Below are 71,579 nucleotides of genomic sequence, written 5' to 3' on the forward strand. Positions count from 1 at the left end.
GTCAACACAACCAACTTTTTTTGATAAATTTGTTATTGCATGATGCCCTTTACAAACATAAAGAACTACTTTTATAATTAGTCTCCAAATAACACAATTGAGTGATAAAAATTTCAAATTGATTTTTTATTACTTGTCACCGTAGAAGAACTATTATTTATATGTCACGTAAAAGTTTTTTTTAAAGACAACTTCAATCAATGAAACTAGAAAATGATCCTTTTTTACACGAGCTCTATCGCATGATCGAACTGCAATTAAATACCATAGATAGTCACAGCACTGATCGGCAACTTCCACATGCACTCAGCATGGATCGTGTGCAGGTCTTTCTTTGTGAGTTGCTGGGTGCATCCCTTATCTCCATATCCGTGAATACACAGGAAGAGCCATACCGTGGTCTTCTGGTGTCCTTGGCGGAGTCTCAGTTTTGCGCTCTTTTGGTGTTTACTTTGACTTTTTGTTTCAGTTCGACCTTCAAACAATAATTTGTGTACACGGAAATGGCACACCTACTCCCTACTAAATTCACTTTTGACTGTCGTTTATTGCATGTAAATTCCAAATCTTTTAATATATATTTATGAAATAGTTGACCCTAGGTGCTTGAAGGCGACGGTGGGAGCATCAATTCAGAAGACTGTATATTAGGGTGCCAATAGCATGTATGGGAAACACATTCAATACACTCACACTTGCTCACAAAATCGTAGGATTTACTATTCCCTTCTCTCATTTCCAACTCTCACAACTAAAAACATATACGTCGACAAAGCTTTCGCTCAGTTGACAATATAAAGCACGCCACCACTCCACCAGTCTCGCATCCATCAATCTTTATTTTTCTCTCGGTTTCTCCCTCTCGTTTCCCATAAGATTTCAAACCGTCAGCCACACACTCTTACTCACGGGACAGCTCGCTTAGGTAAATATGTTCAACTGCAACCCACACCGTCGCACACCTATCGCTCTGTCGTTTTATCGCTCAGTTTCTCCCTCTCGTTTCCAAAGCTTCGAAATTACGCTTTACAAAGCACACACATTACAACGGGACAACGTCTTGAAGTTCTATTCTGGTGGCATCTTCGTACTTTATGCTCGAATCGTGTCGTTTACAAATAATAGAGATGACTATTTTCTTTTTTTTGCCAGCCATATTAAATGAAAATATATTTTTGTATGCTCAATTTATATATTTTTTCTATGCAGGTCTTATCTACTACACAGGTGACCATCGAATTTAATAACAAGACACACCTCAACAGCATTAGTATCTCGTAAAAAAGCCTCTTTGCAAAATTTTAGCTCAATCTGACACAATTAAGAGGACACATCATCATCAAAATAACATTATTTTTCAGGGCACACACGCATTATGTTGTTACTTTCAATGTTATTGTTCACTGGTAAAGATACAGAATTGATTATTAACAAGTATAAATTTAAGACAAGCCAATAAAAGAGATTTTTGTATGATGCGTAAATATTTGTTTATATTATGATTCACTGGTAAAGGTACAGAATTAACAAGTGCAAACTTAATACAAAAATAATAAAAGGAATTTTCTAATTGAATTATTTTTCCATTATTCGTCCTAATAAGAACGGTTTGCTTATAACTACATATTTTGGACCCTGTTAATGTATTTGCCTCCTACCCTGCCAAGTTTCTCTGCATTTGTTTGGTTTGATGCAGCAATTACATTCCTTGGGTTGTCTATTAGGTTTCAATGTCATTAGTTCATCTCTAATTGTTTAAAATTAAACAGAATCCACAGCTTTCAAAAATATCACTGAAAACGTTTCATGTTTCAACGATAGCCAAGAGGAACCGGTGGAAATGATACATTTTCAAATTGGATTTAAATGTACAATTATAATATTTTTTTTCGATTTAATTAGTTTGTCTGATTTGGTATTATGCATGTTACGTGTTTGAAAAGGTTTCTTCGTAATGTTTTATCTAAAAAATCTTAAATAAATGGTGTCTACGATATGTCTTAAAAATTGATATCAACTTATTTTGGACATTCCTCGATTTTCTTTCTTGACAGCTATTTGTTTATCGAGTTAGAATAATCAAAAAGTGAAAAATTTCGTAACGGTAGGTCGCCTGCTCTTTTTGGTCAAATTATTTAAAAACGTTCAAACCAATGGATGTCGAAAATCAATCGATTGAGGAACATTTCATTGAAGACCAAATATGACCAAAGAGGAGACTTCTGAAATCCATGTTGAAGAACATTTGTAGTTCGAATTTGTCGAATTCGACGAACTATATGTTGACAAATCTAAGACACATATCATAGATAAATATTGATAATAAGAGTGTGCTTGCTGAATTCCTAGAATCGCCTGAAACACTCACACGAACAGGAACATCACGATTCAAGCGACGTAGTCCTGCTGTTTTAACATTGCGCCGAACAGTTGAATACCACAAGGCGAAAACTGAAGAAAAAAGGAAAGTAAAGGAAGAGAAACAAGGAAAAACTGAGCTTAGAAGGAATAACAAGAAAACACCTCGTAAACAAAAGAATTAAAAAATAATATTTAGTACAAGAAAATTCCTGACGAACTTTGAACCTTGATTTATCATCCACTTGAGGATGTTTCTCCATAATACTGCTACAGATGAATTGTTACACGAAATATATTATTATTAACTCTATTGCATAACATCTAATACTGTTATGTTAAGTCTGCAGTAATTGTACCGAAAGTTTTTCTATTTCTCAAAATGATAGAACTAAAAAAACATTTCATGCAGTCAGCCTTCCATATAAAGATTAATGTACCATTTTTGATTGGCAGTCACTGATTTGCTTATGTTCTTCTTTTATGCATTAAATATACTGCAAAGAGAACGAGTCAGTAGGTCAGTTTAGTAGAAAAAACTTCACTGTTTCCAAAATATATTCAGTCACATTCAGTGTGTCCAAAATATGCTTGGAACACTGTCCAAATTAGTGTGGAAGGGTCCGAAATGTGAAAAATTCATTCTGTGAAGAAATGTCATTTTCGAGTTTATGTCAATGTATAAAACTCGTGCATGTATTGCATTAAAAACATAGGCAAGCAAACATTTTTTGACGTTCACGCACTGAAAAAAATCCAAACGTTAATTCTATTTGCCTCAAACCGCTTAAAATTCATATGAAGAAGAAATGCTATTGTTATCACGCGCACACATACCTTCTATGTGTCAACTGTATTAACTATGTATGCACACACATAAGTTATGTGTGCATATTGTTATAGAATGGGGTTTTATGTTCCTAATAGTTATGAAATGTGAATGTAAGATTAATATTTCTTGTAAATACACACATTAGGTTTATGTGCCAGCAAATAGTGTCTATATGCCTCCGTTAATTGCAAAAATCTATGTGTAAAATCAATAGGCATAACGTTTACTTTTTTTTGAGTGCGTAATTTCACTACCTCTAGGGGTCCAAAATTGGTTGGTTACCCTAGGGCTTAAACGTGAATGGCATGAACGAAATCGATTAGTGGTGAGTATAAAAGCCGTCGCTGTCCACCGGTGAATGTTTTCTCATTCTGACAAAAAACAAAATCGCCAGTTTAATTCTGGTATGGTTGTTCGCTACTTCAGATGTTGAAGGCATAGTCAGAATTATGTTGACGGTGATTGGTTAATTTTTTTTTTCTCTTGCTATCATTTTGGAGATTGTGTGAAATATGTAATAATATGACGTATTGTGTCATACCAATGTAGTATATACCTCACCTAATTATAAATTACAAAAACGCCGCCATAATGATTGAAACAAACAGAAAAAGAAACTTACTGCAGTGATATTACAAGCACCTTTGCTCAGCGTGAGTAATGAAATTTTTCCGTGTAAGCTTATGAATTCACCACTCAGCGAACCGATGATTTTATAAACTCTTCGCTATTTGACAGCTGTTTCTCCGTTCTCGCTTGTCACAAAAGAAAGCAAAATATTGTATAACCGGAATGTAGAAAATGCATGATCGCTACTCAAAAACAATGACCAATTTATTTTAAATTATTGGGAAAGAACCGTTATTTGAGAATGTTACGACGTTCCTCCGTTCAAGGTAGTTTAAAATACATCTAAACCAGATGAATCGTGAAACTAATGCTTTTATCCTATGCAGCGCTTTCGACTTTAATTCGAAGATTTTCCAACATTTCACTGCGAGAGTACCCGAAAGCATGCTCTTCTATAGCATTGAAAACAACTTCAAGACTGCCAGTGGATCCAGTGTGTAGCAGTACAACGCCGCATAAACTAGTGTTTTTACCTCGTGAGATTTATCTGGACGTTGGACAGTCCCCAGTTGTGAATCCATTGCTTCCACTAAAGGAAATCATTGATGTACCACGAATCAAATGGATAATCGAAAATCCCAACATGTCTCGCATTGTCGAGATAGGCGATAGTGCTAAAGTTAATTCCAATATGGAGTTACCGACCAACAACAACCCTGTTGGCAACAACGGAATCCAAGCTGCAAGGTTAATCGTCATTCGTCGTCGAAAAATGCGAAAGCACAAGCTGAGAAAACTACGCAAGAAGATGAAATTCGAATGGGCAAAGGTAATGAATTTCGGATTTGTCTCCGTGAAAATTGGGCTGTGCGTATTTATAAATGGGAACTATTATCCGTTTTAGGTTCGTCAACGACGAGAATTGCGCAAGGAAAAAGCTTTCCAGGCTGGACTAATCGGTCAAATCAAAGAAGCGGAGAAATTCTCCGCCGAGGCCTATGTTGCCAGTAAGCTGCGGCAAGCAACAGAGACGCCAATTCCCCGCTTCTGGAAGGGCAAGCGGTTGCCCCAGTTCATAATTAAGCAAAAAATGGGGATTGAGTAAATTTGTAAATAAATAGACCTGGTTGGTAGCGTAATGTGAAATAAATATTTGTTCGAAAATTGCAATAATTAGTAGATTACTGCAATTACTCGAATATATTTGTCCCATGAACTATATGAATCAGTATATAAGTATTTTTTGTCCCATGAATTACAGAATGAATATAAATCCCTGCATACATGCGACACTTATGCGTATAACGGCAGTCTAGTAATTAACCGATGGTCGTCAAGACAAGGAATGCTTGTTTAATACACATAGTGTGTTTGTGGGTATGTTACGTCGATTTATTTTGCTTCACTGAAATCAGCTGATGAATAATATCTAGCCAAAAAGTAGCATTTTCCTCGCTCGTTATCATTTATTGAAATACCATCCATCATTGCGAGTACTGTAATCAAGAGCGCATCAACGGTGCAGAACGTAGATGAACACAATACTTAAATGAGGTGCTACAAATAGATACTGACGATCGGAGTTTAAAACTGTATGTATTTCAATTTTGCGATTTCGCGTTTTAGTCTCCAACGATGAGCGGTAACGGTAGTAAACTGAAATTCATTGTTCTGGGTGCCGGAATAAACGGCTTGTCGTGTGCTTTTCGGATTTCGACGCACTATCCAGATTCGGATATAGAGATAATTAGTGAGCAGTTTAGTCCATTCACAACAAGCGATGTAGCTGCCGGACTTTGGGAACCTTATCTTCTCGGCGAAACTCCGAGGCATCTAGTTAGGTGAGTGCGGTGAAAATTTGCACTACGCGAATTGTGTGTAGGTCATGTATCGCATCAAGAAAAATGTGTTATAGGAAGTGGTCTAACGAAACGTACAAATACTTCCATGAAATGTGGAAAACTGGACACGCGGCTGAAGCGGGCATTAGTCTGGTACCATATCTTGGTCTGGTTTCCAATGGGGATGATTTGGAGGATTCTTTCTGGAAGGACTATGTGTTCGGCTTTCGTGTGCTGACTCAACCAGAATTGCGGCGATTGGGAACTGAGAACGATGTAGAATATACGTAAATATGAATAAAGAAGTGAAAAAAGAGAAGAAATATGTATTATCTCTGTTTGAAATTTTTCCACAGCTCAGGCACACAATTTGTTACGTTTACATGCGAACCAACCAAGCTGCTACAGTTCTACACCAACGCGTTGCGGTCACGTGGGGCAGTGTTTCGTCAGAAAAAGGTAGACTGTTTCCAAGCACTAGACGAGAAATTGGACCGGCTTATCGTAATCAACTGTCTGGGTTTGGCGTCTGGGAAAATCATTTCTGACGAAATGCTCAAACCGTGTCGCGGTCAGGTCAGACGTGTGCATGCGCCATGGGTGTTTCATGTGTTTACGTCCAATGCTGGCTATGTGATCCCAAACACCAGTAGTGTAACGCTTGGTGGAACAAAGCAGGAAGATGACTGCGATCTGACCATTAGAGCCGAGGATTCCTCGAAGATTACGAAGGGGTGTTATGGGTTGATTCGAATACTGGAGCGAGCACCGGTTATCGCCGATATGGTTGGATTACGGCCGACGCGTAACTCCGTGAGGTTAGAAGTTGAATTTTTGCAAACAGGTAAGTGGGGAATGTTTTCCTACTTAGCAATGATCTATATAGGAACATAATAGTATAAACACAAATAATAATCTTCATGATAATTGTTTTGGAGTTATACTTGCGCCAGAAAAAAGTAGGACGTGAAAGGGCCAACATCTGTATACTGCCCATAATCGCAAGTCAGTCCCATGTTCTATGGGATTCCCTATCCGCATGGGACTGACGCGATTATAGATTTGTATTGAATCTAGTATATACATACTAGAATCAATACAAATACTGGTGCTAGGAAATAATGTTAACCTTGAAAACTTTTCTGGCTACTAGTAACCCAAGAAATTATTGATATTAATTTAAAAAGGTTCTAGAACTACTGATTTTGACTCATTTTAGTATCTCGCCACATACATTGTTTTTATCAATGTTCGGGTTCATAGTGGTAATAAGATCGTAGCACTAAATCAAATTAAAAGCCGATATGTCGCGCATTAATCGGAAATTTCTGTTTTAATCCAACTAGTGGTGCAATTGTGCCTTTGTCATTTATCCAAGCTAGCTATTTCATGACTGGTTTGTATACCAATTTTACACCAATTCTTTGTACAACTTAAGTTTGAAGTCGCTCTATATTTCGGTAAACGATTAAATGCGGCTGATCAACAGGGATAATTCAAGTTACAGTTATCATTTGAATATAGTTAGACCGACCGCCCGGAATGCCATGCAATATAAACTCATACAGGGTCCAGCACTCGAAGTGTAACCAATTGTATAGGCCTTAAATTCGCTTTGGAAAACTATTTTTATTTACTTTAAAGGAATGTGTTAAAATGAGCATGAGCATGATGACCGTACAATTCGGAGTTGCTACTCCGTGATTGACCAGAACAAGCGAAATTGCACAGAGAATCAACGAATGGGGCCTGGGAGTAGCTATCCATTCTCAATGTGCACGTTTCCAGAGTTCTATACTTTGAAATGCCAATAACGGCACCGGCCACGTCCATACAGTCATCGGGGAAGGAAAGGAATGTTAGTGTAACAAAAGTTGTTATGGAGACCGTGTATACCTCTGCATCTCCACGTTTGCCGCGGGAGGGAGTTTTTGTTAGTAGGATGAGATAAAGAATTACACAAATCTGGATTTACCCTGTGCATGTACTATTTCAAAGCATATGAAAGTACTCAATAAAATGGGAACAATTAATTCAATTGATTTAATGGACAAAAAGTAAGCCAATGAATATGACAATAAAACATGTTCTACGTTTTGATATGACTGCCAAAAATTGGTAACTGGCTTTCGATTCATCTCGCGAACTGTCAATTCTCAATCCTCATACATGAATCAACAGTCATCATTTCACTCAGACAAGACCATGCGAATTCCCCACACATACTAAATGCCCAGTGGATTGGTTTCCTAGTTGGTCAAATAAACACTAAACAAACAATGAAATTAGTTTGCTCAGTCCAAAGAAATGTCAGCTCGATTATCATCAACCGGCGGATACGTGTTCTCTTATCAAATCCAATAAATAACACTTAAATTACATACGACAAAATATGTGCAATCCTGAATATAATAAAACGAAGACTACTTAATTATTTGCAATAAAATAAGATCGAATAAATTAATTGTATAACCAAGGTAGTTTATTTTCAAAGATAGCGTTGTTGATGAATCACTTTATAAAATAGGTGATAAGGGACGCGGACAAAAATAATGGACCACCGTGAAGAGTGTGTAAAAATAATCAAAAATTCAGAAATAATTCACTTTTGCTCAGGATCAGGGATCAGTAGCGACTGGCTTAAATGGGACGTTCCCCATGTCGGAGATTTGTGCCTTGTCGTGATTTGTCTTCATCATTTCCCTGATGGGAAAGATAGAGGAAGCGTAAGGTTAGGGAAAATAACGATACAGAGAACATAGACAATACGGAAGTATTTTGCACTCCCAAAGGAATAAAGACACTTCTTGATGAGTAGATATATGAACCCCCCGACGGGATATTGAAATAACAGAACATTTTCACTGTAAGCCACTTGGTTATCAGAACTTCCTAGCACTGCGCACAAACCAGGATTATGGAAATCTAACCGCATTAAACAGTAGTACAATTCAAATATTCCTTGGGATTCCACGAAATATAAAGGACTACCTTATTCAGGTAAAGGCTATGAGTCGAAGCATTGTTGAAGAGAGTACCTTTGCGATTGTGCTTCTTTGCTTTGATTTCGATCGCTTCTCGCAACTACCTGTATTCACACCTGATGTTGTGGAAAGTGAGTCGATTTTAGATTCCCCGAAAAGGATCTACACACATCAACGGCTTAATCAAACAGAGTGGGAATTTAGAATCAAGCAAAGCCCACACAATTAAATCCAATTTTTTCTACCACTTCGAGCTCGTTGGGTACAAGCCAGTTTGCCAACTCATGCGAATACCGCCAGAACAGAGAGTTACAACTTGTTACGTTTAAAGTGGGTAAAGGGTAATCATAAGTGCAATAATGAGGTGTTAGACGAGAAAGAAGGGCGTGAATGCACCCCACTCGCGATGGATTGTCAGTCGCGAGATGGCAGCACTGGAGCTGTCAAACAAAAAACCGCATGGGTTGTGTGAGACGGTGACGTACTCATCGTTCGAGATGCTTTCCTAATCCAGTGAAAGTCAAACGCCAATCGTTTAGGATGTGGCAAATGATTACATGATCTGGCCAGGGTTGCCACTATTTTTCAAAGAATATCTGGCAGATGAATTAAAAATGTCTGGCAAAATCTGCACTTAACAGCGACCTCAAAGCCATCGAAATTTTTCAATAGATTTTGATAAATTTGGGAAAATATCCCCCAAATTTCCAAAATGTGTGTGCAAAAACTTCTATAATTTAAAAATCTGGCAGAATGGGAGGTTTTTCTTTTTGTCTGGAAGCTGCAAAAAACTCTGGCTGTACCAGATAAATCTGGCATAATGGCATCCCTGGATCTGGCCGAACACTGGAGCCCCTGTGCTCAGGAAAGGAACGCGAGGAAGTCATTATGTATTCTATATACGCCAGACTGGGAAAGGAATAACCCAGCACGATATGTTATCGTGCGTCTAATCTGTAGGCTTGTCGAGAGATCAAAGAGGCAAGGTCAAGGCCTGCAATGATGAACTCCACATGTAGGCACTCACGTTGCGCGTGATACCGTAGATGTTCACAATACGGTACCACACAGACTCATTCGTAACCCACACAGTCACGACGGTTGAGCGGTAAGTCTGCACAAATATCTCACTTTCCTCATGCATTTTGCTTCACTTTTCGTGTTTGAGTCAGCTAGCCTTTCTTTCAAGATTACAAATGCCATTTTGTTGTAAGCTACTGGCATATTTTAATTATGTCAGCAATTCAGTCCTCGGCTTGGAGGAACATTTCATCTCGAGGACTCCGACGTTGCAAAACTGAGACATCTTTGGTTGGCTGCGAAGAGAACAGTTCCTTCGGGCTCTTCTAGTCACGAAAATAATCCCTTCAGCCAAACGGTTTCCTGGCAAGCTAACGATGAAACATGCTACTCGGTCTCAAAGGAAGAAAGAGCCACAGAACTTTCACTATTGCTCACTCAGCTAATTGGGTCGCTTCCATAGAAAAAGATGAACCCTGTTATCGACCTTCTTGTCCGGCAATGCCCAGCTCAGTCAGAATCGGAGAAGCCTCGAATACACTACCCTTCACCTGGTCCGAATTTCAGTTGCGAATCATTGGTCGCGTTCAAGTTTAAATACGAGAATGAAAAAAAAGTTAGAACTAAACACTTTTTTAAGGAACATCGTAGTTAAATAATTAAAATAATTGTAAAATAATATCCTTTAATAATACCGTCTACATCCAAATATTAGTTGATAATAATCATATGTCCCGAAAGCAACATAGTTTAAAATTATTAAGTTTAGCCACAAATATTTTAAATAAAATAAATTATGAATCTGAACCACTGTGCAATGGAGTATTGTATAGTTCATTTGAATTCCACTTTTTAAAAATCAGTTACAAATTATCATCGTATGAAATCCACTTTGTAAAAATCGGCAATCCCTAATAAACATCTTATCATTCAAGAGCCTAATGACCTGTTCAGGGTAGCATCCAAACAATATGTGGAATCGTTGGGCTATATGAGTTAATGTTCGTGTATAATATTTTTTTATTAGGGATGTGGTCAAAGCAAAGCGATTTTGATTGGACATTAGTAATCTAGACCAAGTAAAGTAACGCCAATTCTAATAAGTTTTTTGCATCATTTTGACTTCATACTACCATGATGTCAAAATGCGTTGCGTTGCGTTGCGTTGTGACGATGATTTTGGCGGATTGCACACTGACTTCATCATGTTTGACTGCTGATTATCTAATAAGAGTTGCTTAGGAAGTGGTAAGTAGGAATTCATACCAATCCGACCCATATTAAAACCTCAACAGCATGATAGCCATCATTGCCGGCCGCCCCCATCTCCATCGTTCACGGGGAAGGATAAAGGATAAGGTAGACAGGAAGTGTTGATGCTCCACCTACTTAACGGAAGGACGACGATTCATCAGACTCTTCCATAGGTGTCGCGGAGTTGGTGGTTTGGAAGGGTATCAGGTCTAGGATTCGCTCCAAGCAAACGATGCGACCTGTAAAGCATATTTTATTAGGTAGTTGTTTAGTTAGTCTTCGAGTGCACGATCACTCGAAAAAGAGATGATCTTGTTTAGTTTTTGGTTATTTTTAAACTCTGGGCAGCCGGCTACCGAGAGTATACTATGTTCCCTAAACAAAAACAATTTGAACTCCACACAGCCGATCGTGGGAGTATTGCCTGGAAAAGCTAATCTTATCTGCGTAATGGGCCGGATCACTATTTATTGCAACAGTATTTGGACAGAACTCGCTACTTCTTCTCTACGATATATTTATTGGCTTGAAAACTACCAAGTGACAGCATATTATACTGGCAAAAATAGCGCGAGATGTTATAAATCAAGGAAAGTATTTCTTATTTTCCATATCGGATTGTTTGTGGAATACAAGTATACGAGCGATAATACCGAACACTGAAGGGAAATATAAAGGATTGTTAATCTGATGCACGGGCTTGTTAGCAATAACGGAGCTTTAAATTAGGTTCATAAAAACAGACGCGGCGAATTTTCAATACGTATTGAGCCGTGTTCATAGATACTAGTCAGATTAGTCGTATTGGGGCTAATTTCCGATCAACTATTCATTTTTACGGCAATGTTTTCTCGACTAGATCTGTTCGCACCCTCTCATTCTGTTCGCACCCTCTCATTCTGCGGTCTAAGGACCAAATGTCATCAATAGACTTAGAATCGCGTGGAGGCATGAGATAGGAAACTTGTAAGAATTTTGCTATCCCACCGTTTGACTACCAGAATGGATGGGAGAACAGTAATACTAGCAAATACCGACTACCATAAGAGCGGTGCAAATTTGAGCGAGTGACGTAGAGTACTGCACTGAAAAAAGGACCAGGAGTGCGATTTTACGAAGTTTTAGCTTCCGATGGCCCTACATTTTCTGACAAAGTGAAGTTCTTGAATGTTGAGATTTTTATTACTGTTTAGAAAAGCAAAAGTATCATAAAGCTAGTGTCAGGCCTTCATGAGACCTCAAGAAGTCACTTTTGGAGGTATTCGTAAATGTAGATTTGTCGGTAGACGGTTCCAAATATAATAGAAAAATACCTAATTTAACACAACTACAGATCACTTGCAACATAAAAAGCTTTTTGTGAAATTCGACAGCTCCATCTTAGGCCAATTCAATAAATTTCCTGCATGAAAGTTTCCATTTTTTAAAAACGGTTTTTAAGCCAAAGCTTTGGAAGTTAAACCTTGGCGTGGAAGTGCCGGTATATTAATATATTCTGTTACTTAGTGTAGAATTAGATTTCGTCATTTACGGCTAATATACAACCGCCAGAAGAAACTTAAAACGTTGGTACACAATCAAGAAAGGCGAATCAGAAAAGGTATATGTCAGTGATTCACTAAATACAGACTGGAAAGAGGGTAATATGGAAAACCTTAAGGTCCGCCCAGATTAAGTCTTCGGTACGGAACAAAACCTCGGCCTAGGAACTCCTAGCATGTTGTTAGTCGCCTCTTACGACATGGGAGCAGTTCCCAGAGGTTCTATTCTTGGTTGAAATAGTGCAAAAAGATTTCAGCCCGCCGGACACCACACGGCTTCATACTACCATGATGTCAAAATGATGCAAAAACTCATTAAAGTTTATATAGGAATTTAGTGCATGAATCTTCAACTCGTATGTCCGGAACCAGTACTTCGACTAGTAAAAATAAATAAAATCAACTGCAGTTTATGGGAGCATTATATCGCTCGTTTGAATTTAAGTTTGTGCACATCGGTTCAGGCATCTTGCAAAATTGAGTGACATTTTGTACACACACTCGGCAGTCCGGGGCTCTGTTGCAAAGTCGATTTTTGGAGTAATTGCATAGCCTTTCTTTATACGAAAAGACAAGAAGCTATTGATAAATATTGGACCCTCGACTACTAGCGAATCTCAAAATAGATTACCAGCCTTATACATAATGCATTACGACGAATAGATTTTTTGGATAAATGTGGTTCAATCGAATTCGACTCATGTTTGATTAGGCTGTCGCTCTTGAGAATGCACCTAACATTCGTTGAAAAAATCGATCCGTGGTAAAGCAGAATAAGGCTTCATAAGTATTCATCGTATATATTTGAACTGAATGATAACGGTTTCCACATTTGCAGAGCACAACGAGCAGTTTCCAATAATTCACAATTATGGACATGGCGGTAGCGGTATTACACTGGCCTGGGGTTGCGCTGGAGAAGTTCTAAATTTGGTTCACCATGTTCTGAACAGTACAAATTACGGTAGCAAGGAGTTGTTTAGCAGTAAATCAAAATTATGATATCTCTCACTACTATATCTGGAAAAAGAAGCTTTTTCTAAGGAGTTCAAAAAAATAAATAAAATAGATTGCATAAAATCGAACAATATGTAACATAGTCATAGGAAAATATATTCGATCCATTTGCTATGTTTTGCAAACAAAAATACTATCTACATAAAAGAAAAACATTCTCTGTGCACAAACAACCAATTCACTTCCTCGTAGGTTACACAGACAGCTCGATTGGTCCGGCTCGAGGCGTCAGCACCTGATATTGGCGCGGTAAGAAAAACTTTGATAAGGCAGTTGATTTAAATTTGCATTTCGAACCGAGCTACAGTATCAGTTTGCGTTCGGCTATCGAATGAGTCAGTAATATGAGATAGACTTGGAAGCGTAAGTACCGGTCTGTACGTTCTTCGTAGTGCTGAATACATTTTCCAAGTGATCTAATCATGCATCAAATCGTCGTACTTGGTGCGGGTGTGAATGGACTGTGCGCCGCCGTGCAGCTTGCTGAGCATTATTACGGCGCGGCCAGTGTGACGCTGATCTCAGAGGATGTTACGCCGGCCACAACCGGTGACGGATCGGCTGGGCTGTGGGGACCATACTACTGTGGGAACACGCCGGATCATAAAATTGTGTAAGTTGATAAGACTCTGGTAGAACCTATCGATATTTGACATTTTTCTGTGCCGTTATATGATGCAAAATGTGTCAAGGTGCCCTGGTCGAAAAAATAATGAAAAGTCATTTCGAAATGAATTTCGGTAGAAAGTAAACCAAACACTGAAATGATAATAGAGAGTTCAGGCCTTTAATAATACAGTGAAGTGATGCGATTGGCTTGCCAGTTAGGAGCGCCATTTGGAGGGCTCTGTTTGGGAAACGCAACATACAAAAGTATATTTTATCCCAACACTGTAAAATTTCGCAATCGTGTACTGTTGCTAACTGTGTTAATGTTATTAGTTTTTGAATCGATTAGTGGTTAAATCATGAATTTCAATCAATAAACCCATAATCGTTGAGTTGCGCAAAAATTTCATGAGGCTGAATGACCTCCCTATTTTAGAATTAAAACCAGCCGCGAAAAGGAAAGACTGAATGGAAATGCTTGAAGTTTTTTTTTTAAATTTAATATCGCGAGTCTTGAAGCTACTGTATGTTAACAGAAAAAAACAACAAAACAGTCCCTAAAATCCGGCAACTACAAGAAAGGCGGAGCCTACTTAAGCCATCTTTTCGTGTTCTTGATCACCCTGACCCAAACGAAATTTATCTTAATTCTATAGAACAAATCCTAATTCAACTTTAACCAATTTCAGCAAATGGTCAACCGCCACACACGTATTTTTCCACCAACTGTGGCAGAACGGCCTTGCGTCACGAGTCGGAGTCAGTCTGCAGCCATGCGTACGACTTACGACAAACCCGCAAGGCTACCCGGAACCCTCCTGGAAGGACATTGTATTCGGATGCCAGAAACTTTCCCAAGCCGAACTGAATCGATTGAGTTACGAGCACGGTCGTAACTACACCGGAGGATATCACTTTGCAACGTTCACATGCGAGCCGTCCGGACTGCTACCGTATCTGTTCAATCGGTTCGTTAATGTCGGTGGCAAGTTTGTCCAAGCAAAGGTGCAGAGTATTGATAGTGTGCTGAGCAATCGAAAGGTAGATTTGATCGTAAACTGTACAGGACTGGGATCACTGGAAATGCTGGGCGATAAGGATGTCCTACCCATTCGGGGTCAAGTAGCGAGAGTGTGCGCCCCCTGGATGTTCGAAATCATTCTGGACGATAGCGATGATGGGAACTATGTGATTCCAAAGTAGGTTAGGAATACAATCGCGAATCGATTCGATTATATAGTGTGCTATTTTTCAGTTCAGAAACAGTTATCCTCGGAGGAACACACCAGATGAATGACTTCAACCGAAACATCAGTGAAGAAGATAGTAAATTTATTTTCGACGGATGTGAACGCATGCTCCCGAGTCTTAAGAAAGCCACCAGAGTTAAGGAGTGGGTTGGATTACGTCCAGGACGAAGCACGGTACGACTAGAACTGGAACAGTACAAAACAGGTAAGCCGATCACCATTTTCAGCAATTTGGGTTTATCATTCTGTTGCAATAATAGTTTAAATTGCATGGACATAGCAGCCTAACTACACGGAATTGACAGATAATGTGAAAACAAAATCAGCTGTTACAAAACCAAAATAATTGTACGATCAGATTAGAATTGATAGGACTTGTTGTTCGGTGCTTGCCTCTAAGTTTTTATAGAAGCGTTGGTACGATTCAATCTCTCGTTATCAGTTTCACAACCTCTTGATTACTGTAGGATGTTTTTTAAACATGCGCGGGGTACGGGATAATACGAAAGTATTATGAAGCATTTCAACGCTTTCAAGCGGTAGCAAATTCCTTTTTCTTCGCGGGGTTTCTACGGAAATGATAGTAGTATAGTATAGTGTACAAGTCTATAATCAAGCCGTTTTTAAACTTTACGGAAATAGTCGTTCTTGTTTGCTACAGAAATGCTATTTGAGAGTTTTCTGTTTCGAATAGAGTTATGCACATATTCATTATTTTCGAATTTTGGCCCACTAATCTCGGATCTATTAAACATCAATTTAGGATATTCCTTCGTCAATCTGAGCAGCTCTACGATTTTCAAATCACATTTTTGTCAATGTTTGGGGAGCGATTTATAGGATTGCGTCCATCGTTATTAAAGGTTGAGAAATGTATTTTGGAAAACCATTTCATAAAGCATGTTTCAGTTCGTTCGACACAAATACTACATTACAAGCTGGTGGAAAATAAACAAAGACGGCAAAAGTAAATGGGATTGTTTTCAACCAGGAAACATCATTAGTGTTCGTGAAACCGGTCGCAAAGAACTCAATTAGGCAATCCATTAGACGTTTGTTTGACAATTCAGCGGTGGGTTCTGTCAACAAATCTACTCCTGCGAACAGAAAAACTCGTCCGACAAGCATCTTTCGTTAGTCCGATTCGTTTGATGTTGGACCGAATCAACGATATTGTCGGACGTCGCACCCCTCGGAGTAACGTCAGAAGAGGTAAACAAGAAATAATCAGCTGATCAGAAACGTCTCATGGATTGCCTAATTGAAGCAGCAAAACTGTCAAATTCTTGTGCCAACCGAGCCAACCAATTTTATTTTGGGGGTACTGCTAAAGGGTGCCACGATCAAAAATTTATCAAACAAGACTACTGTGTGCAAATCGGTCAACTTTTTTATTAAAAAATTAAATCATGTTTCGTTTGCAAGTTCAATTCATACATAAGAAAAAAAATTCACTCAAGCTTCCTTTTCAGCGAGTGCAAATTATCGGATCTTTCGTTTGATTCATTCCATCAAGTTGCACAGCCTCCTTGGCCAAATTCCTTGCCGCAGAACGCCAGTTTGCCTTGAACTTCATCTTGCTGACAATTGACTTATTTGAAGTCTAGGACACCAACACAGTTATAATGTGTATAGACAACATTCATATAACACGATGTTTACAGTTCGCCATCTGATTTAACCTGATTTGGCAAAAATTCCCCCCGATTCAACCTCAATCTCGCACCAACACAACTGCACATGGATTAGTCAATTGTCTTTCGCGTCTTCTTGAGGTTCCGTTTGACGATTGCCCAATATTTTTCTATAGGTCGCCGCTCTGGCTTGTTGGGAAGGTTGATGTCCTTGGACACTACTTATAAGTTGTTCTCGGCATACTACTCCATGGCCTTTTTTCGGTACTAGCAAGAAACAGAACGGAACAATTGTGTTGCTTGAGGAAAGGTAACATGCGTTTTCCAGGCACTTCTGCACATATATATCCTAGTTGTTTGTTCATGATTGCGATGTAAATGTTACTCTTCAAGCCACAGGAACAGATGGCATGCCACACGAAATATTTCTTTGCGAACTTCTACAGCTCAATGTGTTTGAAAATCTGTCATCTCTCCTCTTCTAGTCGACGCTAAATATCCGTGTTCATGGAGCTGTTTAAAGTGCTTTACGTAGATTTTGTTATCCTGTACCACGCAATAAAACTTTGTTAGCATTTTCTTGTAATGCTTCCGCGATCGGTCTCTGGCCGACTTGTTTCAATAACTGAGAACAGACATACAAGTAAAGTTTTAATCTTGTGCAAGAAATAAAACTGTCGCTTTGAAATGACAAATTGCCACTGGCCGGCTCTTCGATCGGCCAGCAATCTCTATACGGGACTTGTGTGCAAACTTGGATACAAGGGTGACCCACGCATGCGATGGTGATTTTCAACGTATTTTCATTTAAATGTTTACACAGGTTTTCCGGGAATGTTTGTTCTAGCTTATATGTCTTTTCTCTGTGTCACAATTTTAAGTCACCACCTTCTTGTCAGTTGTTCGGACGGCAGGCGAAAACAAGATTTTTGAAAATCCGCCTTTTTTACTGTGCAGATCAAACTAAATAACTTTATTTTAATTTTCCGTAAATAATCGATTATTTGTCTTACTCACAATTGTTTGTTCTCCTTACTTTACAGCTTCCTCTTTTCCTTCCTCTATCGCTGTCTATCGCAATTTATTTCGTTTTATCTCGGAATTGATAATCTCAACTGTACCGTTCGTATTTGTCCAGTGTTTGCCTCCGCGTATGTATTCTGGATCTTAGTTTCTTAAGTACAGCTTAATCTGCAATCTATCCGCTATCCGAATAATTTCCTTGCTCACAACTTCTAATTTCTTACTCCAACGTATTTTACTATTCTACTACTATCACTTTCAAAATGGTCTTTTTCTATCCTGCTTTCCTTCTTATGTTGTTTGTTTACTTATGTTGTCTCTGACATTTCCCTCGCTCTACATTCGTGATGCATTTCGTCGTCTGTCAGCATGACAACAAATTTGTTGCATCTGTCAATTCGATACGCATTGGTGCGACTGCCAGTGATGCCAGAACATCAGTCGATAGTCCGGTTCGGGCTTTTAACTCGTTGCACGATTGTAACCGACACTCCCAGCTTGGACGGAGAAGTTGGGAAATAGCTGGCCACATTGTTCGTCGTTTTTTTGGTCACTGGCTTTCGATTTCCCCCCGAACCAGTCCTTCTGGCTGTCGACAAATGTTTTCCATACATATTTCTTACGTTGGCGACAGTAGATTTTGCCACATTCAATAATTGCACTAGCTTGGCGTGCGAGTAGTTCAGATTTTCGCGATGTGCGAGTAAAATTTTACACGGTTGTTCCTCTTGCTTCGACGCCATTTTTACAATTGAAGAGCAAATACATCTTAAATGAAGGGTGTGCAGCTTTTTTAAAGCACACTCCCAAGAACGCGAAGCATAACAAGACACAACACTTATTGACCTTACTAACTGTAAAAGGATTAAAAATTTACCATTTTGTCGACCGGTTTCGGGCTCGATGTTGCTTATGTAGAGGACTCACTGAGCTAGCACACCGAGCTTGCTCGTGTCAGCTTACCGAGCTAGCTCATGGTGCTAACTCGTTGTGCTCGAGCACGAAGGTTACCTAGCACGAGCGGTGTCACTGCTTATTGCTTTTGGTTCGTTCAAAGTGGCTACTCAGCTCGTGTTAAGCGGCCCTTACACGTTCAATATTTTTGTCAATACCAGTATTGACGATATTGTTACAATATTTCAGTCCCGTTTGAAATCCACATCGTCAATAAAAAATTTTCCATTACACGTACAATACTTTTGTCAATACTCTCTAGTATTGACAAAAATATTGAACGTGTAATGGCCGCTTTAGGCTCTCGTACTGTGCTTCAAGCATCCCTGCTCGAGATCATGACATATGGCTGACTTCAACGTGATACTGTTGTACTGTATGGCGCTTTCAACATTATTCACTGTTTCAGCAGGTGGGCTATACGAAAGAAATGTAAAATTTAATCCCTTGTTCAGATCCAGCTCTGCTTGTGATGGTAGAGGGGACGAGAAATGTATCACAAACTTGTCAATGATCTGCGGGGAGCACTTTGCTTTCTTTGGGGATTGTGCATGGGCGAGCGATAACAATTTTTTTCCGTGCCTTTCCTTCGTCTTTCTAATGCGCTGCCCCAGATTATAATTTATTTCATTCAACGCTGTTTGCCAACACTCTGTTCTACCAGGTACCGGTGAACAATACATTCTGTTGCGGTATGGTAGGCAACTGGCTTTAATAGCTGCAAGTATAGGGAGTACAACGTCAATGACCAATTTTTGATCGCAGCACCCTTTCTTATTACTCCACAATACTTTACTTCCGTTGCTAATTCACTAGTGGTTTCGTTCAGATAAGGCGGTTTCAGGTTACTTAAAGCTTACCAAGCCGTGATGCCCTTTGCTGTATCCAGTCGGCTCCAGTTTACTCGGTCAATCCATCACTCCTACTTGTACCCGTCGGATACGTTTCGAGAAACAATTTTTACCGGCTTGTAGTTCACCATTCTGACAACATACCCAGCCAACCGTAGCCATCCAATTTTCGCTTTGCAAACGATGGATGGTTGTCCAAGAAACGCCGTCTCCAGATTCTGTCTTTCATCTGCACCCGACCGTAAATCGTTCACAACACCTTACGTTTGATAACAATAGGATCGCGTTGGTCCTCCGCCTACATACACCAGGTTTCGTGGCCGTATAGAGGACAACCGGTCTAGTGAGCGAAGTCCTACTTGATTGTTCGTTACGTGGTATCTTGTTGGAGATCCCCACATCACGGACACCTCCGAGTGTTTAGTTCTGACTACGATTGGGTTAAAGCGCTCACTTGCGCCTACTCATTTCGTTAGTACTGCAGAAGGCATATACATAAACGTATATGATACTATCAGTGGTGCAACTTATTAACCATTACCTTTCATTCCTTTTTGAACAGTCCAACAACTTCCCTCAAATCATCTACGGCTTCGGCAGAACTTTTGCGGTTTAAGTTTATGTGGTACCTTGCAACAGTATCTACAACTAACCTCCTTCCAGCATCCGATAAAGAATGCGTTTCAGTGGTCTGCAATAACTTTATCGTATATAGTTTACCGATTTTTCCTTGAAAATCTGGTTTGTTGATGTTAGCTATTACGGAAGAAAGTTTTTTTAGAAATTATTTCACTTTTCTCTCATTGTTTGTAAATACCCCACACTGATTTGTTGCGTCTTCATACAGAGAAGATGAAAATTCGTCATCTATATCAATCTCGTTCACAACTGCTGTTTGACTGCAATTAAGTAGATTATTGCTGATTGCATAGTTTAGTTCATATTCCAATGGCGTACTCTACAATAATAAAGAAGTAAAAATAATAATCATTTAAGTTATTTTGATTAACCGCATATTACGCATCAGCTTCGAATCTAAAGGTTCCTCGAAATTTGTGTTAAAAACTTTTGTTACACTGGTATGGATCACCGCTATATCTAAACATTCTTCCGTGGTAGTATCCCATAGAAAAAATAAATCGAAACCAAATGTATATTCATATAACTATAAAATATAGTTGGAGTATCAAACCTGCTCGAAATCCGTTTGCTCAGCTTGCTGTAAATCCTTTCAGGATGAGAAACATTTACGGATTCAGCTTCTTTCGAGCCAAACCCTGTTAAGAACGCCAATATAAAATTTTCTCCTGTCAAGCTTTTTCAATTCTACTTACGTTCTTCTGCGCAGATCCAGGACCACAACTGGTTAGTGTCAACCTTCGCGTGAACGGTTCCGATTGCACTGGAAAATTCGATCTTGCTGAAAGTGGTTGTGATTTTTGCGCCTGAAAAGAAGATGCATTATTATTTTTATAAATCAATTCAGAAAAATTACTTTGACTTACGTCGAAATATCTCCAACGTCGGGTGCGCCGTTCAGAAAATCTGCGATTAGCTTCAGTTCGTCAACAATAATTATTATAGGCGCCACTTTTGTGTTTGCTTAACTTTTTTTCGCACAAGTGACAACATTGAATTTCATAAGGCGCGGTAATGAAAATAAGAATTTCGCTAGTCTAGTTGCCTGAGTGTACACAGTCGACACCGGCTTACAGATTACGTGGCATCAATAGACGCACGTGAGGCATGAGATAGGAGCTTTTGGACGCTGGGAAGTATTCACCATTTCAAGATAGGTTGACTTTCCTTTTTCTTGCAAATGGCTTCTGATGCTTTTTGGGGCATTTATCCTTGTCCCTAGCAATGATAACAACGTTGTCAGCGTAGCTCGTTCCTTACAATTCCAGACCAGGGTTTTGAGGAAGCTGTCCACAACCAAGAACCGCGGAAGAGATGATAGTATTCCTTCTTGAAGTAAGCCTCTAGTGGTACTCATGGTCTGTATCGCCGACGCTGTCACAGTCCAGCAGCATTTCTGCGATTCACTCGACAGTAGACATTCAGCCGAACGACGAAGCGATTCGAAGGCACTATTGTTGAAGTTTCCCTCAATGTCATTTAAGAGCAACACTGCATATTCATTATTTTGCGAAGCATTTTCTTGGGTATAAACACCACCCTGACTTGCCTCCAGCATAGTGGCACATACCCTATGCCTATGGTGTAGCTGCTCTGCTTAAAGATCCGTACCAGATGTGGTAATAGAATATTCGGCAGCGATCGTAGCGCATGTGTTTGAGACGATTTTCCGACTCAGATCCATTGATCCGTTGACATATGGATGTGAGTACTCATAAGCAACTCAAGCGTTCCCTTTTGATCATCGTTATGTGAGTCAATGTACCAATCTCATTAGAGTTATATTTACTGAGAATCAGCCGGATACGATTCGCATAGGTAAATTATCCGCCTCCTCGCAAACAACTCTCCCGGATTTTCTCTTAGATGTCCTACTGATTTTGTTATATTTGGTGAAAGCCATGATGGGTTCTTAATTGATCTTTAGTCACTGGGGGGACTTCTCTTTTCATAGCACGTTTGGTTGGTTGACAACTCGTTTCGTACGCAGTAATTGTGATAATTTCGTCTAGTTCTTTGAAGTCTTTGACATTGACCTAGAAACACCCCAGATAGATACGTTCTTCGGGACTGTCCTCTTCGTGGTCCGATAAGAGCGGCTCTACAAACACGTGCCATTTACTGACCTTAGAACTGACAAAGACAGCAAATGGTTAAATCCAGAACCTCATTCTTGTCCAAACCATCATTGCTATACGTATGGGTGTTGCCATGGTTCAGAATTTGCAAGTCATATGAATTAAAACATTCAAAGAGGTGCTCACCACATTCTCTCGTGTCGCTGATACCCCATATCACAAGATGAGTATTTGCATCGCAGTCGATAATTTGGTAAATATTCCGCTAATTGCAATAGTTAACCAAACTTTTCAGTTAGGCTGAGGCAACGACAACCGTTTGATGTCTTTTCTCTGCTGGAATTTATACAATTGCAGACACTAGGTCCCTGGAAATATTTTTGGTTAATGAAATGAATCTAATGAGGTTCTCAAAGAGCAGGGCGACCTTTGTCTTTACAGTAAAGCAACTTACATCTTTGTGTTGGAAGTCCGAGAAGACGATCTTCTGCTGTCCATAGTTCTTGGATAAATCGAATTCCTATCGATACCTTTACAAACATTCCATTCTGCTTAGGCCATCAGAAGCTTCTTTTGCACGCTGAAGGTTACTTCATATGCATTTGATTATGCACGTCTTTTTCGAGGTGATGAGTGTCTGATTTGGTGTTCCTGGCTGTTGATTTTTCTTCCCTTATCCCATTTTTTTCTTGCATTTTATCCCAGCTTAAGGAGTACAGGTACTTGAGATTCCTTACGTTTACATTTTCTGGGTCCACGTTTCGAAGCATTTATGGTCGGAGATGTTCTCGCGTCTTTATGCTGGACCTTGATAGAGGCTCGTTGACATGGTGAGGGATCCGATTCTTCTGTAACCATGGAGTCTCTTGCGATAAGTTTGTTGTTCAGTATGGCGTTCTCCTCTTTTTGGTGAAAGCCTTCAGATTAACCTTCTGACCGTATCCAAATTCAATCTCAAAATTCCGTCGCTCAAATCTCTCCCAGGAGATGACATCCACTTCGAAGGTGAAGGTGGCTAGATTTTCAGTGTCCTTTCGATACAGGTGCTTCCATCCAGCGGTCGATACGCTGTTCTGGGCTTCGATTATTTAATTGGCTTCATTCCAATCGTGTCTTCGGCACTATAACATTCCACAACCGTAAGCCTCTTGTCAAGAGTCTTTCAGTAGTCTTGCTCTTTAATTAAGAATTTGGCAGTTTCTTCATCTAAACAGTGATCCAGCACAACCTGAGAGTTGCATTCTGTGTGAATAGCGGCTTAACATTGTTTCTGGCGTTTCGCTCCACAAACCGTCCCAATACTCATTTCTAATCTGGCTGACCTCCTCCGTATTCAGATATGTATTGGGAAGTGCTTGTGGATAACCCCAATTCCAATAGTTTTAGCGATCGAACGGTAGCTAAGGCTGGAGTTATGATCAACGCATTTCACACAACCCACATTTTGTTTCTACTGCGCCATGAGTGATTCCTTCGTTTCTCCCCTGGTCCCTGGTTAAGGTTTAAGTTTCCTTGAGTCCCCTCTTCTTTGTTTGGCGTTGTCCATCTGAGACTTCTGGTTCCCTGCGTGGCTGGCGCTAGGAAATAAATAATAATTACATGCAATGCAAAAATGACCCTACAATATGAGTTTCCCACATTTTAAAGTCTTATGCAATTACGCGTAAAGCAAAAACAAAATGCTATAATCCGATCAATATAAAAGGAGATAATGAATTGTAAGCAGCAGATTTGACAAAATGCTGCGAATCAGGATCTTCGATATTCTTGAAAAGTTCTTTCAGTGACAGCCGAAAACACATCTAGATTAAATTCTCATTCACCACACGTGTTACCATCAAAGACCCAGGGGCAACTAAACCTTATATTATCTACCTTACTTTCAGGGGAGCGAACTGTACCGATCATTCACAACTACGGCCACGGTGGTTGCGGCGTGACACTTTGCTGGGGCTGCGGAACAGAAGTTCTTCAACTTAGTCAAGACTTGGGTTTCGATAGTACTACGAGGTCTAAGCTTTAAGCCGTCGGACACATTCGGATTAATCAGGTTACATTAACTCCCTTAACATAATAGGTACGTCAAATGCATATATTATCCACACTTTTTACATTGTGGACCATAATGTTTAAATATAGACAATAAAATGTATATACGTTCCTTACCGTACGGTTATACTATTATCCTTCCGGGAAAGAAAGATTGTCCTACTGCTTTTTAGCTCTATGTATCTTACGAAATGAGATTTAAAATCGATCAAACTGAACGACGTCTTTCATCAGGAAGCTACGCAGCTGCCAGAGAGCATCGACCACCGCTTCCGGTTTGTCGCGGCCCTTCTTGCCGAGCCAGTGCGTCGGTAGGCGACTTACGTCCTGATTCGGGATGTTTTCGCGGGTTGCCGTCAGCGTCTTCTGCCAGGGCGTTATATACTGCGAACCACTCTGCAATCCCTCGATATAGCGTATGTAAGCCTCCGAGTGAAGAACGCGTTGCGGTCGAGGCGGTACGGTGACAAACAGCGGCTCGGCTGGTGGCGCTGGAACGACTGTATAATGAGAAGAATTTTGATAAGACGGTTGAAAGGAAATGGAGTTGGGTGAAAAAGCATGCTTTCTAGTTTACTGTTTGATGGGAAAACACTCTATCCACTTTAAGATGCCTTGAGAAAGGACAAAAAAAATAAATAAAAAATGTTTATAAAATCAGAAAAAAATACTCTTTTATCGCAATTCGACGCGGATTCGTATATGAGAAATGTATAGTAATTAGCTACATCGTCACGAGCGATTGGCAGAATGCCCAACTTCGGACTAATTATCGATTTAAGATAGTATACGTTCCTAAAGCATTTTCTATCCAGTAGATGAACTCTAGATGCCTTATCTGCAACGTACGAAGTATGTGGTTTGAACGTTTGTGCCTACAGAGAGAATTTGAACCTAAATCCACTACTTTATCATCTGTGTGATCTCCGCTACCGTGTACTGTTGAATGACATCTATACTGCCTATAATCGCAAATCATATGTTTCTGCTGGCTGATAGGACTGCAGCTTATAACTTAAGTGATCTCGGTCCGTCCCGCGAGACAAAATTTTCAAAATCGAACGAACTGACAACTGTCTGCCAAGTAAATACCGGTTTTCGGGAGGAAGCCTAAATTTTGCGCCTTTTGTCTCAAAGTGTGCAACGTCAAGTCCTCAATTTTGTCCAGTTCAAGGTATCCTGCTCCTAATAACGTGTGCTAAGTCGTGAGTGATGCAATTAAAACTTCACATTCATTATGCTTCTGTCTTCTTCACGGTCTCATCTTGGGCCCCCTAGGTCTAAAGCGGATCAATCGACTATTAAGTAAATCAGAGAGCGCTGTCAACCGTAATGTCCACGAATACTAAATTCCCTTCAGCTATTCTACCAGTTATTATTTCTGTTCTAGTGTGTATTAATGATTGTTTAAATAGTTGTTGCAACAGATTGAATTAGCATGTTGTAATATCACTCTGCTTGTTTAATATAGTGAAAGAACAACTGTGCTGTTTCATCCCTATCTTATAACAGAATTCGATTATCCCTGTTCTCGTCGATATACGAATTCATTATGTTATGGACCAGGCAAATCCTCGGTTTTATATTATCATTGTGTTGAGTAGCTAGACGAGTGGAGGTATTTTAGGGTTTCACAAAGAGAATCACTGCCCATTAAGGACATAAGAAATATTTATCCACTATTCCCCATAAAGTTTGCTCGAACCGAATGTCCGCCTGGTTCGACTCGAACAGATCACACCAATCCGAAAGGGATGCTTATCATTTCTGAGAGCCGGTGTGCTTGGTTCAGTTAAATAACCATCAAGTCCTGAATAATTAACTATCTCTTAAGTGCCAGTTGTGCACTCCTTTCCTGAACTAGTCTCATACCTAAGGTCAAAAAAGTCGACAACTAGCAGGTCCCCCACCCAAGCGAATTGATCAACTTGCAAGTAGGAGCACATATCTAGCAACCAGCCAAGAAAACTTTCAAACCAATGAGAATGGACAATGCCAGACGAAGGCCACAAGCCGAGCGCCATCCCGTATAAATCCTGAAATTACACGTTTGTTAGTGCTACTTAGATTTGATTTCAATGGTAGTAAGTGTCTCATTCCCTCTTGTAAAACTCGCTTACCGCTGCTCATCTGGGATCTACAAGCTCGAATATAAACTATCTGAAGTGAAAAAGACGCTAAATATAATTTTATAAAGATTCCCTAATCCTACAATGAACTAAGGCCGTCTGTCGATTCTAATGCAGAAACGGTAATGATGTGACCATCAAGAATACGTCAGACAACCTTAATTGGCTCCCTTCGATGCCAGTTTGGCCCTACCAAGCCATAACGCGGGTGGCGGCGTGAAAACTGCCGAATAGAGTTTGAGGACAGCTTGAAGCAACATCTGATGTAACTCCAGCTGTATGTGATAGACTCACAGTTCTCCATTCACCCACCCTATAGTCGCAAGTTACAATTGAACATAAGACCACTGCTTTAGTGACAAAGCCCCAACCCAAATTTTCGTTTTGAATCTCCAGAAAAATAAATCAAATGCTGAGATAGATAGTTTAGTAGCATTTCAACAGGCATGCATTTGAAATTTTACGCTATATCAATCATTTTACAAAAAAAAAATATTAAAATTCGCCGGTGGCATTTTAGAACATTGACTCCGCGGCAGAATTACTAATAACGTAAACTTTCATTTGTGATGTAAGAGCGGAACTTTCTTGACATGATGCCATTCTGGGCACAGGGTAGAAGATTAGATCGTTGAAGTTATGCTTTGCATTTAATTCATGATTCTGCAATTACTGGGTTTTTATTCCGGAGGGACACACGATGTTTTGAAGGCCGCATATTGTCCGTCCGGGATAGCGTACCTTCGAATGCAACTGTACTCTGATTAAGGTACAACACGTCCTTTCCCCTCGCAGAATCAAATCGCAAGAATTATAAAACATCCTCATGCATTACATACTAAAAAGCCCTACCATTCGCAAAATAAAAAATAAACACAACAAACCAAAACTCACAATTATAGTACGACGCAGGAATGTAATTACTTGACTGATTGTTCGCACCCGCACCGGCAGCCCCGTTTGGTTGTGTCTGGCTAGCGGGAGCCGCCGGACCCCCAGCGTCACTCGAGGCAGTGCTGCTGGATGTGGTTCCTGATGCTGCTGGTGGTAATCCTGGACTTCCGGTGCCGACTGGAACCGGTTGTTGTTTCACGGTCGATGGGTGAGGTTGTGAAATAGATTGCCGTTTAGCGGCAACAAAGTTCTTGCTGCGATCCTGCGGCAGTACAAGTTTACCGACTGTCTTGGTCAAGTGCACTTCACGGACATGCTTCACCAGACGTTGCATGTGAGGGAACGCTGGCATATTTCGCCGCAAACGGACACAGTTTCGCCAAATGCAGAAAAACTCCGGCTCGCTGGCTTTCATGAATGTCTTATAGACGCACCCGGTTACGTCAGTGATGCAGTGTTCCACACAATCGAACGGATCCTCAAATTGATAGTCGCACTTTTCCCAGCTGCATTCGTAAACCTGCAGGAAAAAAGTGGTTTTTACGTCAGAGGAGGAACAGTAATTATTGTGAGCGAAAAAAGTTGAACTAAAAGCAGACACTCAAAACGGAAACATCAGGGCCGAATTTAACCGATTCACACATACAACTTTAAATAGAGAATCAAACATCTTTACATGATTTGTGACAATCTCCTGAACGATTGGTCCTTCCGATTTGGTCGGTGCCGGGCTGGGACAATGTCCTTCTCCTGTTTCCGCCGCGAATTTGGCGGCACTTTCTTCGTTCATTTTCAAAGCCCTCTGCTCCCATGTTGTCTTCACCTGGTCCGGCAGTGTACGCCATTCATTACCGACAATGCGTGACACTTCACCGAAGGTGGCTTCCGGATTGCTGGCGACGATCGTTTTTCGATGTTCGCTAGAGTACAAAATGTACCCGGTAACCAACTTTCGTCCACCTTGTTTGCCCTTCTTGCCGGAAGCTTGCGGGGTGCTCGTCGTAGTTGGTGGTACCGGGGATGCCGTGGCCACCACATCCGAACCGATCGATGGCGGGCCATCGATCGAGTCATCAATAATTCCGAATTCTTCTTTGCATTCCTGGAACGATGGTGAAAGAACGGATAACGAAACGTGTGCGTGTTTATTCTACAACTGAGTGAGAGCTTAGTGGAGTTGGTGATGGTAGTTGGATAATGGAATGGTTATAGTTATAGTGATTATAAAAATATTAAGTTGTGGCGTTTTCATATTTAGCTAGGTGAACTTTTCCATCGAGGAGAAATGCTAACAAACCGAGAATCAATGTTAGCAGGTTGACTACTACATCAACAAGTATCACTAAGAACGAAAACGCCATGAGATTAGTTTATTAAAATATGAACCTAAAATGTGTTTAAGACTCAACTATATTATTAAACATAAACCAAAACATATTACCATTACAGCCCTGATTTGCGACATATCCGAAATACAAACACAAAGTAATTCTAAAAAACGGTATCTACTGTTATTAATACTTTTCTAAATTAAAATAAAGTACCAAATTTGCTAACTAAACCGTTTTGACCCATTATTGAGATGTGTCCAACATATAGCATGTTTTCATCTCTACTTATCTTGATATTAATTTGAACTAGGGTATAGTATGGCTCCTGTTAAGCATTGCGACATCGTCTACATTCACTCTTCCGAAGTGACAATTCAAATACTCATTGATTGTATATAAGTTTTATGACAGCTTTATCGTGTAGTTTTATATAATTGACGCGTTTTAAGAGAGCTTAAAGAAAACTTCATGAGCGTAATTAATCTTATGAGCAGTTTTATAAGACTATTGAGCCCCTTCTTAAGACATTGTTTTCTAACCTCCATAAAACCAAAAGATAGTTTATTGGCATTCTAGTTGATGCTAAATATATCTTGGGAATGCTGCATTAAACCCTCTTCAAATTTAATACCTTTAGCACTCTTGTATTAGAGCATCCTTTAATAAACAAGCTGTTATTTTCTATCTTCCACCATCTACCACCTTCTATCTTCTAGCTTCTATCTGTTATCTTCTATCTCTTCAATCTGCTATCTTCTATCTGTTATCTTCTATCTTTTTTTACCTCTTCAATCTGCTATCTGTTATCTTCTATCTTAGATCTTCTATCATATATCTTCTATCTTCTAGCTTCTATCTGTTATCTTCTATCTTTTACCTCTTCAATATTCAATCTGCTATCTGTTATCTTCTATCTTAGATCTTCTATCTTCTATCATATATCTTCTATCTTCTAGCTGCAATCTTCTATCTGGTATCTTTTATCTTATATCTCCTCTATCTTCATTTTTGTTTTCTTTCTTCTATCTTCTAACTACTGCCGCAGTGTGGATAACTTTAATACTGTTGTATAAGAGCATTCTATAATAAACAAACTGTTATCTTCTATCTTCCACCATCTACCTGCTATCTTGTATCTTCTAGAAAAGTATTTAACCTCGAACCATCCCGACGGTTGATGAGTCCTAATCATGTTGTTTGTTTATTTGGGTTTTAACCAGATTGGTCCTTTTTTTGTTGGAGACGGACCACTGCGACCAATATTTAGATCTATCGTGGTATGCCCCTTCCTTAATCTAAGTCTACTATCAACTATGACATATCACTATTGATGAATGATTGTCTTTATTGAAATACACACTCTTCCCAACTAGGCACTACACTTCGGATGAAGTTTATTACCTGTTTGGGATTTGCAGTCCAAATATCAAAAGGCTCCAGTATTCCTTTACCGAGGACTATAAGTCTGCGTTGCATCAGTGCACTGCATTCGCAGAGCAAATGCTGTGATGTTTCACTTTCTGATCCGCAGATGCGGCATATATCTTTTGTAAGTTTACCAATCTTCATAAGATGATATTTACTCGGACACTGTCCTGTAAGTAGTCCTGTGATGATGCATAGTTCTCTTTTATTTAATCTAAGCAACTCCAGGCTTTTTTTATCGTTAGATGAAATAGATTTCTTTGATTGTCGCAGTCCAGTTATGGTACTCCAATTATTGTTTATAGCTGTGATCTCCCACTTTTTCAGCTCCATTTTGAGGGCACACGATGAGATCGGTCCTTCATCCATTAATTAAAAGTGAGTACACTCAGGTTTTTTGCGCGGTATTTTTTACGTGGATTTTTGAATTCACGCGGTTTTTATTAACGCAGATTTTTGAATTTACGCAGTTTTCATTTACGCGGTTTTTAAATTTACGCGGTTTTCATTTACGCTAATTTTGAAATTTACGCGGCCTGTATTCCCCACGTAAAAAAACTGAGTCTATAAGTTACATTTCATTTTCAAATTAGTACGATAGGTTCTGGTTTTGTTGTCGTTGGAATATTATACTGCTGTCTTGGTTTGGGCCGCGCGAAGCCTATCCGCCACTTTTTGAAGGGTGACATATAGCCAACTATTGGGTGAGTTAGCTATGAAATTCGGTCGTTATTGTAATAACCCAGACTTAAGACGTCAGATACGACCAAGAGTGACTGACTGAATGATTTATTAGCAATCCATTTCTTAGCCTACTTGACCATATCTGTAGACACTACATCTCTTCTTCGTTTTATTAGTAATTTAATCTTTTATCATTCAATTCATATACTGAATAATCGTTCAATTAAATACTCTTCTTAGTTTGGCTTTTGGTTTCACGAAGCCTGCTCCAGTTCTGTCTTCATCTTGTTCTCTTGCTTCTCAAACGGATTTGGAGGAAAAGGTGTTTTTTTTATTTACATGCCTGCCCTGCTCAACTCCTGCTGCCAATAACTACATGATCGCCCATCCTATTTGAATATTTTGCCTTTCCTTTGGATATTCCAACGCTTTTCTTTTCCTTTGTTCGTCAGGTATTCGGATCAAAGATAACTTTTGAAGATAATCAAATTTTTTGAGTATATCATATTCTAAGTATGTGCGAAGAAGAAGGTCATCCCATATCTTTAAACTCGAACGATATTTTAACTATAAAATTCGATCAATTTGTTGTTCAATTGTATTGATGAACTTTATCTTGATTCCACCTACGTCAATCACAAATGATTGTTTTCCTTCTAGGTGGAACAAATAATGGATTTCGATCTTCTCTGAAATATCATGAACTTTCCGAATATTTTCCTGTTTCCTAGTTGCACGTCGGTTTTGATTAAGACAAATGTATCGCTCAACTCCAAGTATGTCTTTTTCCGAGTTGTTTTGAGGATCTTTTCCGATTAGTCTTCCAACATGTTACGAAGTATCCGAGTTTCCACATAACCGGCACGACTCAGAACGTGAGTAATTCCCCAAATGGTTTCCCGAACAGCTGTTACACTTAACCTTCTTTCACAAATATCTTTCGAGTCAGATGTAGGCTTGTTTCGTAGTTCTTAAACCCGAGCTTTAACGAACTGAAGTGTGCGACCAATTTTCATCATCTCATCCATATGTCTATCGCACTAGAGATATTTGGTACGTGAACCCAGTTAATCTCCAAATCTATAATAAACAACTTATGATCGTAGACGTTCAACAAAATAGTCCAATTTGTTATAAGGTTTGAATTTAATTTGATGAAATTCAACCTCTCATAAGAGGCATGTGGTGTGAGGAATAATCATTCAACACTTCTATTGTTCTTCGAAAAAGATTAGTCTTTTCACGATTTTCTGTGAAAACTTGTTTTCCTTGCGCTATTTTCCACAAAGTGCATTGAAATCTATTTGCATTATGATATAAACTTAATTAGTTTTCTTCATTAGGTTTTTTTTTCTTCTAAGTTTTAGTCAGAGGTGGACTGTGGTTGTCAAACGACTTATATATTTAGTGCGTACCTAACATCTCGCCTTGGTCCAGCACCTTGCATCCCGTTTTTTAAGTTTTGTTTAGTGCGGTTCTATAGCGATAATTGGGTTCGATCCAGGTGATGTTGGTTACGAATCATTTGCTGAACAGCGTCCTTCTGCTTCTACCCAGAATACATATCATAGTAACCATCGCATAATTATTATGTTTTATGTTTCTTAGCAAAGGTTGTCAAGGGTGTGTTTTATTAAAACTTCTTTTCATTGACGTGAAGAAAATCTAATTAAAAAAAACAGATCGTTCCGATTACGGATCGACCTGGGACCCATATGGTAGGATCAATCAAACGAACGGATCGTTCTGATTACGGGGACGTGCGTCCCATCTTAAACACACCAATCAAACGAGCGGATCGTTCTGATTCTAGATGGACCTGAGTCCCATCATAAACAAGCCAATCAAACGAACGGATCGTTCTGATTACGGTTTACACTAAAATTTCAAAAATTTTAAATACTTACTAGGGACATTCTGTCAAAGTATTTTTCTTCCCAATTAGTAATGGAAAAACTGGACCGCGAGGAAATTCTTGAGTACTCAGCACATTCTTCAAGCTCCCGCTCGTCGCCAATGTAATAACCCAGACTTAAGACGTCAGGTACGACCAAGAGTGACTCACTGAATGATGATTTATTAGCAATCCATTTCTTAGCCTACTTGACCATATCTGTAGACACTACAGTTATTGGTGGAGGATGCTCTGGGGTGGTGGAGGAGGGACGTTGCGGGAGCTTTCCGGTTCTTATATATATGAGGCATTCCCCATGATGTCGGGTATTGACTGTTCTTTCCAGTGCCACCGCCGGATAGCAATGGTGATTTCGAGCAGTGTAGATGCTTCGGAATAGGGCCATGGGCGACTACTCCAACGCCGGGGTGGTGTGGCATAGGTCCATTGGTGGTGATTGATGATAGTCGTTGGAGTGTTGTTCTGGGAGGTTAGATGGTAATTGGGTGCTCCAGGTCGCGTAGTGCCGCGGGAAGCATCCCCACAGCTCCCGGGAGTGTGGCGGAAGGCTCGCGTTCATTTATTGGTGTTGGTTTATATACTGTCGGGTAGGCCGGCGTCTTTCAGAAATAGGACATCCTTCCTTCCGGCCAGTGTCGTTGGCTAGTATGTCCCATATAGATCCCGTCAAAGGTTTTCGAGCTCCTGAAAGGTGCCGAGGAGGTGCTCGACGGAGAGGCGGGTGTTGCAGGATTCGCATTCTGGTGTTGAGCGCTCGAGATGCAGTGTGCGTGGGTCACTCTGGTGTGCCACACCCGAAGTCGTGAGAGTATCTTTTGCTCCTTCCGGTTGTCCCGGTCTGTTCAACTGTCGGTCGATCCATTAATTTTGGGTGTGTGGCCTTGGGACCTCCTCCAGTGGTAGGTGAATCCGTGGTGCAGATTGGTGTTTAAGCTCCTGTAGATATCGGTGGTTGGGGCCTGTGAGTCGTGTGGCTGATAAATGACTGGGTAACGCGTAATATAGACCCGGTGGTTCGCCACAGTGGTCCTTAGCCTCTTGTTCACTAACTCCTATCTCTACCTCCCCGCGGTGCCAGCTGGGGTACGAGTAACCATAGGAAAGATAGGGTAACCAAACCCGGTGGGACCATGGTCGTATGCTGACAGTAAGGGGATTCCTTTTTTCAGAGGGTGAGTCCATCCGAGCGTCTGTTTCCCATGTTAGCGGCGGTTGACGTATCGCCTCGTGTCAGCGTAGGACTCTAAACAGAGCTGACACGATGGTCCTCCCGCGAGACGGGGGGTTGGGGAAGGCCCAACAAGCCGCCCTGGAAAACTAACCGTTACGAACAATGCAGAAGAAAATACGAATCGGAACAATCGGCAAAGATCTACGCGACGAAATAAGGACTACGATTGGAAACTCGGAGCATGGAACTGCAGGTCACTCTGCTTTCCAGCTTTCGACAGGATAATCTACGACGAACTCCAACCACGCAACTTTGAAGTCGTAGCACTGCTGGAACCTTGTTTGACAGGACAAAAGGTATGGAAAAGCGGGCATCGGGCGGCTAGTTTCTAACGAGCTGGGAACCGGCTTTGTAGTGCTGGGTAGGAAGCGTCAACGCGTGATTGGATGGACTCCGATCAAGTTGCATCAGCTGCTGGAAGAACCAACCATCGCGCATACCGCAAAAATAGGACGTTTGCGGTGGGTTGGACACGTCGTAAGAATGTCGGACGACGACCCGGTGAAGATGGTTCTTGAGGGCGACCCTACAGGAACAAGAAGACGGGGCGCACAGCGAGCACGGTGGATCAACCGGATAGAGGACGACAAGGCTCTAGCCTGAACGGTAAGGTAAATGGGAATCGGGTGCCGGCTCGTTTGTCATGTAGGGCTAGACGGTCGGCATCTGTGTTTCCTTTGATTACGTTGTACCAAGGAACCTAGCATAGTGTGACTGGTGGGTCTTCGATAGCCTGGACGAAGGGGTGTGTAGATATTTCGGAAGCGATGGCTACCAAAACTGATAAGGAGTCAGTGAAGATGACTATTGGTGAGTCGGTGTTTTCATTTTCCAATGCCACTACAATGGCAACAACTTCCACCGTGAAGATTGAACAGGAGGGTGTTTTGCGGAAGGGGAGTCAACTCCCCAGTCTGCTGATTCCCGCTCCAACGCCATCGTCTGCCTTGGAGCCATCGGTGTAGACTTTGGCGCGTCGTAGGTATCTACGGTTACGAAGTTCTCTGTATTTTGCCACTATGCTGCTGTTCGGGGAAGAGGGGTCACTGACCTTTATTGTGCGGGAGAAACTATCGTCAATATTCGGTCCGGGGTCGTGCCAGACCCGTGATCTCACACGGTGCAGCCAGGCGATGGTTAGGATGGGCTTGCTGGTGAATTTCTTATGGCACTCATCTCCCGAAGTCTTCTTGAAGAGATTCAGTGCTTCCCAGTGGCAGGGTAATATTCCGGCCTCGACGCATGCTGCTTCGACAGGGGTGCTTGTTTGTAGCCCGGAGGCTATCCGCTCCGTGGTTTAATGATTTCGTAGAATTCACTATACATTATGGATCGTCCGGCATTCAGTGCTATTCTGAGGTTGTTTTTGGGATGGCGAACCAGCCGCTTTCTTCTTTCACAGTCCTTTTTAAGGCGTTGGAAGTGGGGCGTCATCGCTACTTTTTTTGTTAGGAGAAACTTTGCCACTGCGACCACTATTCAGGTTATCTTCTGTAGCTGCCCCTGTTTGCTCTATATATTACAAATAACCCGAATTCAATGTAGTTGGAAGCGAGTTGTTTGTTTGTCCACATGTGTCGTCCCAACCGGGTAGTACATTACTAATGTAGCTTAGGATCCGTTGTGGACACGTATTACATAGCTCGTGAGGCGTCATAAGATGCCTTCCGAAGTATCTCTTCCTTCGAAGAAATAGTACTGCACAATGTCAGAGAATATGTTCGAAGCTCTCGGGTTCGTACTTACAGAATAGACAAATGTCATTTTGATTTTTGCTAATATTTTTAGATGATACTTAGCAGGACAATGTCCCGTAAATAAACCTGCGATTATTCGTAAATCTTTTCGTTTCAGATCCATTAGTTTTTTGGCTCTCATTGTATCTGGATGTATGAATTTCTTGGTTTATCGAGCGCCTACTACGTTACGCCACTTGTTTAGTAGTTTGTCTCTTGCTTAAGCCGAAAGTTCTGGTTTGATGGCACAGATAGATATGCCTAGAAATGGTTCTGGTCCAACAAATATGTTTGATGAACAACGCCTAACTAATTCGTCGGCCGCTTCGTTGCCATCGATTCTTTGGTGTCCTGGTACCTAGAATATCATTACTTTATTCCGAGTTGCCAGTTGTTGTAAAGATGTGATGCACTCCCAAACCAGCTTGGACTCACATTTCGACGACCTTAATGTAAACAGTGCTGCTCGGCTGTCCGAAAAGATTGCTATTTTTGCTTGTTTGTTATTTCGTTTTCCTACAGACCTCCGAGCAGGTGTACATCGCATATGCCTCTGCCTGGAAAATTGTAGGATACTTTCCCATTGATATCGCTTCTTCAATTCTTGATCCGTAAACTCCCGAGCCTCACCCATTTTAGAACCATCCGTATAGAATGACGAGATAGCTGACGATCCACCATGTCGACCTCATATGAGATATCGAAGTTCGGTTTAGCCACCATTTTATCTTGAACTGTAGTCAATACTGTAGAGTTAGGAAGAATAATAAAACAGCCAATATTGTGATTCCCAAATATAAAATAATTCGTATTAACTTAGCAAGCTGAATTCCATGTTGTATCGATTCGTTAGTAATAACAAAAAAAGGGTGGAGTCTTCCGATACACGATCGTATCTATAAAAGCACATGTGTTTCGATTGGAAACGCATTCTAAACTCTGGCGTCGAGACGAGCAGTCTACCAGCAGAGCAGCAGTCCACCAGCAGAACAAAAGTCCACCCGCAGAGCAGAGCAGCGTTCTACCAGCAGAGCAGCAATCCACTAGCAGAGCAGTAGCCTACCAACAGAGTAGCGGTCTATCAGCAAAGCAGAAATAACAACCGTTGCCTAACAGCAGCAACGGGAGGTTCTAACGCGCTTATAAAACCAAGGGTCCTTTTGGTTTTGGACTCATTCGATACTCGGACGTCAAGGAAAGCAGTCCACTAGCAGAACAGCAGTCCACTAGTAGAGCAGCAGTCCACCAGTAGAGAATGAGTCCACCAGTAGATCAGCAGTCCACTAGCAGAGCAGCTGTCCACCATTAGAGCAGCAGTCCACCAGTAGAGCAGCAGTCCACTAGCAGAGCAGCAGTCCACCAGTAGAGCAGCAGTCCACTAGTAGAGCAGCAGTCCACCAGTAGAGCAGCAGTCCACTAGTAGAGCAGCAGTCCACCAGTAGAGCAGCAGTCCACTAGCAGAGCACCAGTCCACCAGTAGAGCAGCAGTCCACCAGTAGAGAATGAGTCCACCAGTAGATCAGCAGTCCACTAGCAGAGCAGCTGTCCACCATTAGAGCAGCAGTCCATAGAGCAGCAGTCCACTAGCAGAGCAGCAGTCCACCAGTAGAGCAGCAGTCCACTAGCAGAGCAGCAGTTCACCAGTAGAGCAGTAGTCCACTAGCACAGCAGCAGTCCACCGGCAGAGCAGGAGCTTACCAGCAGAGCAACGGTGCAGCGGTCTACCAGCTATAACAACCGTTGCCTAGCAGCAACGCGCTAACAAAAGCAGGTGGCTTTTTCGGACATCATAACGAGCAGCCAACCATGGAGCCCAACAATTATGTTCAAGCACCAAGCGAAAATCACGACAAATACAGGGTTTAGTTTGAGTTCCGTCATTATACTCAGGTGACCATTCTTTAGTTTTCTGTCGAGAGTGATTCCGAGGACGACTGATTTATTTTGAAAAGGACGGCGATGTTATTGAGACGGACTGATGGGGAGTTAGCTGGATAGTGGGTACCGCAGTAGTGGATGATAGCGCAGTTGTTGGCCGCGATGTTGAAGCCGGTGGCGGGCGCCCATCGGCCGACAGCGTTGATGGCCTCCTAGAGAGATATGCGGGTGTGTGGGATCGTTTTCCCCACCTCCTAATCCTGTTGTTAGACAACTTCGTTAAGTTGCTCAGACTTTCTGTTCGAGCGACGTATTCTGCACCCTTGGTTGCAGCTATGAATTCCGAGGCTCAAACGGGAATTATAGAAGTGATTTGGTAGTTTGCTCCTTTGGGTCAACTTGCATGGACCGCGTAACCTACATAATTATCGTTTGTGGATCCATCTGTTGTAAATAAATCTCTTCTATTAATTCAGACTGCGTTACAGCCCAACCAGTGGTCGCTCTGTACTGGAGTATGTTACGACGCACCCCAATCGTTTAATAGCCTCCAAAGTAGCGCTGACAAACTTGTCTCATGTTGACAGACAACTTTTGTTATTGCCATTTCTCTTCGATGCTCCAACCGCATCAAACCACTCATAATTTCTAAGGAACCTGTGTGTGTAGTTTTCGTTGATCCCAGGGCAATCCCATGCAACTCCAATGTATGCGATCAAGAATGATTGAGTCGATTTCAGGTGTTCTGTCGAAGAAAATTGAAGCGACTTTCAAAATCGGTCCCTCACATGATTTGTAAATCATCAAAATAGCAGAAGGATCGCCATTTCTGACCAGCCGTTGACCGCATAAAATTGATGTAAGGAGCTGATCGATGCTTTGAGTACAGAAAATGTCGTCAGGATAGTGCTGGTATCAATACAAGTTTCAGAAGTCTCATGCAATATTGGAATGGCACAACTAATCCATTCATGGTTATTTCCGGAATAATCCCAACATCTACGAAACGTTTGGAAATTATTGCGTTACATTTAGTAAAAGCTTGAAGAGTAAAACTGCTGATTCCTTTCATGCAGGATGGATATTCCTAAATTTAGTTCTTAGTTAGTTTAGTTCTGTCATTAAGTTAGTGCCGAATTCTTATGAGACGAAGTCGAAGCGCAAGTTTATAAGTAATTTATAATATATACGACTTTTGTTTTGTGTTAGTATGTGAAACATAGTTAGCTCTAAATAAAAATACTATTAAAAGAAAATAAACACTAGCTTATAAAAAACAACACAAAACTAGGTAACATAAAAAAGAAACAGCAAATGCTGGTATTTACCAGATCGCCCGATGGAATCGGCCTGTTTTCCTGCATGGCTGCGATTTCACCACAGGTGACCTACAATAACACACAACGGAGGAGAATAATATGATTCACACGAAAACAAAAACACACGTGCACGCGCACGCCAATCTGCCGACTGGGAGGACGCCTACCTTTGGGGGATTGATCGGCCTTCGGAAGTGATAAATTTCATCTATCGTTACCATCTGCGAATGACTGAACTTCTTCAATCCACCCGCACCCAACTTTCGTATCTGCTTCTTCATCTCGTCGTACATTGATTCGCAGAGAAACACATCCGCCTCTGGGATCTCGGTTGGTCGTCCTTGAAAAGTGAAAATTGTTTGATTTCGGTTTCTAACGTTTAGCGAAAAGTCCCTTACTTGTAATGTATTCATGCTGTTCTTGGACGGCACAGCGCCCAACGATCGCCACTGTAGGGGTGCTTTCCTGAACCGACGAGAGCAGAACTTCCTGACGATAAAACAAACGGCTAATGGTGCCGGGAACCTCCGGGGGTGTTAGCAACCACGGACCACGGAAGAATGATTTTCCACTGAAATAGACGTTTCAATTATCATACTTAACACATATCTGTTAAAAAAAACTTACTCTTTCGTCTCCCACAGCGATTGAATCTGTGCCACCGATTGTTTCCCAGCTTCGGTGGCAACGTAAACAAAGTCGCCAGTCTTCACGACCCCACCGCAGACAGTATTATACTGTTCGTAAAACACGCTACCCTCGTCGCCACCGTTCACGTACACAACCACATTCGGTTTTTCCTTCTCCACAAGCGCTTCCTGCATTTGTAGCTCGGAGAGCTCTTCCTTATGCTTTTCAACGCGCTCCTTGAACACGGACTGTACTCGTTTCACGTCCAGCGGTGTCTCGCGTGGAATCAATTTTACCGGATCGTTCGCACGCACCATGGTCCACGTTTTGATCTTCTTGAAGCATCGTCCCCGTGAACTGTAACGGGATTCGCAAACGAAGACGTCTCTGTCGGCAAAACCTTCCGGGCGCATCTTGAAGTAGTCTTTGACGTGCATCACCAAGCACTTGTTCTGTGCTTGGAACAAGGGAATGGCCTGATGTTGGTCGCTTTTGAACACTTCCTGCTCCATAAATTTACGCGTTTGCAGATGATACGTTTCGTACGGCCGAAGCATCATGTTGCCATACATCATCTTTATGTTGTCGCTGTTTGTCCATAGCCGTTCGATGTACATGATGCCGGGAACTAAAATGGAAAAAACTCTGATGAGTACAAGTATTTGTGCAGTAGTTGGAAAAAAGGTTACTTTTGTTATCTGGAAGATCGACGTAAACGAAATCTCCGGGGGAGAACACCTTTTGATCAATGGTCATACTTTCACCCTGTGATGGTTGCTGTAAAAAAAGATGAGAAAAAAAATCAACGAATGCCGAAACCCGGGATTGAACCGGGGACATTTAGATCTTCAGTCTAACGCTCTCCCAACTGAGCTATTTCGGCTGATGGATAGGCTGCTTCGATAGTGGTACTTCAATCATGCGAGTCGTGGAAAAGCAGGTAATATGAAAGATAAAGCTCGCGGAGCTTTTAGATAAGTCTGTTTTATCGACTCAGTGCTGTCATGTAAGACGAAATTGACACTGTCCAGTTCATATTTTGTACCCTAGGCATAGATATGGAGTTTTCGATTGATTGACACCGGTGTAGTGGAGTGCACTGAAACTGCACCGTTTTTGCACTTTCTAGCAGAAGTGCAGAAAACTGGGTATGTTCCATTGACATTTCTGCTAGAAAGTGCAAAACCAGTGCAATCCACTACACCGGTGTCAATCAATCGAAAACCCCAATAGCTTCGCTATAGGTCGGTAGGTGTAAAAAATTGTACTTGAATTTCAAAGCAGATACGGAAAATTCGCTTTAAATTTTAGTCGAAGCACACCACTACAGGTGAGAGAGCTCAACTTTGAATGTAAATGAATTAGTTCAATTATATATTTTAAAATAAAATTTGTGAAATGAAAATAAAATTCATGTATATGATGAAATGAGGCAAACTTTGTTTCTAATGGAATGATTCAAATGATTAAATATTATTAGGTTTATAATCCTAATTAGAGATTAGATAGATTTTGAAAACTAGATGAGCCTCTCGAAATCACAAGAAATTACTACAACTTATACGCGAGTCATCAAAACAATTATTCACTTACCATCGCATCCGACTCTGTATCGGCCTCTTCCTCCAGTAGCTTGGTCTGTCGAAGTGCCTCCACTGCCGCGCTCAAATGCATTGAAGTGTAACTTAATGCCGGAGATTCAAGCACATTGCCATGGCGGCAGAGTTCGTCGCGTTTCTTGATAAAATATGACTGCATTTCGATAGAATCCTCAAACACCTGCGAATCAGTGCGGCTCAGCTTGCGAGCTCGCTCCAAGCAAGTGAAAATATCCTCTTGAAACAGGTCCAGTCGTTTGTACAGACCCTTATCCAGGCGACGCTTAATCAAGTCAAGTGAAATTCCACGGACCCTAAAAAATTAATGCAATGGGTAAGTAATCTTTTAATTATTAACGTGAAATGCAACAGCAACTAACTTATTTCCATCCGAAGTCTCATCATGCTCGGGCAGTTCCGACAACGAATCCGTGTAGCACCGCCCTTCATCGTCCTGATAATTGTACAGATTGGTGAACAACGAAAGCAGCAGTTCTTGCACAGCCTGTGGAACATCCGGGACGGTTTCGTCGCTTCGCAGTGCTTGCTTCGTTTGGATTACGAGCTGCTGTAGGCACAGAGCATCCTTGTAGATCTGAGAGTCGGGTTCGTTGTATTTGCAGGCATTTTCAAACATCAGCATAAAATCGGTAGCCATTTCTTCAACGCTTTCGTAGCTTTGTTTGCGTAGCTTCAGCTCGATCTTGTCAATATCGATGGGGTTCTTGATGATATCGTAATAGTCAGGATATTCCTAAAAGGAGTGGTTTTATTAAAAAAAAATACATGGTCTTCGACGAAAAAAAATTTCCCATACCGGGAATCGAACCCGGGCCTTCTGGGTGAAAGCCAGATATCCTAGCCACTAGACCATATGGGATGTTGAAGATATTGGACATTAAAAGCTTATTTGAAATAAATATGAAAATGAATGTTTTGTATATGTAGAAACTTTTCAATTCGATAGACGTGTTATAGGTACAGTTGCTATCAAAAAAAAGTGTTCCATTAAAAACTATGAACCTCGAGCTATTTCACCTGTTCAATATCTCTGGATGGTTTTTCTAAAAAACTGTTTCAATTCAGTGGTGCGTGCAATTGTACCTTTTTCATTACTGAAAATGTTTCTACATTGTAATTACACTTTTCATTTATATATAGACCGAAAAATCAATTGTAGAGTTTGGAAAATCCTTCGAATCCTATTTGATATGAAATTCATCATCAGATTTGGTGGTGTTTTTCGTGAATGTGGTAATAAGATGGCAGCATTGGATCAAATCAGAAAATCGAACCATCGCATAGTGCACACAAAGTTGGCAAAATTATAACGTTTGGTTTACATGTTTTAAAATAAGGTTTTAACCAATTTTGGCTCTCTGAATCTATTTTAGATGTCAGTTTTGAAATCCCACAAATCTACATTTCGATCATTTTAAGTAACACCCATTTGAAAATAGTAGCCAATGAAATCGGTTAGCGGAAATGCTTTACAAAACTAGTAAAAGAACACGAAGTGTTCAACAATATGAAGGTTTAGGTAAAAGTTTAAATAACTAATTTGAAGGTCTTTTCAAAAATATGTGTAAAATGTAATTAATAGAATTCAACAGCAGTCAATGGGACTAATTCTTTTCATTTCCAATGAAATGGGGTCAATTCTCTGGGAAATCGGCGAGGCGTGATATTAACTTAGGAACTTGGCAAGTTTTCCCGGGGCATTTAGAGCCGTCGTAGGTGTTCAATTTGAACAGTTCGCCATCATTTGTGAGATACTTCATTTTTCGACAAGTTTGACTTTATGCATTGGCCATGAAGAAAGAACAAATCTCAAATCACGCCCTACTCTGTTCAAACTGCCGTTGCCAGTTACATCATCCATCCAATCAATTTCCATTCATTTCCAATTTCGTTGGCTTTGTGCATGTCTACAGATGCACTGACTAGGTATTCCGAGCAAAACTACCCTGAAGTCTGTTCATGTATGCATGAAAAAGACAAAAATCCAAACATTTCTATACCTTTTATTCAAAACGTTATATCTAACAAATGTAAACAAACTGAGTTTATTATGCCCAGCCCGGGGACAACTTGACAGATAGTGCTTGTTTCATATATGTACCACTAATTTGATGGTGGCGCTAGTATGCCTTCTCCGTACGAGTACCACGAACAACGAAACGAAATAGTTTCAAGAGAAAAGCGTGTTTCGTTACATGTGTTATGAACGCCGTCAATGCAGCAAGAACAACCTTTAGAAAAAGCGTATTCCAAAATGTGGATAAAGAAAACAATTATTAGAGAATAAATTTATCCCTAACTGGAAACTGTCAGCAAGGTACATAAATCTAATTATAAATTTAACTGGAAGTCGTTGTTTTTTTTGTTTTATTGTTGTGTGAAGTGTGTAATCGGTAAATCAATTGTGCTTTTTGCCCGAGAAATATGAATGAAAATCATTTTGGCCAATGAAAGTAACTCACCAAGCCTAACAATTCGAGAACATATGACATCTTGTTTCAAATTAATTAAGAACGTCAAGAATTCTAGAATTTTGTTTGGGACTATAAACGAAATATGTAGGATTTTCTACACAGTTAGCAAAATTGGTTTTGGATAGAATTTGTGCGCTTTTACCAGAATTCTGGTAGCAACCCGGTAGTGCCTGGTTTTAGAATGCTGCCAGGAATAGGGGCCATGCATAAATAACGTAGCATTTGGGGGGGGGGGGGGGGGGTATGGAGGGTATACCAAATTTTTGACGAAGTGCGACGAGGGGTAGGGTAGGGTCAGAAGTTGTGCGATGTAGCATTAAGTTTAAAACCCATTGTTTAGAGAAAACAATTTAATGATCCTCCATTATTCCCAAGAGAAATAAATTTAAATTCAAACAAGTTACTTTTGATGCGGTTTTTCATGAGATAAATTTTACGATTTGCGGAATTACAAGTTCACGTATACGAAATGATTTTGTATGCGGATTTAACTACATTAGTTAGTTAATGTTGCTAACTATTAGATTTAGTTTGGAAGCTGAATTAAATTTTCACTTCGGATTCAACCAAACAAAATTTAGTAATTTAGATGAACGTATGCTTTTTAGAATCATTGGCAGCTGCAGGATTGTGAACTGAGAGAACTCCTCTTTATGCTCACCTTGACATATAAAATTCCAAACAAAACAATCAACACTATATTTGTGATGAAATGGGCTTATTTTGCACACAATTTGCTGTTATAATTAAAATGTTGATAAAAGTCGTCAAACATTTTGAAAGTACATGTATTTAAAATAATTGAAAAACATGTAATTTTTTTCATCACTCTGGCGCTTTGCATGTGACGAGGGGGAGGGGGTAGGTAAATGCTACGTTATTTACGAGGGGGAGGTTAGAATTTTGTGACCAAATGCTACGAGGTCAAAAATCACCGAAAAAAGCTACGTCATTTGTGTACGGACCCATATACAATTATGTTCGACTCTTGCCAGAGTTTTATTCGACTTTTGCAATAATTCTGTCCAAAAGATTTTGCGATGGTTTTGATACGGATTCCTTCATAATTCATTTCGCATATTACTCAGCTCCAGCCCGACAGAAAACTAATTGAACGGCGTCTACCGGAGGATTTCGATCCCGAAGATTTTCGGAAATTTCAATATAAGTGGAAGTGGCTCGATTTTGAAAGCCATCTTCTTGTATTTCTGAAAATCGATTTATTTTTCTTGGATTTTTTAGATCTAAAATGGAATCTATGTTTCTGTTAAGGTATGGACAGTTTTTAATTTGAACAGCGAAATAAATTTGGTGATAGAAATGCTTAAATTGTTCATTTTTTACAGCTATAGAAAATAATAGATGGGATGCGCCTTTTTTAAATTTTGTTCCATTCGAGCCGCCATGACATCACCAAATCACCACAAAATTTGCTTATGAGTTCAATATATGGGAGCTGTCAAGTTGTCCCCGGGCTGATTATGCCAAATACAAGCTAAGCATTGACTCTTTGTCATCTACAAGTAATAGAAAAAGATAATAACTCTTTACATGTTAATTTAATCTTAAGTCAAAATGTCACATATTGTGTACCAAAGTTTCGCACATGTGATGTTTTGCATTGCGATGTTTTGCAAAGTCAACTGTAGTTAGCATCTTTTTCAAATGCCAAACCTCATATCTACACTCTCGATTGCAAACAACACAGGAAATATATAACATCTACAAGCGCGCCTGTCAAAACGTCATAGTAAAATGTGCCGTCTACAAACGGTGTTGCCAAGACCACATATGTACAAGAGCATAATAACAAAAGCGATCGGCAAAATGTAATAAAATAATTGTTATCAATTATCTCTATGTTATGCTCGGTAAAACCATGTAATATGCTTATACGATCCTGCAATGAGTAAATGCAGAGGTGATGGTAGAATTACTAGCATTCTATGTGCTTTAATTGTTAAATAAATTTAAAAGTTACAAGGGAAATTTTTCACGCGATTTCTCCGTTTGACGTTTTTGTTAGATATGATGTAATAAAAAACAGCTCCAGATTTAACATAAACTACACTGAGAAACAAAAATATGCATAGTTAGCATACTTTCTATTCCCGTCTCTTTTCATCTGCTGTGATTTTTATACATTTTCATGCATATACTTCTAGTAAGCATTCAATGAGTGGATAGACCGAATATGTCCAATGCATAACATTTACATCAGAAGAAACAAGAGGCAGATAGAAAAGTATGCTATCGATGCATAAATAAAATTCTGCGTGTAGTCGCTACAGAGCAGACGGTGACTTGGGTTGATGAATGAAAAAGCACCGATTTGAAACGAAAGCGTTCGGTTTTGTCATAACAATCTCTTTGTCATAACAATCTGAATTTGAATCTTGGTTGCGGTAGATTCAACTGAAAATTGGCTTTTGAAAATAAACATTCACATCACTGCTGGTTACATTCTTCGGATGCAGGAGAGAGTATCAAAAGTCAACATTGAAGATAGCTAGGTTATTCAGCTAATTAATGACGGATTTCAGGACCGTTCAGAAAATATAACAGTCCTCTACCCAGTCAGGACTCCAACCAAATTGAAGCAGCTTTCGCGTTGGTATGTGCATGTGCAGCTCCTTGATATGTAGCCTATTCTAAATTTGCAAAGCTCAGAAATGAAGCGCCGGTGGAAGATTAGATCCACTGAGATGCTACAACAATTCGGGTATCGGACACCTATCTGTGGATTGTAAGGAGCCCAAACCAGCGCCCCGCAACCCAATAGTATCCAGGAGGGCTTCCCGAATAGAATTTCACAATAGCATTTACCCTACAAACAATCATAAAACAATAAATATTACAGTTATTACTGTTTCAACATTGTTCGTCGTTATCGCAGTAGATTTACAATAAAATTTCATGCAACAATCAATTTTACTATTGAGCATAAAACTGACACAGTAAATTCACATTAAATTTTACTGTTTTCGAGAAAAAAATGCATACCAACACCCCCCCCCCCACCCTTTTTCACTGTAAAAGTCGTTTTTACATTGAAATTTACTGTAAAAACGTTAAAGTTTATTGGTTTTGTATTGTAGCATAACACTAGAACTTCTTGTAAATTATTGTAAAATTACTGTACTGTCACAGTGAAAATCATGGTTTTGTTACTGTACATTTCTATTCGGGTTTAGTTGAAGAATTTCGCCGAGAAGCCGTCGAAGATGCTGTTGATGAATCAACTCCGGCCCTATCGGAACTCGTAAGTATTGCTTTCTCAATCGGAATTAACAAGCGACAATGTAACACCATGAATTCTTTGTTTGACACTGTCAATTCAATTTACTTCGTACGGCGATCTATAGTACCACCACTGTATCATTCGCGATACAAAACAGATTATGGATACAAGTTATCATCCCTTGCGTACCTAGGGAATAGTAATTGTGTTATGACATTCCGTGATCGGCACTCATTGAATGAAGTACAGGTGGTACCAGACAACTTAATTTATGTCCCCCTGTTATTAGGATGAAGAGTTGGTGTCACATTGTATGACACAAAATGTGTTGAAATTAAAAGAGAAAAACCCAACGTTGAAGTTAGAACAGACAAAAATGAAATTAAAATGGGACATTGCAAGATGACGTCATAAGAGCAAAAATGCTCGAAAAAATGACAGTTCAGCGAACTTGTTTACATGGTGTTAGAATTCGAACCACGTTTCCTGTACTGGGTGGGATCAAAAAATTTCTAAGTGCATGTAAACAAGCTCTCTGAGCTGTCAGAAAAGTGAGGTTATACATTTTCCTGCAATGCTCTATTGATTGAGAAGAGTATACGTATAACGTATAACGCATACGTTGTCAAAATGTATATTTTGCATATTTTGGTATGGTGACCGTTCTTAACAACCCGTTGTTTGTATGGTCGAGCATGGAAAAATGTTAATGATTATATGCTCGATATTATACCAGGCAATGGTTATTCTATTGTTGAACGATTCATATTGACATGGTTTTTAAACGTTTGATACAATGGTTGGCATATGGTACACCTTTATGTGGGAATGACTAAAATATTAGGGTGGAGAAAAAAATCTTAGGAAAAATTTCTTCCCTTTCACAACAATTTCAATTCTATCGATTGATGAAGTTTTATTTTGCTACAGGCCATCTTTTATAGAAAGTTTCGTTGACGCTGAACTGTTGCTGGAGCTATCGCCGTAGTATTGTAAAATGAGGTTTTTTTATCATGTTAATCTATAGGTTTTTGGAGCAGAGTAAATAGATATATGAATGAAAAGGCCACCGAAGCAGTAGTAACTTCTGGTACAAAAGTACAATGCTACCAGTAATACACGACTATGGTCACAAATAGTTAGAGGGGTCCGGGGCTATAAGGACCATGGGGGTAATTCGGACCCCCTAGATTTCTCAGAAAATCGTAAGACTTCCTGACTGTCGTACATATTCGTGAATCCGCTATTCTAATCATTAATTTTGACAGGTAAATCTCATTATTCAGTTTTTTTTAGAAAGGAAACACAACGTGTTTCATTTTTTCGCTATACTCAAAACAAAAGTTCCTTTCATGGTAAAACCGTGATTAAAGCCACAAATGAAAGTGAAAAAAGTAACAGGTAAGTGTTTTGGAAAGCTTGAGGCTCCCATTTTATGGATAGTTTTTATTTGAGTGAAAACACATATGTTTTTAAGACGCTTACCACTTTTGAACGAAATGAGTGTACGGGGTTATTCGGACCCCATATTCCATCAACCACCGTTCATCGGCTACGCGCACGATTACACACACCTCAGCAAAGAAAATACATGATGCGCCAATAGACAACTGTGACTAATCAGATTTAGTTTTTGTAACGCAATTTATTTAAAAAAAACTTGACCCGTAGGGAGGTCCGAATTAGCACTACATTGTAAAAGGGTGGAAATTGTAGTGTATGTAAAAAAAAGTAGAGTATGTATCCACATAAAAGGGCGATTTGCTTAGGTAGGTCCGAATAGCCCCGGGTTCCCCTACTTGGGCTGCAGATATTCTTGCTCCAAGCGATATTACACTCACATGTGGTTTTTCTTACAGGACATTCCATGCGAAGATTTAGGATAGGATGGACGGACGTGCTGGCGCTAGCGTCTACTGTCTTGAAATAATATTAGAACAGTTTCACTCGCTAGGTAGATACTGTACTGTATTTCAAGTAGAAATCTTGGCGATTATGTGCGGAGTACAATAGGCCCTTCAATAGAGCTTGTCCAGCAAAGTTATGGACTTTTGCTGCGATATTCAGGCCGCAATTAAGGCTCTAAGCTCGGGCAAATCACGGTTCAAGTTGGTGATCTCGAGCCAAACGCAAGAAATAAGCATTGTCAATACTATCTACCTTGACTGGGTGCTCGGATATTCCGGTATTAGTGGAAATGAATAAGCTGATGAATTGGCCAGGACAGATGCAGCGATTGATTTCGTTGGTTCTGAGCCCTCCCTTACACTTTCAACAAGTTGGATAAGAGAAAAAAATCCGGTCTTGGGCTTCGTCCGAGCACAGCAATTATTGGAGAAATCTACAAACGTGTCGCCAAACAAAAGCGTGCTTAGTGATTTCGAAAAATCTCCTGCAATTTTCGAAACCCAACTGCAGTAGGCAGCAGTGTTTCCGCGTTTTATCAATTTTGTTTTAAGACGATTCATGATGGAAGGCTCCGTAAGCATATATCTACATACAACAGCAACAAAAGCAACGACAACGTTTGATGAACGTTTTTAAACGAGTTCTCCGCAGGTTGGGAAAATTTAGATTGGAGATTAAAGCAAAGAAATGTAAAATTTTTATGCACAGAAATCGAGCTATTGGGGTTCACGATGAACGAAAAAAGCATACGGCCAAGTAACTCTCATTTAGCTGGGATCGAAACGTTACTTCTTCATGTGATGTGAAGCAAACAACCAAGTGTTCAGGGTCATTCTCCTATTTGCGAAGATTCGTCCCATCGTTCAAAGCATCGTCATTCTGCTGCGTGCTTTGAGAACTTTGGAGTAATATTCAATTTTAATAATAAATGTTCGGAAGCGCTTGAAATATTACACAAAAAGCTAATCTTTTCTCTTTTTCTGATACTGTATAATTCAACGCAAGAGACAAAGTTACATTGTGGTGCAAGCAGTGATGGTTTTGGTGGTATACTGACGCAGAAACAGTACGATTCGAGGTTCCCATCCTATTGGCTACTTCTCGAAACGAACATGTGCTGCCGTTGCTTCGAGCTCGAGACTGACAATCATATACTCAGTAAGAAAATTTCGCATTCGATTTTAAACAAGAAGCGTGCAAATGCTAGAATTGTAAGATGCGCTCATGAGTTGAAGAATTATAATAATACCATTCAGCATCCTAACCGTACACTCATACATCATGTGGATGTCCTTAGTCGGCTTCCCCGCGCTACGCCTACGATGGTAACTTTCGACAATTCTAATCTGTTGCGCCGTCAATTCAGATGACTTAAGATTTTCAACTTCAAATTAAACAAGGTCGTGGTAAGAGCATACTTGAGTCATTTCATTCTGGAAGACGGGATGGTGTATTGCTGTTCCAAAACTGGAAAGCAGTTGTATGCGTCGAAAGAAATGAAAGTAAATGTGAACGTTAACGTAAACGCTTCGTTCACGAAAAAATGTGTCATATGGACAAACAGGAAGACCGAAGTGGACAAATACTTTAAAAATTGGGTACGTTGTATTATTTTTTCCGGCCACACTTCCGAAAGTCGTGCTTTGAATAGATACCCATTTCTTTCGATTCCATCCATATCGTGCATTTTGGAACGCTTCCTTCAATTATTTCAAAGAAAAAGAACATTTTGGACGTATTAGACGCATTCACAAAATTTGTTAAGCTGTACCCGGGTAATTAGACAAATACAAAAAAGTGTGTTCGTGCCTCCATAAATATCCTGAGAATTATAGTTGACCAAGGAGGACTATCAGTGATCGCGAAACATGTTTTACCTTGTTGGATTTCAGTTCGTATCTGTTGAACTATAATCACAGACTAACAGACATAACACTCGAAAATATTGCTTCGCCCACTTTAACGGCCATTTTAAATATATTTGTAGTTGGGACTGTGGCCGCTTTTGAAATTATGGCGCCACTGACATATGAACAAGCATATGGGGGATAGATCAGTAGTAAAAAAATGTTCCCAAGCCTGGGGGGTAACCCACCAGCAAATGAGTGCTTGGGACCGTGAATAAAAGGTGGAGCTAGTGTTCTGGGAAAATTGCTGGATCGATATTTTTTACGGAAATTCCCTCATAGTGTTATGTCTGTTAGTCTGTGCTATATCGTCCACGTGAAGATCACTACTGCTTACGCACAAGTGGTCAGGTTGAACGAGTGAATCGAATTCCGAAATCCATGTCAGCCAAGCTCTCGGAACCTGTTCAGTATTCAGATTAGTTTAAAATACTTACGAAAGTGGAACATGTATTTATTCGAGTATTCGTCAGACGCCTAGTATGCATTTATGCGGAATTCTTCAAAATGAGATGAATCCCGAGTCTCCTGATTCCGCACGAATTTTGGGGTCAAAACGAAGTTCCGCTAAAGAGTGTGTAGAGCGGTCTTAAACTTTCGAAAATCGTAATTCCAAATCCCATGAGAAGAAACATAGGCCTCCTTTTCTGCTTTCCGAAGGTGATTCCGTTCTAATACGGAACATTGATGCTACTATTGGAACCAACAAAAAGATTATCCCTAAGCATAGAGGCTTTTACCGCATTCACGAAATTCTTCCGAAAGCCAGATACGTTGGTAGTGACTTCGAAAATGGATAAATATCCCAATTGCATTAAAACGGTAAAATTGAATCACTGCGTATGAAGCGGATTTGAGCTAAAAGGGTTCCGACGTGTCAACTAGTTTGATTGTAAATGATTGAGGAAGCAAGAATCTGTTTATGTAGTGTGTAACTATCCCAAGTAGCATTTCTAGTTTTATAGCACACTACAAGGGCATGCTAAGTTTTAAGAAGGGCTTCAAGAGTGCCATAAAACCTCAATTGTTATTAGGGATTGTCATATGTATTTAAAATATATATAGGGGGCGCTACATGCTTAAGGTAGAAGTTTATGTAATTTTTGCATTTTTTAAGAAAACTGACCGTATCCGTATAAAAAATGAAAGTAATGTGGAAGAAAATTAATTTCCTTCGAGATGGCAACAGACTTTTTCTGCAAAAGAGGGACACTGTAGCATATTTTTAAATTTTTCTTTCAGAACCGATATAAAACCACCTCGCAGAAAGTTGTATATGCTCGTAATGAGAACTAATTGTTGTCAAAAGTGAACTTATATTTATTACGCTTTGATTGGTTGTTCAAATATTATTAAATCGGACGGTTATGAACCCTAATCTAGACGTAGAGTATTCACTTTTTTGAATATTTCTTATGTTTAACTTGAGTGTATCTACCAAAAACTGTTATCATTGACTTCCAAGTTTTCTTCCCTTCTGAGCCCATTATTCACCATGATTAATGCGTATTTATAGAAAAAACATCATAAAATTGTATCAAATTACTTAGCCTAGATATGAAAAACACACAAACATCAACCTTATCTTGTTTTAACCTATTAATATGTAGATGTCGCAGCAGGAAATTGAGTTTAGCAGCAAAATGCCAATCAAACTTTCTTCTCTTCCTCATCTAACCCCAGCCGACGGATAATATGTTCCCTAATGATTGTTTACTAACACAAGTGTGTTTTCATGATTGAGTCGATAAGTGGTAAATATAAAAGTTTTTCACTCTTAGCAAAAAACAACCAACGCATACTCTTAGTTTGAAAAGAAAACTTTTATTTTGATTACTATTCTTCAATAAATTGAAATGAAAACGTTTATTTGGATTACTATTCTTGAGAATTTATAAGTTTTACTTATAAACCTAAAAGCAGGCTTGGTTTTTTGCTAAAAGTGAAACATGTTTATCCTTGCCAATATTTTTTTCTGTGTGGTTAGGCCTCATTCGTTACGCGGTTTACGATAAGTTGAGACGTACTAAAATTTGCATAAACAAAAACCGCGTGAATGAAGATACTTTCTTCGGTGGAAAGAATGCTAAATTCTATATACTGTTCAGTGTAACATATGTCTGCAATGCGTCTCATATACAAAAAACTAAGCCCGGCCACAACCGGAAACTTTCCCCTACTTTTTTTTAATAAATTACCCAAACACGCAATAACGTTCTTCTCGAAAAATCTGGCACCACTTCCGGGAATTTTGCCCGTAATAGCTATAAATAACTCAGACGAGAAGCTTTCAAGCCACCCGCCCCTACTTTACCGACTATATGAAATAAATTGAAGGTCCGAACAGAATGCACCGTCACCACGCGTCAGACTCTATTGGGATTTTCGATTGATTGACACCGGTGTAGTGGATTGCACTGGTTTTGCATTTTCTAGCAAAAGTGTCAATGGAACATACCCAGTTTTCTGCACTTCTGCTAGAAAGTGCAAAAACGGTGCAGTTTCAGTGCACTCCACTACACCGTCAATCAATCGAAAACCCCATATATGATTTTTTATAGCAATCGGAATATCAATGTAAGGTTAGATTATTCAAACCCGGATCTGACGCTCCGTCTGTGACGGAGTATTACGTTTGGAGTAAATGCATACCCAACAGATCGTGCGATGGTGATGTTTTTATACATTTTGCATTGATGTGTTTTTCTGTTTTTAAGAATAAAGGATAGAAGATAAAACCAAGCCCTGTACAATGTGAAAACAACAGTAATACGTAGACATTGCATTCATACTCGTATGTATACATAATACATAAATCTAAGTTCAGCGAAAAAAAAAGTTAGGTAGGTGGTGTAAATTTGTTTTTTTTTATATATTTCTCTGCATCTCAACCAAAAATCTATGTACATTAGTTGTACGCATACTATCTCTTCGTCATAGTTGTCAGTGATATACTGTAGTATATGCATCTGACGTCACCGGAGCGTCATGTTGCTCAGCCCAATGTTCTACTATGCTGCTCAAAGTCGTACTGCTTAGGCTGGGGAAATTATTTTGGAACATATTGTCAATTCCAAGATAATCTACTGCTATAGTATATTGTCGAGTTATTACCCCTAAAGGTCACACAGAAGCATGTCTGGTCTTGCACGCCGCACAGAATTAGGAAACATCCGCGTGACATACAAAAGTAACCTCAGTTTTTGAGATTATCCATTAGACAGCAAAAGCTAGATGCGTTTCATAAGGGATCATCCATAAATGACGTAGCATTATATGGGGGAGGGGGGAGTTTTGAATTTTGTGATGATGTGTGACGACAGGGGGGGGGGGGGGGTAGGGGGTCATGTCATGATACGTAGCTCTTTTAAAGGGGAATAACTAGGTTCTATCACATTCACCCGAATGACATTCGCCCGAAAGTCATTTACCCGAATGACGTTCGCCCGAAAACCATTTACCAAAATGGACCATTTACCCGAATGTCATTAACCCGAATGGACCATTTACCCGAATGCCATAAACCCGAATGGACCACTCGCTCGAATGTCATTAACCCGAATACCACATTCACTCAAGCATAATATAAAATCGGTAATTGTCTAGTTTGGTGACTTTAGTGATAGAAGTCCGACTTTAATGCGGTTTTTTTTTGCCAAAAGGATGTATTTTAACCTAAATAAACCAAATCCGAACGGGAAATGTGAAATCTTTAACCAAAGTTTGATAAACTGAACAATAACAAGTGAGCTTATACAGCGGAGCTAGTGTGATGCGGCTTGGCCGCATATCCGAGGCCAAGGATCCGAAGCGGCGAAAAGCCGCTGAGGTTCCGTTGGACGAGGCGTTGATCCTCCCGTCGCCGGAGTTATAAGCAAACCTGTGATCCTCTTGTTTGCCCGGTTTACTCAAACATAGGGGCTATAGCTAGTTTAAAGCCGACTGAGCGGCAGCGAAGTCGGACAGTGCACCAGAAAGCGATGTGGCGTAGCCACAATAGTCAACCGTACACTGACCAATGTGGCTATGCGACATCGCTTTTAGGTGTTCTATCTGACGTCACTGAGGTTCTGTTGCCAACGCCACAAATGCTCTTCAGGTGCAAACTGATGCATATAGGACGCAGTTGTCAGCTCGAGCGGTGAAATCTTGTCATAAACCGGGCAAAATAATAAGAAATCTTTCGGAAACACCATCGATCGAGGTAAATATATATTAAGATGTTCCGTTAACGAATTGAATCAATTAAATTAGTAATTATATCTTGCATGGTGGAAGTCCATTTGGCACAACACCGTTAGTAAATAGTAGCTCATAAATGTTATGTGGCAAAGCTAGTGTGATGCGGCTTTGCCACAATTACCGAGATCGAGGAACCGAAGCGAAGGTCCCTACTCGGCAAACCTGTGATCCATTGGTATGCTTGGTTTACTGAGATATAGGGGTTGATTCATTCTTTAAATATGAGCAGTTCTTCGAGTTTGTATACCAAATAGCGCTCGCAATCAAACCGGTGATCCACTCGTTTGCCCGGTTTACTCACACTTAGGGATTGATTCCTTCGTTTAAACATGAGCAGCTCTTTTCCCACAATTAGGGGTTTATTGCTTCTTTCAAACATGACAAATCCTTGGATCTGCATGCCAAATAACCACCAAGAAACTGTTGATCCACTCGTCTGCCCGGTATACTCAAACATAAGGGTTGATTCCTTCTTTCCAAAAAAAAGCGATTTCTTGAATCTATATACCAAATAGCTCTCTACGTAATATTGGATTTCGAGACAGGATGATTCTTTCACCTAATTCACGTATGATTCTTCCATCTAAACCAAAGTTTTTTCAGAAAAATAAAACAACTTGGTCGTCAGACAAAATATTCGGAAGATCACCGAATACAACTAATTTACAAACAAGTTATTGCCTTGGATTTCTTGCCCCATCAAGGTACTCCAATGGCCCTCGAAAAATTGAGGACGATTTTTTGGATTATATTAGTAAAAATTGTATTTTTGGTAGGAAGGAAGCTAATCAAAAAGTTTCTCGATAACCCTTCTTTGCCCCCCGCTTCGTGGTCAGTTTTCGAAAATGTATCGACAAAGATTCCTAGAACCACCAATAATGTGGAAGACTAGCACAATAAATGGAACGGTTTGTTAAGCCGTGGAAATTCTATGGTGTGTTGAAGCAGTTGCAGCTTGAAGAGAAAAACCCTAGTACGTATGTTTTACGTACACTACAAACGGTACACACAGCTAAAAAGTCTAAAAAGAACTCACGAAAGGACCTAAAACTGGAAACCCTAGTTAAATCATACAAACCAGGTGATTGGATTAACTATTTGACTGGTATAGCTTTAGTGTTAATTTCTTTATAGCATCAAATGTAATAAAATTTGTATTTCATCTTAATTTTTTTTTTTTGATTGACATTTCGATGTTTTTCGGGTATATGGAATTCGGGCGAATGGCATTCGGGTTTATGTTGCATTCGGGCGAATGTCTTTCGGGTGTTTGTGGCATTCGGGTGAATGACATTCGGGTTTATGTGACATTTGGGCAAATGTCCTTCGGGTAAATGGCTTTCGGGTGAATGTCATTCGGGCGAACGTGACAGAATCGAATAACTAACATCGTTTTTTTAATTTTTTTTTTATTTTACGTGGACAAGGGGGGGGGGGGGAGAATTACCGTCAAGCTACGTAATTACCAGGAGGTATTTAAAGGTTTGTGACGAAATGTTACGATGGGGGAGGGGGGTGTTAAAAATCACTAAAAAAATGCTACGTCATTTATGGATCGTCCCTAACAAATTGAACTATCAAAGAAGTTGATAAAAGTGATGGACGTATATGTGTTTATCTTTACAAATATTTGGACATTTGAGAAACGTTTAGCGAAATTTGCGCCAGTGTAAAAATTTGGATACCCTTTTCGGATTTTCGATTGATTGACACCGGTGTAGTAGATTGCACTGGTTTTGCACTTTCTAGCAGAAGTGTCAATGAAACATACGCAGTTTTCTGCACTACTGCTAGAAAGTGCAAAAACGGTGCAGTTTCAGTGCACTCCACTACACCGGTGTCAATCAATCGAAAACCCCATTTGTTACAGGCGTTACATAACATGTATTCGAAGCTTTCAAGCCTAGCCATAAACCGCGTGCTGCTTTACCGATCAATATTATGTTCTGCTGATCCAGCCAACTCTTTTGTGATCGCAGCGCTACACTTGCCGCATATAACTGAGCAATGCTCACATTTTCTAGAAATTGGTGAAAATTGAAAACTATAGTTATTTGGATCGTATAAAAAATACGAATGGTTTGCATTTTAAACCGTACCATATTTAGGTAAAAAGATCGATTATGAACCTGTTTGTGCTCTTATTTGTTTAATTTTTATACCTGAACCATTATTTGGTTGGTTCAGAAGCCTTTAGCAATAATGAACCGAGTTGTCAGTACGTTTAAATTAACTTGTCCATATACAATTCAGTCAATATGTTTAAATTAACGTATTGTCCATATAGAATTCAAGAAATGAACTTGAATTCCGTGAAGCAGGGTTAGTCGCTGTTTCTGGATTATGGAACATAATCCCTAAAATGTGGTTTTATATAGAACAAGCGTAAAACACAATCGAACCAGGTATCCGGACGATTATTTCTATTTCTAAATGTATGGTTTGGTCAAAGTATTTTATGTTTTGTATAAAAACGTTATGCATTCGAGTATAAATTCAACACCACTACGTATTATTGATTATTTCTGTTACATACATATAAAATTTTACAATTGTAACAAATTCTCAAAAAAATATAAAGAATTTGGATCAATTTGTCATGAATCATAAAATTTTACCATTTTTTAAACAAAAATAATATCAAAAAATCGCCCCATTTCAAATTAAAAAGCAAAATATGAAAAACACCACCTGCGAAGATTTTACAATATATTAAAATTAATTTCTATGAAAATAATAATATAAAAACGCTCGAAATTAAAAAAATTACCTTTTTCTTTCCATATGCCCATCCAACACAACCAGTAATGGTGGTGGTGTGTGAAACGGAACACCGGAAAGAAAGAGAGAAGAAAACACAAGAATTCGCTATAGGGACAGTCTACTAACCCTGATATGGTAAGGTCAATAGCATCTAGTATTCTATCCCGCGTGTTTGGCAATTGTACTTACATTCTTCGATGGTAACTTCACAAAGATGAAAGATAACTGACGATTTGCTTTCGGTTCTCGGTACTCTCGGACGGTTTCGTACAGATGTTTTAGCTTGGATTCCAATGTGTTGAGCTTCGGTTTGGCCCTGGTAGTGCTGTGTTGAAACAATAGTCAGTGATGAGATAAAAATAAATAATCAGACCACTTACGGTTTAGGTGTACTAAGTCTTTTACTAATCGATGAGAACTCCTTCAACTTTTCATTGAGCGCCTTTTCCAGAATGTTAGCATCCTCGTAGATTTGCGAGCCTTCTTCATTGTACTTCCGGCAGTTGGAGAACATAAGCCGGTAATCGCCAACCACATCGTCCAACGTGTTGTACCGATCGGCCTTCATATTATGCTCGATCGTCATCATATCGATGGGATGCTGAATTACCTGATAGTAATCCGGGTACAACTTTTTCGAAGGTTTCTCCATAAATAATATCATCGGTTGCCGTCCAGCGACGGTGAAATCTACCATATAGTCGTGCAGCGACAAAAGTTTTTTCTTCAGTGTGCCCAGCAGCGATTGTCGATTTGCTCCCTTGGCCACCGGGGTACTGGTAGCCGTTCCGGAAGATGTTTGTGGTGGAGAGTGAATTATAGCGCAAGCAGCACGGCTGCGGGGACGACTTCGCTTGGGGTTGGGGGTTTTAACGGGGGCTACCGTTGCCAAAGATGAATCGGTATCATTTTCGTCGTCGCTATTGTCTAGATCACGAGCATCGATCAATTTTTGATTGAGAAGCTTTTGCATCTTGACAGCATCCTAAAAACAACAGAACTCTATCAATGTCTGTTAAATCATTTTTTACAAATTCTTACCTTATAGATTTTACTACTCGGTGGATTTGTTTTCTTAGCGTTGTCCAGCATAACGTACAAATCCGCACTCATATCCGTCACGTTCGAGTACAGTCCCTTCTTCAGCTTGTTGCGCACCTGACCCATGGAAATTGGTTTCTTAATTTGTGCATAATATTCTGGATGGAACCGACGGTTCGGCAGTTTCCAGAGCGATTCTCCCAGCGGTGCGCCTACAGCATTGGGATCTATTAGAGGAAAGTTGTGGTTTCAAACCGCAAAGGGTAGCGGGATAGTCGTAGGGAAAGGCAATCGATCAAATTACGATAGGAAAAACAAAAATGGTTAGGAACAGGGATGGAAATGAAAAACAGAACCGAAATTAACCGAAATTGGTAACAAAATGCTAATTTAGCAGGACATAACAAATACAAAGCTGGGAAGATTCACATGTTTCCGATCATTACCATTGGTGTTAGCAGTGTTGTACAGTTGATCGAATAGTTGCCAAAGTGGGCCATCCCCTTCGGTTTCCATCGAATCATCAAGCTCGTCGTCAGAGCTCTCGATCTCTTCCTTCAGAGCGGCAACCATTGAGCTCAAACTAGTCCCAGTTCGCGCCTTCCGGTTCGCACTTTTACGGAACCGACCAGCCTCGATGTCCGCTTTTCGGCTTGTGAAAATCCGTTTTAAAGTTTTAGCATCCTTGTAGATCTGCGAGCCCGGTTCGTTAAACGTACAGGCATTTTTGATCATCTGCAGTAAATCCTTTTCCATATCGTTCAGAGTCGCATAAGCGTTTGTCTGAATCTTAACGGCGATACACTTCAGGTCAATCGGATGATCAATGACGTCGTAGTACTCGGGATAGAGCTTCTTCGATGGCAACAGTTGAAACATCCTATGCAGTTCACGATTCTCATCTGTTGCGGTCATGACCGAGTTGAACAATTCTTCATATGGATCAAAATCATCTGTGTCGGGTTCTTCTTCGTGAGTCGACTTTCGTGGACGGACAATTTTACGTGGTCTAGGTTCACTTGAATCCTGTTCCTGCTGACTCTCCATTAGCTTGATTCGATTTGTGTTGAAAACTTCTAACAACTGGCAAGCGTCTTGATACTCGGGCGAATCGGGTTTGTAGAAAGCCTTGGCATTCTTCACGATTAACTCCACATCGGTCTTTAAATCATCAACATCCTCGTAGGCTTCGGTTTTAAGCTTCTGCTGAACTTTCAACAGATCGATTGGATTGACCACCACCTCGTAGTAGGACGGCTCCTGTCTGCGTTTGGGAGCCCGTATGAAAGTATCACACAAGGTAGTTCCATCTTCCTTCTTGAAGGCACGAATCGACTCGTATAGATGCTGGCATAATTCCGCCTGGAAAACAAAATAATTAGATTTAATCAATTTTAGCAACCAAAACAAACAAACCGGATCGAGCTTCTTCTTCTTCCGCGGAACAGACGGTGCCGGAGATTGCCTTGGAGTGGATTCTTCACCACTTTCATCATCATCTAGGGGACTTTGATAAGAGCTGTTTCTCCTTCTCTTATTCATAATGAAATCTAAAAGTGTTAAGCAAAATACTTATATTTTTGTTAAAAAAGAATAAACAATTTAGGCTACCCAAAATCTATGGCCGACGTAAATCCAACAAATTGAAATGCGATTTGTGCGGTCAACTTTTAACTTACGCCAAGTTTAACAATTTGCCTTACAAATCTAAACACTTCACAACACTTTTCTATGCTCAAAACACCAAAATGATCGTTTTTTCCCTATAGATTATAACATATTTCGGGTTCACTTCACCAACAAAGCTGAAAAACAAGATGTCAGACAAAAGAAAGGCGTCGTGCCGTCTAGCCTAACATTTGAAAAAGGTCTAACTGCCCTACGTAAATATTGACAAAATATGGCAAAAGAAGTTTTAATCAAATTCATTATATTCTCGACAAACATATGATTACGGCCTAAAAGCCAACTGTCAAAATCCACTTTGAATGGAAATTCCCGACAAACTGTTACGCGCCAATCACAGATGTTGATAGTAAACGAAAGAGAAAAGTTTTCTTTTTCATAAACTGTTGTGAACTGTGTTCGGCTAGTAACGGTTTGTCCGGAATTTCCATTCAAAGTGGATTTTGACAGTTGGCTTTTAGGCCGTAATCATATGTTTGTCGAGTATTGTTTGAGGCACTAAAAACTGGATTCTAACCGCACTGCGCACTTACCGTTCTTTCATTAAATTCTTCTCATAGACTGGTTAGTTCGACTAGTCTGTCTATGAAAGTACCATCTCTATCACTGGAAATACATGTGTTTTGACAGCTCGCAGTTTTGAGATCACTCGCACTTTGAAAGTGCGGAGTCCAGGTTGGTGGGAAGTGCGCAATAGTACTGTTTAACAAAATTGATACTATTTTATTTCGTTTGATTGCGTACATTATTTCTGCTTGGACACCCTACGCAGACCAATTCTTTTCAGGTCTGATTTTTTACCGAAAGTTTTGTAAATTAAGTTAAATCCAATCCGAGGCCAATGTAAAATTAAATTGGCCCTGTACACCGCTAAAAATCCATACTTATATTTTATGTATTCCAAACACATGACATGCATGTGCACAAAAATGTACTAAAAATATACATCTGATGTGAAATCTGATATGAAACAAATTTCTATGTGGCAAACTACTATAATTTTGTTTGTACTCCACATGAATTTTAATAGTTTTCACGTGATATTTATGAGTAAAAGATAATATTTATATGCCGATACAAATTGCAAAAAATCGTGTGGTAAATCAAAAGATTCAATATAGCGAACTTTATCAGTGTATGCAATTTATGCAAAAGTTCGACTTAGAGCAATTGAAGTTTCTATTTATTCATTTTGTAGGTGTTGCACTGCTTTTATAATCCTTTTATAATCAGTTATAATATAAGAATTACTTACAATTCTGCCGTTTTATAATTTTTGATAAAAGCGTTATCAAAAATTTTCATAATCAATATTGTACATTGCGTTAAGTAACATGTTCAGATAAATAGTTTTCAATGAAAACGTGAGAATTCAATTTGTTTACATTTTGCCGTTAGGCCTTTTTGGAATCTTTGGCTAGTTTTGATTTCTAAATGACAGCTCCCACCGAGCGTCATGGTAACGGCGGCTAAAGTTCAGATATCAGTTGCACCTCCAGCATCTAGATGGCAATGCGATCGGGTTTGGGCGGCTCAGTGGCATGTAAACAAATCGCTTGACCGAGCCGGTTCGAAGGTAAAATTTTCTTGATTACAAAGTATGTGATTTTGAAATTGTACACTCAGAAAAATTGGCATTCATAAAAAAATGTCTAAGGTATAAATCTCGACAAACATATGATTACGGCCTAAAAGCCAACTGTCAAAATCCACTTTGAATGGAAATTCCAGACAAACCGTTACTAGTCGAACACAGTTCAGAGCAGTTTATGAAAGAGAAAACTTTTCTCTTTCATTTACTATCAACATCTGTGATTGGCGTGTAACGGTTTATCCGGAATTTCCACTCAAAGTGGATTTTGACAATTGGCTTTTAGGCCGTAATCATATGTTTGTCGAGAAATGTTTCGTGAATCATTGCGTAGATGTATGACTTTTGCATTCCAATATTTCGTGCGATTTCAATTGAGAGGGTCGTTTCTGCTTAGTTTATAAAAAACGGTCCACTTTTTCCGTCCTGCGGAAATATACGTGAAGCGAAAGCATCTTTTTGATGACTCGTATAGATGTCCGCACTATAAAATAGCTTCATACCAGTTCAACAACCGGAATTTGGCTGATTTATGTTGGTATCCCGGATAAAATTTTACAATAGCATTTACCCTACAAATAATCATAAATAGGGTTGCCACCCCTCCGGGTTTGACCCGGAGACTCCGGTTTTCAGGAGCAATCTCCGGGCCTCCGGGTTTTACATCAATTTCTCCGGGTTTGGTGGGAAGAAGCATAATTTTATTTTTTTTTTGAATTAACGGATTATTTACAAAATATTTAACTAGTTCAAGTTAACTATTACTCTGTTTCAGATTTATTTTGCCCGACTAACCCTTTCAAGGTGGTGAAGATGAGTTCACCAAATATTGCTGATTTCTTTCACAAAGCAGTGAAAATGAAAAACAAAGCAAATTTACTACAACTTTAGAAAAGTAATATTTTGCTATATGTTAGAATTGAAATGTTGCATTCCACCAAGTCGCTCAAAATTGTGTAAAAAAGTTATTTTGCTGCATTTTTATCAAATTACTTCACTGTTAGTGGTGCTTATCACCAGCTGCAGCGAGGTATGGCAGATTTGTTCTAATCCATCTGACTAGGTCAACATCAAACGAATTCTTCCGGTGTTGTTGCTACTCCTGCAGCGACCCTTAACTGTTGGCTAGGGAGGTAAGTCTTGCCCCTTTGTTGCGACCTCTGGTGATGAATAACCTACACCACATAGTGCTTCCTATGTGATGCCGAATCCCTGCTTCCTTTGCTCTCCTTTTCCTGCACACTCAATTCGTCTCGGTAATTACCCAACAGCTGTGTAGTCAGCAAATTTAGAAACTGATATCTCAGTAAAGTGAGATTAGTTTGCTGATTTTCGGTGAAATACACCAGATTAAACCGATAAAACCATTCTCAAACGTTAAAAATTTACAGCTTTACTTTACCGTAGTAATAAAAAGCGATTAAAGTGCTCTAAAATGCAATCGCTTTGATTCCAATTTCTGTCTAATTCCACTAAAAATCCACCCCCCCCCCGGTTCAGTGAAAATCTCCGGGTCAAGGCCTCTCCAGAGGTGGCAACCCTAATCATAAAACTGTTAGATATTATAGTTATTACTGTTTCAACATTGTTGGACGCAGAGTTCTCGCATTAGATTTACAATAAAATTTCGTGTAACTATCAATTGTACTGTTCAGCAAAAAAGTGATACAGTAAATTCATATTCAATTTTACTGTTTTCGATAAAAAAAAGTATGATAAAAATAGATTTTTTTTTATGTTAAGAAACAAAACCACCCCCATTTTTACTGTAAAAGCCGGTTTTACATTGAAATTCACTGTAGAAACGTTGAAGTTTATTGTTTTTCTATTGTAGTATAACACTGGAATTTACTGTAAATTATTATAAACTTACTGTACTGTCACAGTGAAAATCATGGTTTTGTTACTGTACATATCTATTCGGGATTCCAGCCCGAATGCCGCAGTAGCCCTTTCTGACTAAATCGGTTGTTACATTTGCGCTGCAATTCGGAGATAAAATATTCCGACAGCGATGAATGGGATCCAGTAGCGAAATCCGTTGTTAAAACGGCTAAGACAGTCGAAACGGATTTCGTCTTTTAGGTTATAAAGCACAAGATGCTGCTTTTTACTAAAACCTAAATGCACTGTAACGGAGGATAGTTTTTAAACGAGTATTCAGCTGAATGAATCATTTCGCTTAAACGCCAAGCAAGCAAAAGGATTGCTTGCATGCGAAGAGGTAGGATTTACACGCGGCGAAACTTCTCAACACTCAGAAAAAAGTAAACGTTATGCCTATTGATTTTACACATAGATTTTTGCAATTAACGGAGGCATATAGACACTATTTGCTGGCACATAAACCTAATGTGTGTATTTACAAGAAATATTAATCTTATATTCACATTTCATAACTATTAGGCACATAAAACCCCATTCTATAACAATATGCACATATAACCTATGTGTGTGCATACATAGTTTATACAGTTGACACATAGAAGGTATGTGTGCGCGTGATAACAATAGCATTTCTTCTTCATATGAATTTTAAGCGGTTTGAAGCAAATAGAATTAACCTTTGGATTTTTTTCAGTGAAGGTGAGTCCTTTAAAAAACAACTGAAACCAACGAATCGATCCACCGCGCAAGCTCCAAATCTTACAAGCTAGACGGGATAATCAATGGGGAACCCTGAAAGTGAGTGCATGCAATTAAAACACGATCCTTCTTTCTTTTCTCTATCGACAGTCATGATTGAACGAACAGCTATTTATAATTCACTTTTTCTAGTTCTCGGTTCTTCTTTACCGACATCACATTCTAAAAATACCTCAGCTAATTTCGAGTTTGGTAGCTACCGTGAACATCCGTTAACTTGTCCTCCTTATCCACTATTCACATCAATTGATTAGCTTATTTTTGGGTTGTCTTGGCACCCCTGATGCTTCACACATTGTGAATGGTGGTTTCAAAATGTGGCGCAAACACAAGATAAATTATAACGCATGATAAATTATAAGATCTAACCTGTTTTTCCTGTTTGAAGTGCGCTACCGTTAACGTTTCTGCTGCTTTTTTGTGTCACCACTATGGCGTTTATTTTCTGCTCCCACGTGTGCAAACGACTTTTTAACGATGGCGGGCCCACTGAATATACTCGCGAGTGCTGCTTCGAGGCCAACAATAGAACGTACCCGGCAATTGACTATCGACCCAACAAACAACGAAAGCTGAACAAGCCTTTGATCAGAGAGAATAAGCAGAACAAGAACTGTTTAAGCTATTGTTCAGCTAAATTGTTTGTTGGGGACATACACCCCGGAAGTAGTGGCACCTTACGATGGCCCGTAGATGCGCAGGGGTGTGGTCGCTAACCCGCCGCGAGATCAGTTACAAGCGGACGAGTCTTCGGATCTTCCTAGAGACCAGGCGACGTGCGTAATTTCCTACACATATCAGAACGAAACACCTTTGCTTGAAGGATATTCGGTCCTTGACCTCGAGCAGAAAATCGTTACGGATTTGAAAGCGACTTGCAACCAGTCGTCGCTTTTCCTAATTGCTATAGCGTAAATTTGGGCCTTGGGCCTAGATCACGTACTCAACCACGATAGAATAACTCGATTAATATCTTCATTCGACTGGCTAACCACACAGAAAAAAATCCAAACGTTAATTCTATTTGCTTCAAACCGCTTAAAATTCATATGAAGAAGAAATGCTATTGTTATCACGCGCACACATACCTTCTATGTGTCAACTGTATAAACTATGTATGCACACACATCAGTTATATGTGCATATTGTCATAGAATGGGGTTTTATGTGCCTAATAGTTATGAATTATGAAATGGGAATGTAAGATGAATATTATATGAATAATATACACATTAGGTTTATGTGCCAGCAAATAGTGTCTGTATGTCTCCGTTAATTGCACAAATCTATGTGTAAAATCAATAGGCATAACGTTTACTTTTTTTTGAGTGCACCATTTGCTTAACTAACTTCCACTTAATTTTTAGGACTACACATTCAATTCGGCTCGGCAATTTTTCAACAGCCGTGTAATCAACAAATTTAGAAACTGATGCCGACCGAATCGAGAAAGAATGATACGTTTAATCTCATGATGATCTATAAGCCTTGTCCAATTCGTAGCCGCGGGATTCTCAACCCCACTCAATTAATAATACCCCCGACCTGAAATGTTACAATTTCACTTCATTTCAGAAACATTGGCTATACTGCATACTTTCAGATCGGAACGCAGTGCCCTTCTTCGCGGTCCGTGCAAATTTGGTGATTACAATTCTCGCCGCCCACCACGCAGCGGTAGACTTCAGGTACTCGAATTTCCCCAGTAAACTAAAAGGTGGCCAAGCGGGTTAAACTAGATGTTGGCGATCGGTAGGCTATTGAAACTTTCTTCTAGGCTAACCGCCGTAACTTGTGGTTTACTTTAGAAGTGGCACAGAGAACAGACATCCATGATCGAACAAAAATATTTAAAAAACGTGTGTAAACATTTGAATTAACATACGATAAACACTAGCGCCGCCACACCAACCTATCCCAACTATCCGTCAAATCCATTCCGGAACCGGTTCGAAATCCTGAATGGATTCAGTATGGAATCTTGCTCAATGAAAACAACCGATTCCGTCTCTTTCGGTTGATGCATTTGAGCTGCAATTCATGCTGGAAGTCCGAACCGGTTCCGGACTAGTGTGACTGGGTAGAGGAATAACCGCTGTCAATTCTGTCGAACTCAGCCACAAAAAAATATGACGATAGTAGCGCACCTGGTTTGGATATCCCAACTACCTTCGAAACCGTTAGAGATTTTACACAAGTTGAATGCTGAAGATGAACGTCTGTTCTCTGTGGAAGTGGTGTGGGGCGCATCTCGTCTCTTTCATTCGCGATCTAACGGTGGATGCCGGCCGCCAGATGACACGAGAGTGCAATGAGGATGTTTTCATTTTCATCTGTCAAAAAGCACCGGAAAGTAAATTTTGAATTTTATAAACTCAGTCAATATTATAATTACACGTTATTTTTTTAATGAAAAGTAATTTTGTTGAAGAAAATACCTACCTCTGAAAAATATATAGCTAGTAAATTTCTTGTTACATCACTAAGAATTCGTTCTTCCAGTTTCAATTTATAATAAACTGAATGTCAGAGATTGAAATTTAGATAGATAACACGATAGTGGTCGAAAATCACTGGTGTGCAGGTGTAGACAGTTGAGGTTATCTACTGATAAATTCAAATTCTAGGTGAACCTTTTCCGCATCTAAAAGTACCAACCTTACCTCAGAATTACAAAGAGAATTACGGGTCTCGATAATTAGCTATATAATTTCGAGTTCGACGATGTTTTGACATCAAGTGAAAAAACGAGTGTTTTCTTATCACTTGTAATTAATTTTTTGTACAACTATGTAATGTTTATCCTAAAATAATTAAATTAGAGCAACCATCTTATATTAATAATGCAGGAAAATTCTTTCATCATTTGACTGGTACCAATAATGAAATCCAGTTGGCGCGTCGAGCGGATAAGTTTCACGTTTGAGAGCCAAAATTGAAGAATCAAAGCAAAACTGAAACGTGTTGTGAGAGTTTGTGCAATTACAAAAAGGATGATGGGGATGATGCTTTAATTTTTATAAAAGAGATTATAACTACTATAGAGAGCAAAGCGCTACTGCCTAGAGCACTCTAGTTAGAGTGTGGCCAAGAGGCCATGACGTATCCAAACGAACATAAAATTTGATGTATTCACAATAGAAATACGTCAGATTTCTGCTCGTTTGGATACGTCAAACGCGTCTTGGACACACTCTAACTAGAGTGCTCTACTGCTGCCTCCATCCCAGTAAAGTTCAACCGGAAATGAGCCGGAATTCCGGCTGGTTCCAGTTCGTACACCGGCTCCAGTGACACAACCGATTCTAGTTAGAATCGGTTGTGTCACTGGAGCCGGAATACTAACTGAAACCAGCCGGAATTCCGGCTCATTTCCAGCTGAAATTTACTGGGATGTATTCACGGACTGAAACATGGGGTCTCGCTCTAGCATGTTGTATCCCATTACTTTGACATATGCGTACCCGGGGCAATAGGTGTCATACTAAAGGGCCTAGCATATGTGAGAGCGAGATGATAAATTTTCAGTGTTAGCAGCGACATGCGACCTTTAGTAGTTATAATCTCTTTTATTTTTATTGGCATTTTGCTGCAAAGCTCAATTACCTGGTGCGACATCTACAGATCTATAGCATAAACAAGATAAGGTGGATGTTTGTGCATTTTTCATATCTACGATAAGTAATTTGATGTAATTTTTTAATGTTTTTCCGTAAATGCGCATCAATTTTAGTAGATAATGGACTCAGAGGGGAAGAAAAACAATTTGGAAGTTAATTATAATAGTTTTTAGTAGATACACCACAAGTTAAACATAAGAAATCTTCGAAAATGTGTATATTGTGCTTCTAGGTAAGGGTTCACAAACGCCCGATTTAAGAATATTTAAACAACCAATCAAAGCATAACCAGTATAAATTCACTTTTGGCAAGAATCAGCTTTCATTTCGAACATACAGAACTTTGCACGAAGTGGTTTTATACCGGTTCAGAAAAAAATATTTTAAGATATGCTATATCACAGAGAACAGACGTCCATCTTCAGTATTCAACTTGTGTCAAAATCCCTAACGTTTTTAAGGTAGTTGGGATTTCTCCACCAGGTGCGCTACTGTCGTTATGTTTTTTAGTGGCTGAGTTCGACTGAATTGACAGCGGTTATACCTCTACCCAGTCAAATCATTCTGGAACCGGTTCGGAATTCTGAGTGAATTCAGTATGTATTTCAGCTCAAATGCATCAACCGATTGAGTCGGAATCGGTTGTTTCCATTGAGCTGGAATCCATACTGAGTCCATTTAGGATTCCGAACCGGTTCCGGAATATGTTTGACGGTTAGTTGGAATAGCTGGTGTGGCGGCGCTAGTGTTTTAACGTATATTAATTCAAATGTTTACACAAGTTTTTTAAATATATTTGTTCGATCGTGGATGTTTGTGCTCTGTGGCTATATTATCCCTGTTTTGCATAATAAATCTATTACCATCTTGAAGGAAATTAGTTTTCTTCCACTTCACTTTCAATTTTTTTATACAACTTAGGCCAATTTTCTTAAAAATGCAAAAAATACGTCAACTTTTAAAGATTTGCTACTGAGCTGATAGTTTATTTGCAAAACATCCACCCCAAGCATGTAGGGGGTGACATATATTTTCTGTGTAAAAATGCCAATTGGGGCGATCAATACAAACAATAATAAATTAATGTCATTTAAGCACAGACATAACACTCGACAACTATTCTTCACCTGTTGATGATTTTGAATACATTTTTATTTGGGCTTGTAGTCCATTATGAGATGATGGCGCCAGTGACAAATGCGACAATTGTTCCCGAGCTTGAGAGATAACCTGTTTGCAAGCGGGTATTTAGGACTGTGAATAAAAGGTGGAACTAGTGTTCTGGCGGATCAACATTTCTAGGAGCAATTTCCTCATAGAGTTGGGTTCACTTCTCTGTTGTTGAAGTTTCATTCTTTTCTTGTTTAGGATAGTTAATACAAACACACATCGCTTGTTCGACAATGGAAAGCTTTTCTATACATTTTTACGAAACGACTATTTTTTAAACTCAAAGGAAAAAGCAAGTGTTCGTTGGTGGAAATTAGTGGTTTTTGGTTTATGATCAAAAATAAAAGTCAATTGAGAATAGAGAAACTTAAGAACATAATTTCCTAAATATCGATCAGAAAAACATACTAAAGCTGCATATCATTCAGGAGTATAAAATATTCCTAACTTATTTCGACAGCATAAAAAATCAATGACAGCGTGAGAAATTGCTGCTTTGCTACTTCTCTCTCTATCAGCTGCGACACAGGGTGGTACCGATGGGAGCGGATCGTAACAATCCTGGGCGGTTCATCCGCGTTGCAATCGTCCGGGTACACCGCTTTCACCGTCAGGAGATTTATGTATGTGACCGATAAAATTTGCATACAAAACCAATTTGAATGGGGTTCAGAGGTTATGTTATTGTTTAAAGCATGTGTACGGCATATCCCGCGAGCGGAACTACGGCAAGACACTTGGAGAAGAGCTGATAAGACAGAGCTTGGAACAAAAATGAGAATACCAGGGTGGTGATGGTAGCAAAAACCATATTGTACGCATCCCAAATAGCCCAAAACGGTTCCATGCATGGTAGTTGGACAGATTTAGAACCGTTTTTTCTTTATTTTATTTCGGTATTTCCTACCAATATTTTAAGTGAAACCTAGTATAATTTAAAGTAATCATTCACAGTGTGAGATATTCGTACCTAAATTGTCCAAATATAAAGTCACTTACCTTAGAACAAAGAGTAACCGTAACGGTGTATTGCCATTTTAAATGTTCTTTTTACTCATCCTGCGACAATGGACAATTTATAAATATATAACGCAGAACAATATCAAGGCGCGACGTCTTTTTCGGGTAGGGATTTTTTACTTCTTTAGTTTTTTTTCGGGCTGAGCATTGTACAAAAGATTGACTTCTTGATTTGTTCTTTAATCTCTATATACATTGCTTAAAGTTGGATGATTCCCTCAAGTTCTCAGAAACGAAATATAAATATTGAACGATAAATACTAGATCAAAGGTTATGGAAAAACAGAGTTACACTAAGCCAAGGAAGCAACCATTAAACGTTAAAGCATGTCGGATGGCGATATATTGCGATTACAGAGCCATTATGTCTATTATCACCTTCGTCGTTTATGTTGTCGGACGGACTGTTACATGACACAGCCCTCTGCTTGCTGCTCCTAGGAAAAACGTTGACGGACGGGTCCCATAGACTAACAACTTCTAGAGAAAATTTTCAATAGGACGTAAGTAACATTGAGAGCCTCTCTTTGTTTACTTTCTCTTTCGTTTATTACGGCGTCATTACAATACTTTGCACTAAGTTTCCAGTACATATCGAAATCCGACGGTTTTTTTTTAGAATATTATGCAAAGAGTGGAGTAGTAAATGTTGAAATGGCCGAGTAATGAACAGAAGAGAAAGACCCCAAAGAGAATTTCTCATTGTTACTTACGTCCTATTCTAAATTTTCTCTAGACTTCTCCTTTGGTCGCTCAAGACGTTGTCATCCCACAAAAGCCTAATATTATTGCATCTAATTTGAGACCACTCGCCAGTAATAAGCGGTCTAAAGTGTGCGCGGAAATTGTTTTAAATAGCTTCTCGGACGACATTGATTACTTCCTGTGTTTCCAGTGAAAAAACTCGCGCCGGAACGGTTTAGCCCAGCATGTGATGTCGAGGATATGCGTGGTATTGAGTTTGACCGTAGCCAA

At 39.7% G+C, this 71,579-nt stretch overlaps 4 protein-coding genes and 2 non-coding genes across 11 annotated transcripts; 3 read left to right on the forward strand and 3 right to left on the reverse strand.

Moving 5' to 3' along the window:
- Positions 1-3,951: 3,951 nt before the first annotated feature.
- Positions 3,952-4,981, forward strand: LOC131684558 (uncharacterized). The gene is made up of 3 exons (XM_058967550.1): positions 3,952-4,086; positions 4,147-4,589; positions 4,665-4,981. Exons 1-3 carry the CDS (start codon positions 4,062-4,064, stop codon positions 4,863-4,865), a joined length of 669 nt encoding a protein of 222 aa, XP_058823533.1. The 5' UTR covers positions 3,952-4,061; the 3' UTR covers positions 4,866-4,981.
- Positions 4,982-5,109: 128 nt separating this feature from the next.
- LOC131684553 (D-aspartate oxidase-like) lies at positions 5,110-13,590 on the forward strand. 3 transcript variants are annotated; one of them, XM_058967545.1, is made up of 5 exons: positions 5,110-5,314; positions 5,387-5,601; positions 5,661-5,888; positions 5,958-6,445; positions 13,239-13,590. In XM_058967545.1, exons 2-5 carry the CDS (start codon positions 5,396-5,398, stop codon positions 13,400-13,402), a joined length of 1,086 nt encoding a protein of 361 aa, XP_058823528.1. In that variant the 5' UTR covers positions 5,110-5,314; positions 5,387-5,395; the 3' UTR covers positions 13,403-13,590. The 3 variants fall into 3 exon arrangements, with proteins under 3 accessions (XP_058823528.1, XP_058823527.1, XP_058823529.1); XM_058967544.1 differs by having other exon boundaries at positions 5,110-5,601; XM_058967546.1 differs by having other exon boundaries at positions 5,110-5,601; positions 5,676-5,888.
- A 131-nt stretch (positions 13,591-13,721) lies between these two features.
- Positions 13,722-24,625, forward strand: LOC131684555 (D-aspartate oxidase-like). The gene is made up of 4 exons (XM_058967547.1): positions 13,722-14,030; positions 14,716-15,225; positions 15,282-15,481; positions 24,342-24,625. Exons 1-4 carry the CDS (start codon positions 13,840-13,842, stop codon positions 24,476-24,478), a joined length of 1,038 nt encoding a protein of 345 aa, XP_058823530.1. The 5' UTR covers positions 13,722-13,839; the 3' UTR covers positions 24,479-24,625.
- On the reverse strand, positions 24,521-60,714 carry LOC131684552 (protein polybromo-1). 4 transcript variants are annotated; one of them, XM_058967540.1, is made up of 16 exons: positions 60,483-60,714; positions 60,288-60,421; positions 59,318-60,233; positions 58,872-59,083; positions 58,211-58,815; positions 58,020-58,155; positions 41,655-42,028; positions 41,270-41,588; positions 40,366-40,453; positions 39,674-40,304; positions 39,445-39,617; positions 39,214-39,386; positions 39,056-39,115; positions 28,204-28,629; positions 27,528-28,047; positions 24,521-25,004 (listed from the first exon to the last, which is right to left on the reverse strand). In XM_058967540.1, exons 2-16 carry the CDS (start codon positions 60,411-60,413, stop codon positions 24,703-24,705), a joined length of 5,061 nt encoding a protein of 1,686 aa, XP_058823523.1. In that variant the 5' UTR covers positions 60,414-60,421; positions 60,483-60,714; the 3' UTR covers positions 24,521-24,702. The 4 variants fall into 4 exon arrangements, with proteins under 4 accessions (XP_058823523.1, XP_058823525.1, XP_058823524.1 ...); XM_058967542.1 differs by having other exon boundaries at positions 41,655-41,998; positions 58,872-59,098; XM_058967541.1 differs by having other exon boundaries at positions 27,558-28,047; positions 58,872-59,098.
- Positions 40,487-40,559, reverse strand: Trnaf-gaa (transfer RNA phenylalanine (anticodon GAA)). The gene has a single exon. It is a non-coding gene; the product is annotated as a tRNA-Phe (tRNA).
- On the reverse strand, positions 42,083-42,154 carry Trnae-uuc (transfer RNA glutamic acid (anticodon UUC)). The gene has a single exon. It is a non-coding gene; the product is annotated as a tRNA-Glu (tRNA).
- Positions 60,715-71,579: the final 10,865 nt, after the last annotated feature.

The sequence above is a fragment of the Topomyia yanbarensis genome, chromosome 2 (assembly GCF_030247195.1).
Source record: "Topomyia yanbarensis strain Yona2022 chromosome 2, ASM3024719v1, whole genome shotgun sequence".
NCBI classification, from domain to species: domain Eukaryota; kingdom Metazoa; phylum Arthropoda; class Insecta; order Diptera; family Culicidae; genus Topomyia; species Topomyia yanbarensis.

Bases quoted from the DNA above. Each gene is read 5' to 3' on its own strand.
- LOC131684558 (XM_058967550.1), top strand. From the start codon at position 4,062: ATGTTACGACGTTCCTCCGTTCAAG. The intron at 4,087-4,146 runs GTAGTTTAAAAT...TATCCTATGCAG, and splicing joins ACGACGTTCCTCCGTTCAAG to CGCTTTCGACTTTAATTCGA. The intron at 4,590-4,664 runs GTAATGAATTTC...TATCCGTTTTAG, and splicing joins TGAAATTCGAATGGGCAAAG to GTTCGTCAACGACGAGAATT.
- LOC131684553 (XM_058967544.1), top strand. From the start codon at position 5,396: ATGAGCGGTAACGGTAGTAAACTGAAATTCATTGTTCTGGGTGCCGGA. The intron at 5,602-5,660 runs GTGAGTGCGGTG...TATCGCATCAAG, and splicing joins ACTCCGAGGCATCTAGTTAG to AAAAATGTGTTATAGGAAGT. The intron at 6,446-13,238 runs GTAAGTGGGGAA...CCACATTTGCAG, and splicing joins AGTTGAATTTTTGCAAACAG to AGCACAACGAGCAGTTTCCA.
- LOC131684555 (XM_058967547.1), top strand. From the start codon at position 13,840: ATGCATCAAATCGTCGTACTTGGTGCGGGTGTGAATGGACTGTGCGCC. The intron at 15,226-15,281 runs GTAGGTTAGGAA...GCTATTTTTCAG, and splicing joins GGGAACTATGTGATTCCAAA to TTCAGAAACAGTTATCCTCG. The intron at 15,482-24,341 runs GTAAGCCGATCA...CCTTACTTTCAG, and splicing joins ACTGGAACAGTACAAAACAG to GGGAGCGAACTGTACCGATC.
- LOC131684552 (XM_058967539.1), bottom strand. From the start codon at position 60,413: ATGAATAAGAGAAGGAGAAACAGCTCTTATCAAAGTCCCCTAGATGAT. The intron at 58,156-58,210 runs GTAAGTGGTCTG...GTTTCAACACAG, and splicing joins AGACTTAGTACACCTAAACC to CACTACCAGGGCCAAACCGA. The intron at 39,116-39,213 runs GTAGGCGTCCTC...GTGTTATTGTAG, and splicing joins GGCCGATCAATCCCCCAAAG to GTCACCTGTGGTGAAATCGC.